The sequence below is a fragment of the Rhinatrema bivittatum genome, chromosome 3 (genome assembly GCF_901001135.1).
Source record: "Rhinatrema bivittatum chromosome 3, aRhiBiv1.1, whole genome shotgun sequence".
Taxonomy (NCBI): domain Eukaryota; kingdom Metazoa; phylum Chordata; class Amphibia; order Gymnophiona; family Rhinatrematidae; genus Rhinatrema; species Rhinatrema bivittatum.
In genome coordinates this window covers 28,826,611-28,898,699 of record NC_042617.1, presented here as the reverse complement: position 1 = coordinate 28,898,699, position 72,089 = coordinate 28,826,611, and the positions used below count along the sequence as shown (strand labels likewise).

The window sequence follows — 72,089 nt, the reverse complement described above, 5'->3', positions numbered from 1 at the left end:
TATTTTGTAGGTACCATACAGTCACAGCACTGACTCTCAGGATTCAAATAACAGCAACCTTATAAAAAAGCAGTAATGCAAATACTACACCAGGCCCTAGAACATTAATACATCACCTTCTGGAATAACAGAACAAGCTGGATTACTACAGAGAAACTACATGTGAGCAGAAATACTGCACTTCAGTCACACACAGAGGCAAAACAGAGACCGACCTTTACCTAATATAGAAATAAGAGACCACAAATTAGAAACAGAAACATGCAGACAAAACCAAAATAAAAAGCCTGAGAAACGAAATTCTCTGAACAGTGGAATACTGAAGAAAGAGCAAAATACAAACATATGAGAAATGCACATTCCTAAAGATGACATATTCAAATTGCTAAAATCTCAAAATAATTTTTTTTACCTGTTGTCTGATCTTTGTATTTTTCTAATCAGTTGATCCTGGTCTCTTTTTCCTATTTTTTCCCTTGTCACTCATTCCCTAATTCCTTTCCAGTGCCTCTCTTCTACTATTGTCTTCTTCCCTTCCTTCCTTCCTTCCTTCCTCACACACACTCACACACATGCTTTCTCTCACAGACTCTGTCATACACAAAAGCTCTCACTCTCATATACTCTGCCCCCACACACAAGCTCACAATCTCTACACACACACACACAAGCTCTCATTCTCTCACCCCCCAGGCTCCCATTCTTATACACACAGAGATGCACACCCAGGCACCCATTCTCACCTACGTACACACATTCAAGCTCCCATTCTCACCCACATTCACACATTCAAACTCCCATTCTCACCCACACACCCAGGCTCCCATTCTTATACACACAGTGATGCACACCCAGGCACCCATTCTCACCCACGTACACACATTCAAGCTACCATTCTCACCCACATTCACACGTTCAAACTCCCATTCTCACCCACATATACACACACTCCCATTCTCACTCACACATACACACATCCAAGCTCCCATTCTCACCCACACACCCTGGCTTCCATTCTCACACACATACACACATCCAAGCTCCCATTCTCACCCACACACCCTGGCTTCCATTCTCACTCACACATACACACTTCCAAGCTCCCATTCTCACCCACATATAGACACACCCAAGCTCCCATTCTCATCCACACATCCACACACCCAGGCTCCCATTCTCACCCACATACACACATTCAAACTCCCATTCTCTCCCACATATACACATCCAAGCTCCCATTCTCACCCACACACACCCAGGCTTCCATTCTCACCCACATACACACATTCAAGCTCCCATTCTCATCCACACAAACACACACAGACTCTCATTCTCACTCACACATACACACATCCAAGCTCCCATTCTCACCCACACACTCCCAGGTTTCCATTCTCACCCACATACACATATTTAAGCTGCCATTCTCACCCACATATACACACACACACAGACTCCCATTCTCACTCACACATACACATGTCCAAGCTCCCATTCTCACCCACATATACACACACACAGAGAGACTCCCATTCTCACTTACACATACACACATCCAAGCTCCCATTCTCACCCACACAGACACATCCAAGCTCCCATTCTCATCCACACATACACACACCCAGGCTCCCATTCTCATCCACACATACACACGTCCAAGCTCCCATTCTCACCCACATATACACACACACACAGACTCCCATTCTCACTCACACATACACACATCCAAGTTCCCATTCTCACCCACATATACACACACAGAGACTCCCATTCTCACTTACACATACACACATCCAAGCTCCCATTCTCACCCACACATAGACACACCCAAGCTCCCATTCTCATCCACATAGACACACATCCAGGCTCCCATTCTCACCCACATACACACATTCAAACTCCCATTCTCACCCACATATACACACACACACACACACACACACAGACTCTCATTCTCACTCACACATACACACATCCAAGCTCCCATTCTCACCTACACATACACACACCCAGGCTCCCATTCTCATCCACACATACACACACCCAGGCTTCCATTCTCACCCACATATACACATTCAAACTCCCATTCTCACCCACATATACACAAACACACACAGACTCCCATTCTCACCCACACATTCCCAGGCTTCCATTCGCACCCATATACACACATTCAAACTCCCATTCTCACCCACATACACACACACATACAGGCTCCCATTCTCACTCACACATACACACACCCAAGCTCCCATTCTCACCCACACATACACACACCCAGGCTCCCATTCTCATCCACATACACACATTCAAACTCCCATTCTCACCCACATATACACAAACACACACAGACTCTCATTCTCACTCACACACATACACACATCCAAGCTCCCATTCTCACCCACACACTCCCAGGCTTCCATTCGCACCCATATACACACATTCAAGCTCCCATTCTCTCCTACACACACGCAGGGCCTTTTCATTAGGCACAGCCAAAGTCCTACTTCTGCTGCTGCGGGGATGGGATCCTGCAGTAACCTTGCAGCTCCGGCCCTCCTCTTCGCTGTCATGGGGATGGGATCCTGCGGCGGCCTTACATTTATGACGCTCCTCTTCGCTGTCGTGAGGGTGGGATCCTGCGGCGGCCTTACATTTATGACGCTCCTCTTCGCTGTCGTGAGGATGAGATCCTGTGGCGGCCTTACAATTCCGGCATTCCTCTTCGCTGTCGTGAGAATAAGATCCTGTGGCGGCCTTACAATTCCGGTGCTCCTCTTCGCTGTCATGAGGGTGAGATCCTGTGGCGGCCTTACATTTCTGGTGCTCCACTTCACTTTCGTGAGGATGGGATCCCACGGCGAGCTTACAATTCCGGCGCTCCTCTTCGCTGTCGTGGGGATGGGATCCCGTGGTGCTTTACATTTCTGGCGCTCCTCTTCACAGTTGCGGGGATGGGATCCCACGATGGCATTGCTCGAACAGGCTTTTCCCGTTCTGGTTGGGTGGATCTGGATCCACCCAAGCCCACCCATGGCTAAACCAGTACTGTAAGGAGTGGAGAAGAAGAACGTCAGGAGAGGTAGGAGTGACTGGGATTTTTCTGTATGGACTTTGAACAAAAGGAACTGTCCCCTATCAACTGAAAGGGAGCTTAACAACTGCCCTAACATTGATTGGAGAGGAAGAGTAATTGGACTTTTTAACTGCAGTTAAATTTAGCCATTCAACTAAATTCACTAAAACGAAGGAAGATCTGTTTAAAGCCTTTGAATTTGTGATATCGACTGTTGAAACAACTAAAGCTGTAATGAACTTTCATCAGTAAAGTTATGTTGGAAACCACCCAATGCTTCCAGAGTGATTATCGCTGCTGTGATTATTAGTGCTGTTTACAAGTGACTTTAATGTGAGATTTTATAATTACAATGCACAGGGCCCAAAAGATTATTCTTCCCCCCTCTCAGGGCATCCGGGATTGTTTGATATAATTTAACATCATGGGAAGACTGGAATTTAAAAGCCTGTGTTTGAGATGTGCTTTCTGGGCCCTTTATCTGGGACTATCAGCCCAGGGGTTACATATAAAATGATGCAAAGATATGAAAGACCAGTGGAAGACGCCATTCTTCACCCAGGTTGTTTTTTCGTGTGTGGCGTGTTGCACACCCCCACCCCATGCAGCCCCCTCTCTCTCCTCCCAGGCCCTTTCTACCTCCCTACGCCCCACTTGAGAAGAGAGGAAAGTGAGAGGGATATAGGGAAAGGGAAGAGAACTGTACAAGTTTTACAAAATTCAGCTGCTGGGCTGATAATTTGGGGGACAGCGATCTGATCGTGCCAATTCCTGTGAAGTTTAGATCGAGGTTTAAGTTGCTATTACTTGTTTTTTAGGCATTGAAACTAAATGGCCCTGCTTCTTTGGCTGATCATCTGCAACTTTACACTCCAAGTAGTAACTTACGTTCCGCTAAGAACCTTCTGGTGATTCCTTTTACTAATTATGCTCAACAGCAAGAAACACGTAGGTGGTCATTTTTGGTTGTAAGGCCAAGCTTATGGAATGCCCTACCTGGAGTCTGCGAGCTTCTAATGACAAAGATATTTCAAAAGCTTCTTAAGGCACATTTGTTTGCTCAGGCGTTTCCTTTAAGAACATAAGAACATAAGAAAATGCCATACTGGATCAGACCAAGGGTCCATCAAGCCCAGCATCCTGTTTCCAACAGTGGCCAATCCAGGCCATAAGAACCTGGCAAGTACCCAAAAACTAAGTCTATTCCATGTTACCATTGCTAATGGCAGTGGCTATTCTCTAAGTGAACTTAATAGCAGGTAATAGACTTCTCCTCCAAGAACTTATCCAATCCTTTTTTAAACCCAGCTATACTAACTGCACTAACCACATCCTCTGGCAACAAATTCCAGAGTTTAATTGTGCATTGAGTAAAAAAGAACTTTCTCCGATTAGTTTTAAATGTGCCCCATGCTAACTTCATGGAGTGCCCCCTAGTCTTTCTACTATCCGAAAGAGTAAATAACCGATTCACATCTACCCGTTCTAGACCTCTCATGATTTTAAACACCTCTATCATATCCCCCCTCAGTCGGCTGAAAAGTCCTAACCTCTTTAGTCTTTCCTCAAAGGGGAGCTGTTCCATTCCCCTTATTTTGCTAGCCCTTCTCTGTACCTTCTCCATCGCAATTATATCTTTTTTGAGATCTTTAATTTGAGTTTAGATTATTATTTATTTAGTGTATTTTATGTATTCTTGTTTTATTGTATTATGTATTATTTTATTTATTTATTTATTTAAAAACTTTTATATACCGGTATTAGTATGCATACATCATACCGGTTTACAATGTAACTTAAAAGGCAGAAATTACAATGAACAGGGAGGGCGAACAAGGAGGAGTATACAAAGAGCAGGAGGTGGAGGAATTAAAGCAATAAATAAAACTGCAACGGACTATTTACAGAAATATACAAGGCGTAGGCAAGATACTTGCGGAAGTCAGTGTACTTAATCAGGGTAGGCTTGTCGGAAGAGCCATGTTTTAAGTTTTTTTCTGAACTTGGCGTAACATGGCTCTAGCCTGAGAGTGGTAGGGAGGGCGTTCCATTGTTTAGGGCCTGCAATGGATAGTGCACGGTCCCTAGTAGAGGAGAGGTGGGCTTTTTTCAAAGGGGGAATGGAGAGGGTGCCTTTGTTGACAGTGCGAGTGGGTCGTTCAGTGCGTATAGGACGAAAGGGTTCATCCAACCAATTGGAATTGTGCGAGTGGATGGACTTGTGCACTATGGTTAGAATTTTGAAGAGAATTCGGGATGCGATGGGGAGCCAGTGGAGTTCTTTGAGTATAGGGGTAATGTGATCAGCTTTCCTTGAGTTGGTGATGACCCTGGCGATGGCATTCTGGAGCATTTGTAAGGGCTTGGTGGTGGAGGAGGGTAGGCCGAGGAAGAGGGCATTACAGTAGTCCAGCTTTGAGGAAAGGGTGGCTTGGACGACGGTGCGGAAGTCATGATAGTGGAGGAGGGGTCTGAGTTTCTTCAGGATGTGAAGCTTGAAGAAACCTTCTTTGAGGATGGAGTTGATCTGTTTTTTGAGATTGAGTTGTTGATCTATGATAACCCCAAGGTCTCTTACTGTGGGTTGGGGTGTTATGACGTTGAAAGCTGGATCGTTGGAGATTGGTGGTTTGGGAGGGAGGTGAGGAGAGATAAGGAGCAGCTCTGTTTTGGAGGAGTTTAGAGCGAGGTGGATGTTGGTGAGGAAGTCATTTATGTTGGCAAGACATGTGTTCCAGAAGGCAAGGGAATCTGAGAGAGAGCTGTGAATGGGAATGACGATTTGAACGTCATCTGCATAGAGGTAGAATTTGAGGCCGAGGTCTGTGAGGAGCTGACATAGAGGTGTGAGATAAATGTTGAAAAGGGTGGAGGAGAGGGAGGAGCCTTGTGGGACACCTTGAGACAAGGGGTAGAGTGTGGAGTTGGCATTTCCTATCTTGACGGAGAACTTTCTGTTAGATAAGTAGGATTTAAACCATAGTAGGGCTAGGCCTGAGATGCCTATTTCGGATAGCCGGTTGATGAGGAGGTTATGGTTGATGGTATCAAAGGCAGCTGAGATGTCGAGTAGGGCGAGGAGGTAACAGTTGCCTCGGTCCATGCCTATGAGTAAGTGGTCCGTGAGGGAGAGCAGGAGGGTTTCTGTATTGAGGTATTTACGGAAGCCGTATTGGGCTGGATGCAGAATGTTGTTGCTTTCTAGATATTCTGTAAGTTGGATGTTTACAATCTTTTCCATAATTTTGGATAGGAAGGGCAGGTTAGAGATAGGGCGGAAGTTAGCGGGGTCTTTAGGGTCTAGTGTTGGTTTTTTTAGGAGGGGCTTGACAATAGCTTGTTTGAGAGCATCTGGGACAGAGCCTGAAGAGAGGGAGGAGTTTATGATGTCTGCGATGGGTTTGGATATAGTATTCGGGATGGAGAGGAGGGATTTTGTGGGAATGGTGTCTGAAGGGTGGGAAGCTGGTTTGAGTTTTCTGAGAATAGATTCCACTTCTTTAGCGGAAGTCAGGTCAAGGGTTTGGAGGGTGGGTGAAGTGGGGGAAGGTTGGAGGGAGGGGGAAGGGGAGGTAGATGGAGAAGGGTGTTGAAATCTGCGGAGGATGTTGGTGATTTTTGTGAGGAAATACTGGGCGATTTCTTCGCTCTTAGTGGAGGCATCATTCTCAGGGATAGTGGGCTGAGAGGATTTGGTGAGGTTGGCAACATAATTGAAAAGAGCTTTCGGGTTGTACATGTATTGGTGGATCTTAGCTGAAAAGTAGTCTCTTTTTGTTTTGAGGGTGGTTATTCTATATTGGTGAAGGGTAGTTTTGAAACTTGAGGCGAGTTGAGGTGAGGGGGCTTTACGCCAGCTTCTCTCTCGCTGCCTGAGGGTATTTTTTAGGGATCTTAGTTCAGTCGTGTACCAGGGTTGATGATTTTTTGTGGGTTGGGTAATGTTACGTCTGGAGATGGGGCATAGTTTAATTTTATATATATATATCTGTTTTATATATTTTGTATTATCTTTTTTTTTTATAAATGTCTATTTTTATTTATTTATTTTTTTGCTAATGTTGTAAGCTGTCAAGCACATTTTGTTATAGATGGAATAGAAACACTTTTCAAATAAAATAAACAAACAAATAAATAATAGGACCCTCCCTTCAGTATTGGGTCTCCTTGTGTCTGTAATGCTCAGACGTAAAGTTAGGAAAGAACATACTGGAGCACCTTGCTCTGCAGGTACTTACAACAGAGGGCAGCTTTCCTATCTGAGATTTGTGTGGAGGGCATCTAATTTCATTAAACCTAAGAGTCCTATGGCATTTAATTAAAGCAGACTGGACACTGCAGTGTGAAGGATTTTTTTTTTTAAACTCTTTATTTATAGATTTTCCAACATATAAAGCAAGAACAGAATCAAGTGGAATACACACATCAGATCATGTCTCACTGCTTCGTAAAAAATGCATCCAAAATGCTGTGGTTTGGCGAGTAGTAGTCCTGCAGCGCAGACCTAGAAAGATAAATGAGGAGAAAACACTTAGGGGCAAATCTTTAAAGGTACGCACGGGCGCAGATTTGTTCGCACAACCCGGCGCGAACAGATCTACGCCCGATTTTATTACATGCACGCGCTACCGCGCGCCAAGCCAAGCAGCCTGCCTCCATTCCCTCCGAGGCCGGTCCGAAATCGGAGCGGACTCGGAGGGAACTTTCCTTCTGCCTCCCCCCACCTTCCCCTATCTAACCCACCCCCCAGCCCTACCTAAATCCCCCTCCTAACCTTTATCGAAGATGTTACGCCTGCCGGCTCTCCGTTCCCTGGCATGGCGGCTGTGCCAGAGGCCTCGGTCCTGCCCCCAGAACACCCCCTTTTGCAAGCCCTGGGGCTTGTGCGTGCCGCCGAGCCTATGCAAGACAGGCTCGGCACGCGCAGGGGCAGGTTTTCGGGAGTTACGCGCATATCTTACGCACGTACCCCTTTGAAAATCTGCCCCATAATCTGCAGAACTCGACTAGATATGAATGATATGGACCCCCAAATTGCATTATATTTAAACTGTTCATGTCAAAGTGCATAGCAAAGATTTTCAATATCTGCAATATGATGAACTTGTCATCGCCAATACTCAAGGCATGGGTTCCTCTTCCAAAAAGCAGCAACAGGTCACTAAAAGCAGATGGTCCACCAATCCCGGGAACTAACCATCCCTCCTCCCAAGAAGGCCTGTAATGGGTGCAAGATACAGAGGAACATTAATTATATCAGCAGTGACATCAGCCACTTCGCGCCAAAATCGCCTAATACTCACACAGTGCCACCACATATGTATATATGTGCCTTGTTCCCCACAACCCCGCAAACAGTATGGACTATAATCAGAGAACATGTGAGAGTAACTGACACACGTTCTATAGGTTCTGTGCAACGGCCGGATCATTAATTTTGCTTGGCATTTACCGAGAGAACTGCGATGTGCATTGACCCAAATACTTTTCCACGTTAGTACAGTGAGAGAGGTACCCAAGTCCTCGTTCCATTGGCGACTAAAACTTCCAAGGGTATCCGTGCCAAATTTCCCTTGGAGAATTCCCCAGTAAACTAATGTTGTACCTTTTGCAAATGCTTCAGGATCAGAGAAATACCGCTGCATCCCATTCAGCTCCGGGATAGGAGCAGCCGGGTCATGCAGCCTAGAGAGTGCTGCCCATAGTTGTAGATAGCATGATTGTGTGGGGAAGTCAAATTCCAAGCTCAAGGATTCAAAAGTTGAGAACTGCCCATCTTCCCAAAGCTGTGCAAAACTAACTAAGCCACACTCTCTCCATTCTTTTAGCCCAGGAGCAAAAAGGAAGCCTGATTTTGTGGTATTACCATATATGGGCCCATTAAGGACACCATATCCCTAGTCAAACCCAAATATCCTACAACCTGTCAACAAACCCTCAATGTGTAGGCTAACAAGGGACTACTCCTAATCACTCTCCTACGGATCGGGGAAGCAGGGAGAACAAAGGATAGCACAGTGAGATCCATCTTGTCAGATTGGAAGTGCACCTTTATGCCTGAACCACACCTTTAGTGATATTAAATCAGGCTGCCCTAAAATTAGGATGCGCCAACCCCCTTTGTTTTTTAAGAAGCCATAATTGACTGAATTTGATACGTGGCCGTTTAGGACTCCAAATAAATTTTGAAACTAGTCTATGCAGGTTGCAAAGACCCTGACTGGAATTTCACAGGGGACATGCTGGAAACAGTAAAGAAATTTAGGAAATATGTTCATTTTTACTAAATTTATACGCCCCCACCCAAGAAATCTGTAAGTCTGCCCACTGCTGCAAATCATTGCTTACCTTGCCGGTAGATCTTCACAGTTAAGTGCAAAGAGATTTCTGAGACCTCATAGAACATAAATGCCCAAATATTTGAATCCCTTATTCACTATTCGAAAGTCAGCTGTACAAGTGGGGACAATGTTAAGAGGACCAACAGGAAAAATTTCGGACTTGTCAGAATTGACTTTAAACCCAGAGAAAGCCACAAATCACTGAAGTACACCAAGCAAAGCGGGGCCAGACCCTCGTGGGCTGGAAAGAAAAATCAAAATGTCATCCACATAGAGAGGTATAGTGTGCTCATGCGTACCAAACCGGAAGCCCGGAATTTCCCACTGTTGCCTGATCAAGGCAGCCAGGGGTTCTATGGCCAGGTCAAAAAGCAGCGGGGAAAGGGGACACCCCTGCCTTGTACTACATTTTATAGAAAAGAAATGGTGATAATACCCCATTAATCAAGAATTATGATCTAGGAGCCTCATACATGGCATTTACCCACTGCACAAATCTGTCAGGGAGCCCTGTCTTCCTCAGGACTGAAAATAGGAATGATCAGGAGATACAATCAAACGCCTTTTCTGCGTCCCAGGATACAATGATTCACACTTTCCCCAATTTTTTAGAAAGGCTGACAATATTAAATAAACTTCTAGTATTAGCTGTAGATACATGTCCTTTGATAAACTGCGACTGATCGTGATGAACTAAGAAAGGAAGTACCATTTCCAAATGAAGCTACAAGATTTTAGCAAGTAATTTTTAAGTCTGAATTTAGCAATGATATTGGATGGTAAGATCCACAGTCAGTTGGGTCTGCCCCAGGTTTATAAATAAGAGAGATAGTCACATCACCCAGCACCCCAAAGAGGAATCCACCAACCTGGCACCATAATACACAGATTGCTAAAACGGGGCAATGTCTTCCAGACATTTCTTATAAAACTCAATGTGATAACCATCAGGAACCGGACACTTCCCAGTCTGGGAGAGCCCGGATTGCAGTCTGGATCTCCAAGAAAGTAATGGCCTCAGATAGCATCTGTTTATGGGCCTCACCCAACTCAGGGAGGTTTATACTATTCAAAAAGGCCTGAATGGTACCAGCATCCTGCTGAGCAGAATCCAAGTATGTCAGAAAAATACTGCACCATTAGTCACTCTAGCTTACACAGGTCTGAAGTCGTCAAAGCCTCTGGGGTACGTAAGACCGTAACATGTGATTTCCCCTGCCTCTCCTTCACCGCCCTAGCTAGCAGAATCCCAGCCCTATCTCCATGTTCATAATAATTAACCCTGTTAAATTTAAGAGCACGCTCAATTCTGGCCATTTCCATAGAGCAAAGCTCTTGTCGGGAGTCTTCTAGGTTTTGATATGTAACATTTTAGCAGTCCCTTTTATGCTGGGCTTCCAGCTTTAGGATATCATCCAGCAACAAAGCAACTCTTCGTCTCTCTTATTCATGAAGAAAACTGACATAGCTGATTATTTGCCCTCTAAAATAAGCTTTGAAAGTTTTCCATCAAAGAATGGGCAAATAATCACCATCAGGGTTGTGTTCATTAAATTCGCATACTACCATTTTAACCAACTCTAGGAACTCCAGTTTGCCCAGCAAGGAAGTATTTAACCTCCACATGGGAGTCTGAGGTCCAGTATCCGAGGGACTAAGCAAAGGTTCCACAGAACTATGATCTGAAATAGTGCAAGGGAGGATGGCGAAATCCTGTGTCTTAGCGAGGAAGTTAGGTATACATAAAAAATAATCTAGTCTACTAAAAGACTGATGTAGAGGCGAGTAGAACTTGTAATCCCTGTCCGTGTCCTGATAATGTCTCCAAATGTCTAATAAAGACAAGGAAGAAACCAACTCACTGTGATCAAACCAATATTGCAAACAAGGGATTCATACAACCATTCCAGTCTTCCCCCCATGCATAATTTATCATACCCCAAAGCAACAACATCATCCAGTAATCTCTTATAGATGGCATCCTGATTGTGATTGGGGCTGTACACATTCACTAGAACAAATTTATCATCATAAAGAGAACAGTCAAGGATAATATATCTTCCTTTTGTGTCACGTACTGATTTATGTACCTGCAGTGGCAGATTTTTGCTGATCAACACAGAGACTTCCCGACTTCAAGAGTTATAGGACGAGTAGTAAACACTACGCACCTAACCACTTTTCAACTTCTCATGTTCTACATTGGATAAGTGAGTCTCCTGCAAAAGCAGGATTTGAGACTTATTATGACTCACCCATTGCAATATGCGCTTCCTTTTTATGGGAGATGAAATGCTCCTAACATTTAAGGACACAATCTTAGAAGCTTATAGTAAAAGAACAGGCTCTGCAGGAGACTCATTCTTAAAAACATGAGACGCGAATACCAACAAAGCTCCCCACCATACAACCACACACATATGAAAACATGATGGCCAAACCAGGAAGGAAGCAACTCCGACCAAGAAGCTTCAAGAAATAAACAATAGTTTAAGTGCATAAGAGACTGAGCAGTGGGATCTGTAGGGTTAAAAAAACCCCGAAACCCAAAGATAAGGCAGTAAAAACACTTACTGTAATCAAATTTACTTACTGTAATCATATTTACCCCACCCCCAACTATTAACCAATTAAGGGTAACCCAACTAACCCAAAAGGCACAGAACTGGAACCTACTCCGGTGGGAAACTAATCGCGACTGGGGGCCCAACCTTAATGCATCCAGCCTCCAAACTCCAAATCCAACCTCCCCAAACCACTTAACAAGGAATCTGTAGCATACCCACCCGGTAGAAATAACAAAACATCGAAAATTACAAGTTCCAACTCAAATCAGTTCAAGAGACAACAAAACAAAGTCCATATGGGAATCTTGGCATGTCTAAGGAAAACAAACAAAGCTCGAGCCAGGTTCCCAACACGCTGGAAGGAGGAAAAACAACAACTCTGACGCAGTTCAAAAGGTGATCTGACTTCAGCAAGGGCTACTAGCAAGCTGGAAAAAAGTTGTAAAAACATAAAAGAAGCATAACAAGCGACCGATTGCAGAGATGGCAAGAGACAAAAAGAGAAAGGGCCCAGTCTAACAACTGGTGGTAATCTTCATGCCAAAAGCGCCAGCGAAGGTCATAAACGAGAGTCAGACAGTACCGTGGGGTTGCCAAGTGACCATGCCAAGTATATTTTAAAAATATATAAAACTAATAGAGAGAGAACTCCGGTTATCAACAGTTCAGTTCAACTGAGCCTGCCAACCTCCCGCGGGGCGCAGCAGAATGGCGACCAACAATTAAAAACAAATCTACTGCGCTATCATGGCGTGTCTGAGGGGTTAGTACAGCGTTTCACCTCAGAGAGCAACTGTTCAGCCTCTTGCAAGGTAGAGCACACAACCGCCTTATGAACAATAGTAACCTTGAGCTTGGCGGGGTTGAGTTCGCATACGGGACCCCCAAATTTCCAAACTCCCATTTCACTGCCCCGAAGGCCTGGCGCTGTTTCTGTAGCTCTGGTGAGAAGTCAGCAAAAATCATAATCTTCATCTCCGCATGAACCAAGAATCTGGCTTCCCTTGCAGCTGTAAGGATGTTCTGAAAGTTATGAAGGCGCACAATCAAGGCCTGCAGCATTCCCCTCCGGGTTGACATCAACGTGGTTATGCGGTGTGCCCCCTTAATTTTAATGGTGCCATTTTTGCACTGGACGTCAAGCAGCTGGGGAAGCCATCGTGCTATAAAAGTGACGACATCATGCCCCTCAGTCTTAACCGGTCAAGACCTATTATCCAAATATTATTATATCTTGACTGGTTTTCTAGGTCAATTTTATAAACGACGGAGGTCTGCTGATGCTCCATTTTCTCTACCTTAGCATTCGCGACGTCAAATTGTCTTCCAGGTCCAAAATGCGGGTCTTGGCCTCCTCCAGCCGCCCCCAGTGATCTTGTACAGTGTCCACGAGCTGGCAAATTTTGTCCACCGTGACACCCAGTCAGGTATGGAGGCGCGAGGTTATTTTAGCCATAAACTCCTCCAGAAGGCCCTCAACTATATCTGGGCCGCTCACGGTGGGCACAGGTGTTTCATCCAGTTCATCAAATATGGATGCCGCCAACTCTCCATCCCACTCAGGTGATTTATCCCATGACAGTTTTTTAGGGGGCTTCGATCTTTGCTCAGCCCATAAGGCAGGTAAAGAACCTTGTGAAGAATCCTTACTCATTGCCATAATCAGGAGATTAGTAAAAGGTGAAAGGATTGGAGCAGGTAAGTACGAGGAGGCTCCGCTTCACTCAGAGCAGAACCGGAAGTCAGGATTTTTTTTTTAAGTCGGCAGTGCCTCCTGCTGGCTGCAGAAGTGAAAGGTTGAGGAGAGCATCAAAAATGTGTCACACAAGGCGTCTTCAAATAAAAAAATCAGACCCAGCAAATGTAAAGAAAGAACATATGAAAACGACTGAGCTAAGATCCAAAGAAGCAGCTGCTTCCACTTCAGCCCCCCCTCCTCTGCCGGGATCGGCGTGGGCCCGACTGCCAGCTGGGTGCCTTGAAGCAACGCCTTACCAACGGTCTGGCTCATACTCTCCAACGTTTGCAACTCCACAGTAGGTAAGCGTAGGTTAAGTTAATGAAAGCAGGCAGGCCGAGAGCACCGCAGCTCCACCAGCCAAAAGCAGATGCCTTCTGGGGCAGTTTGCGGTCGCCCTCGCTATGTGCGGGCAGTTTGCAAAGGGAAGCCATGCACGTAGTTTCCTTTTGAAAGTTAGCGAACGTAAAGAACGAGAACCAGAAGTGTCCATGGGTTTGGCACCTGCTGTTTGCGCGGGCAGCTGCTGAGAATGTGTAAAATAGCATGTGTGCATTTAAAAAAAAAAATGTCAAGTGTGCCCGTTGATTTACTCTACACACGTACTCATGCCTACCTACCGTGCGCGCATTTTATACGGAGGACAGCGGTTTTCCCAAGTAAATGGCTTTGCAATTTGCTCTCCAGGAATGCTAGGGAGGAAAGCATGGGACTGTAATCATCCTCTAAAAAGACAAAAAGGCAGGTCCAGTGGAGGAGCATTTGGCACCCTAGTTAAACCTTCAGTCATGCACCCCCCCTCCCCCAATTTATTGGCGGCAGTTCCAGTACAACTCTCCCTCCTACCAGTGCAGTATCGGCTCTGGCACAGCCACCCTCTGGGCCTCACACTGGCAAGATTCTGCCACCCCCAAAACTTCAGCATGCTAGGCGACCACGTAGTTTGCCTGCTGGAAGCTCCAGCCCTGCAAAAAGGCGCTGCCCTGGCATTTTATCTCTGATCAGGAAGGGGGCAGCAGGAGAATACTTTGCACCCTCTCTTAATGGTCCCGCTTAGTCCCCTGCAGGAGATCCCCAGCAGGTGCATGGGTTCTTGTGATCAAAATCAGGCAGAGAGCCCAGAGACTGGGTAAAGACCCTGACAAAGAGTTAGAGAGTGTGAGGCCTGCACCATTTTACATTTCTCTGGAAATAAATCTCTCTCACATCTCCAGACCTACTAACTGCAATCACAACCGCTTTTGCTACAAATAGTCAGACAGGAATGCAAGTATACAAGGCAGGCTTGCTGTAACCTCCTGATGGGGGGAGGGGGTAATAGTGGCATTTTGAAACTCTTTGGCCGCCTTTTGGCTAGCATTCAAGGGCAGGGCCTGCGCTATGAACTGACGGCGGACCCTTCTTAGCCCTGTTTGACTGAGAACCTGCGTAAAATTGGGGGCGACGTGGTAAGGGTGGAGGGAGTTAACATCCGGTCACCGGATCCCGCCAGGGACATGACGAAGTAACAGCCAAAACAGGAGGATTAAACCTCCCACCAAAAGGTATTTTTATAGTCCCTCGCCTGCAGTAATGTTCAGTTTATTGTGCACTTTCGTTAGTGCAATATGAAAGTCGCTCCGGTGTCGCAGATTACGGCCATTAAGATGGATCTGGAAAGTATTTTTTGTTTGATCACTTTTGGAATCTGGGTTTTATGGGTCGACATTGGGTACATGATTGAAATGGAAAATAAGGGACTGCTTGCAATGAAGCGCTGCTTTCAAGTTTCCGACACCCATTTGGACTTTAGATATTTGTTTGTATTCCCGCCGGGCATGGGGGTAGCTGCAGTTCTCCCTTACGGACACCAGAGGGCAGTAACAGACTGCAGCTGCCGGAGAGCACGGGGGGGGGCCCGGACTGGGCTTTTACCGAGGATAGGAAGAAGCGTGACTTTGGTTTTGTTATCAAGTACAAATGGAAGATTAACTAAAAAGAGGAGTCCCGGTGTCCTCGCTGGAGTGAGATCAGCCAGCCCGCGGCGGCGGCGCAGTTTCCCACCCAGGTCGGCCCTGCCCGTATTTTTGCCTTTTCTCTGTCGCCTTCCCCTCTCCTCCTGCCTCTCTCATTCCCCGCATCCTCCCCTCTGCTTCGGGTTTGCAGAGAATTTGTGTTCTCCCCCCCCCGGGGTCCCTGTGCTCTCCTGCCCCCGGGGCGCTTGAACCTTCATCTGCCCCGGTCTCCGCCGTCTGAGGGTTTCCTGACCCGCAAATAATGACCTCGCTAACAGCACTTACAAGGGTAAAGCGAAGCTCGTCCCCAACATGCGCCTTCTTATCCCGAGTGAGCAGCAGCGTTCAATTCAACACCTAGGGAACCTCGGCCCAGGCTGCTCCTTATGCATGTTTGCCCTTTCCAGGAGAGTAACGTTACTGCGCTCACTCGGCAGGAGCTAATTACCTGTAATTAATTACTTTTCAATACTGTGAGGAGAGAAATCAGTACAGGCGAACCCCCGCCCCCTTCCCTTTAGTTGTCTTTGTCTCCAGCGCCCTCATTAGGGGCCCCTGAGAATTGGATTCTCCTTTTTCTTTATTTTTTTCTCCCATTTACTTTAAGGGGGCGGCCTCCTTCCCCTCCCTCCCAAAATAGAGCCCCCCCCCCAATCTGCGTTATCTCCAGTGCGGGAATTCACAGTCACTTTAGTTACAAACGCATAATAGCAGGGGGGCTACCGATCCTTGCCACGAGCACTGAAACCTTAGGGGTGAATTTTAAAAGTGCTGCCCGCGTAAAAAGACCCACATACGCAGAGCGCGAGAGAGTCGTATTTTAAAACCGCCCAATTACGCGCCTAGGCCAGCAACCAAATGCAGGGGGGGGGGGGAGGGGAGAAGTCGGGGCCTGGCGGGGGCGTTCCTGGACGGGGCCAACAGCTATGCCGCTACGCGCCTAAATCCGTATTTTAAAATCTGGCAGCCGCAGTGGGCTGTTAGCCACGTAGTGGGCTGTTAGCCACTTCTGCTCTTGGTGAGGTGTAAATCTGCAGAAATCTCTTTTTAGGCCTAAAACGACTGGACAAGGAGTCTGGGTAAACTGGGGGGGGGGGGGGGGGAGGGGGTCCTGAATGACCTCGAGATAGACTGGGCAAACTGGTGGACTCATTGGTAAAACCGGGAATATCCTTCACACACGCATGTTTTAAAATCCACTTCCCTGTGCGCGTTAAAGCCGACCAAGTCCTAAGGAAGATACACAAACTACACTTGGTCATGCAACCACTTGAAATTAGGAGCACATGTACGCGGGATGAGTATATTTTAAATCGTCGGCACACAAAGGCACAGACTGTTTAAAATTCCTGCGTATGTGGGCCTGTGCTGTCAGTTGAATACAGAAGAATTACTAGTGTCCCAGTCAGGACCGGCTTTTAGGGGGTGCGACTATGCAGCCGCCTAGGGCACCATGGTCAAGGGGGTGGCACTGCCCCCCCTCCTGCCTGCACCCTTCCATAGGATGCTGCAAGCAGGAGACTCGGGAACATTTCTGTCTAGGTGAAAGGAGGACGCATTATACAGGCAGGGTCGGGTTTCAGGGTGTGCAGCCTGTGCGGCTGCACAGGGCGTCATGCTTGGGAGGGCACTAGCATGCTGCTGCTTCCCCTCCTCCACCCACCCCATGCCCATGTCCTTCCACATTATGTGGGCAGGGGGAAAGAGCTGGACAGAGGGTGGGGAGAGAGAAAAGGGGGATGCTGGGTAGAAGGAGAGAAACAGGGACGCTGTGCTGGAGCCGCCGCCACTACTGAAGGAGGTGCCATTGCTTTGCCAGTTTTCAGCTAACCTAGCTGAAGAGCCACTCCTAAAGTTAGCCCGATAAACTTATCCAGCTAATCTTAAGATCATCAGGGATATTCAGCAGCATACCCGCTCCATTGAATATTCCTGCAAAGTTAGCTGCCTACCTGTGCTAGCCAGCCAGCTTCTGAATATGGACCTTTAAATACCTAGGTTTATATCTCTCCAGTGAACTACAGAAATTGTACATCAGCTAACTTTCCTCTCTACCTAGAAATACTGAAAGTTTAGATTGCTACCTAGTTGTCAGCTGGTGTAAATTTTCCCTATGGCTGCTGGGCAGAATCCATCTATACAATCCATCTAAATTTAAATTAGCGCCTACCCAAAGGTAGGCGCTAATTTCTCCGGGCACTGGGAAAGTGCACAGAAAAGCAGTAAAAACTGCTTTTCTGTGCACCCTCTGACTTAATATCATGACGATGTTAAGTCGGAGGTCCCGAAAGTTAAAAAAAAAAGTAAAAAAAAAATTGAAATCTGACCACGGCTTGAAAACTGGACGCTCAATTTTGCCGGCGTCCGGTTTCCAAGCCCGTGGCTGTCAGCGGGCTCGAGAACCGACGCCGGCAAAATTGAGCGTTGGCTGTCAAACCTCCTGACAGCCGCCACTCCTGTCCAAAAAGAGGCGCTAGGGACGCGCTAGTGTCCCTAGCGCCTCTTTTTGCCGCGGGCCGTCATTTGAATACAGAATTGCGCGACTTTTACTGTATCGGCCCGTTAGATTGTAAGCTCATCAAGGAAGGGATTCGTTGTACCTGAATTCAGATAAGCTGCCTTGAGCTTCCTTTGGAAAGGCAGGCTAAAAAAAATCCAAAGTATTGTTATTAGGGTGAGGCGTTGCATCAGATGTCAGTACCTTTGGCCAAAGACTTCATGCTGGTCTCAGAGTTTGACCATCTGGTTTCAAGATGCTGCAAGAGAAGGCTCTCCCTTTCCAAATCTTATGACCTGCTGAGCTCTGTCTTCATAAATCCCCTTGTAAAACGTTAGCCCGAGGAGTTGCCAGATCTCTCCATGGACGTGCTGCGTAGGAGGGGTTATCAGTGCACCATCAAACTAACTGAAAACATCCTTATAACCCCGCCCCGGTGTGCAAGGCCATAAAGTTATTTGTACTCTTTGGGGCAGGAACCCTGACCAGCTCACGTGCCTCCTCTACTTCCCAAGGTGTGGATTCGCTGGGCTGGGGGAAGAGAGGAGTCTCGCAGGTCCCGATGTGACGGGGGGTGGTTTTCTTACACATTTCCTTGTGTGTTTCCCCTGGGGAGGATGCTGGGCTATGATGTGGGTGCAGCGAGGGCAGAAATAAATACCCTGGAGCCACTTGGCTAGTGCCCAAAATAAAAGGCTTTACTGTTAAGCACTGATGGTGAATGTGACAAAACCCAGACTGCAGCAGCAGCACAGAAATCTCTCTCCGGTTCCTTTACAGCCGCTTCCCTCTCTTGGATTAAGGTAAAGTGGAGCTCCCAGACGGGCAGGGCCTTTAGGATGATCAAAACCCCTTCCAGGCTGATAAACAGAGCAAAGTCTCTGGCACAGAGGGTAAATCCTCTCTTTCTCTCCCCGGGTGGTGACCCCAGTGATGTTTCTTCCTTTACTAATGGTTGGCAGATCTTCAGGACCTCCTTGATCTTACGCAGTCCTTTTAGTGCTCCCTCTGGATCCTCCATGGAAAGGACCCTCCTTGAAACAAAAAAAGTTCTCTTACCTCTAGCAGGAAGGAAGGGGCAGCCAAAAGTCTTCCTCCTGGATCTTCTAACAAATGTGTTCTTTCCCCAAAAAGGAACAGGAACTAACAGCGGCGTCCTCTCCTCACAGCAGGTCACCCCCACTGCTCCAGGGGTGCCTCTTCCCTATCCCCGGGCGGCTCACACGCAGGGCTCCCCAATCCCTACCTGCAAGACAGGCCCAGGTGTCCACTGAGGCTCCTAAAAAAAATCCCTAAACTTAGACCCAGAGGGAAGTCAACCAGACAGGTTGTGTACTGGAAGACGAAATCCCTCCCGACCCTGGTCAGGACCAACAGCCTGGGTTAGCCTGACTTTACTGACTGGGCCTGTAAAACAACAAAAGTTAACTCCTGACCCCTCTGCACTCTGCTGACCCAAAAGCACTGCCTCCCAAGCTGTAGGAAGGGCGTGGTTAGGTTATGTATTGTTTCAAGTGGGCTGGCCACGCCGGACCCCACAGAAGGAGGGGCTGTGTTTAAATGGATCCTCCCTCTCACCTATTCTCTCTCTCTCTCTCTCTCTAGCTGAACCAGGGACTCAACCAGATCCTACTGGTGGTGATGTGACCGGAGGGTCCATCACATACATTACAAACTATAAAATATAATTTATATCCACTCGCCAAGGGCTCACAAGGCCATGTACCACAATTGTGAGGAGGGACACACAAAGGCTCTCTGTTGCATTGTGCATGGGGTCCTGTGTAAAAATATCTCGTTCCTGAAGTCAAGTCAGTCTTTATCTCAATAAATGGATCAAAGGTTCTGTAACTAAAGTGTCTTCTATTATCTATCCTTGCCCAGGCAACAGGGTTATCCATGACGGATAAGCGATACTCATTTTTTATATGTAAAAGCTTGATTATAGCAAAAAAATGCATCGCGACTAGGTTTCTATTTATTTATTTATATTCCACCTTACGGGGCCCTTCCGATCGGATTACGTTCAGGTCCTGGAGGTATTCCCCTATCCACAGAGGGCCTCCTTTGCTAAGCATTTCTCCCATAGACACAGAGTGGGAGAAAAGCCTCAGTAAACCAGGGCCTAAGGTTGTAGCTGATGAATAGGTGGATGTTTAATGCATTATTTATTTAGTAGCTCGGTTTTATAAGCCACTGCTTCCATAAATTGCTTGCAGCCATGCACAGCATAATCCTGCCACCGGGTAAAATAACGTGGAAAAGCCAGATGCGATCATTTGCGAGCCGTGGGTATGGCTATCGCATTCAAGAGGGAGGACGCCCCTCCCCAGAAGTTGGGATGTTTTTATACTTCCTATCCACGCCTCCATTAAGAGTCTCTTCTACTTTCTAAACTAAGGTCTGGCACCACAGGCGCTGGTCTAGATGGTTAAAGGATAACGGTGATGATACCTGACTTTGCTTTCCTTCCAGAAGATGTTCTAGATTTGTGGTCTGAAAGGGAGGGATGGAGTTTACTCTTTACGCTAGACATCTGACCATGTTTGGTGTTAGATGTACGCATAATAACTTAAAATACCACAGTAAGACATGCCACGTGTATGTTGTACTCGTGTATAATTGTTTCAATAAAAATATTTAAAACTGAAGTGACAGTGAGTCCCCATAGCTTTCCTATGACTGCTTACACCTTCAGGATCCTAAAACCGTCTGGTATTCGGTAAAACTGCTATGTCAGATGCAATGAGTCATGACCAAGCAATACACAACCAAGAAGGAGATTTCTCAAGCTGCGATACTTTATCTCAGGGAGGCGCAAGTGTATTTATTTATATTTTACATGTATATGCCACGTTATCCTGGGCTCTAAGCAGCTTACAGTTAGGCACATGCATAACTGCGTACGTCAGGGCAGAGAGATGAATCACAGGTTAAAAAGCAGTGGCTTCAAAACAGTTGTGGATTCCACCACTTAGGACAACAGTTGTATTAACAAACAAACAATCATAAATGAAACTTGTCCTTGAATAATTGTGCTGTCGGCTTTTTCCTAAAACCCTTAATGCTGGTTTCCTTGCGGATTGAAATTGGCAGACGGTTGCACCACGTTGGGACCATAAGTGAGAAGATTCTCTGGTTTCTGCCAGTTTAATTACTTGAAAGTTTGGAATGTCGAGTAAGCATTGTCCTGAGCATCTCGACGTTCTAGCGGCTTGATAGATTTTTAGCAATGAATTAATGATAGCTCATAGCCTTGTGTACCTTCGTAAGAACTTTCAATTTAATTCTCTGTAAAGGGACGTCGGGATGGGCGAAATATGCTCAGCTTTTGAAGTGCCGGACAGTATTCTGGCAGCCGAATTTTGGATAACTTGAAGGGCTTTCAGTGTGTATTTAGGAAAAACCTAAAAAGAATTGCAGTAATCTAATTTTGAGATTATATTAGAGTTTGTAGAATTCTCTTAAAGTTATCAGTTTTCAGGTAGAGCTTAAGTTTGTTTGCACAATATTCATAGCTCCCAAAAAGACCTTTGGACCACCTTTTTTTTTTATTATAACTTTTTATTTATTTATTTCAACAACAAAATCCACAGAGGTAAAAACATCACATTTAATCTCATTTTACCATTACAGCTGTTCAAAGGAGACAATCCTAATAATATCATCTAGTGGATGTTTCCAAGTGACCAACCACGGTATATTAAATTTGACCCACCCAGACATCATACAAACAGCAAATTTCACACTACAGGACTAAGTGAAAAACTGTCCCACAACCCCAAATACTAAAATTAACAAAAATAAAGCATTGGAGCCTACTCATTTCTTCTAACCCAATGGAACCGGTAGGGTGACCGTATCATATCATATTCCTCATCCCTAGAGAGAAATCAAGATGGCGTCCTAGAGGTAGGACCCTAAAACTCTGAGATCCTGGCGGCATTTTTCTTTTTACTAGGGGGAAGAAGCAGAAGGGGGGAGTTCGTTCCCCATCAATCCAACTACCTCCCACTTTACTCAGCAGTCAGTATTGCCATTTTGTTACCTCAGAGTTTCTTGCCTGCAGTCCCAAGTCAGTGCCTCTAGTTACCAGGATGGAGAAGGAAGTCTCTCCCCTGACCCAGGCTGAGGTTTCTCTCAGCCTGGAGCAGAGTAGTATTCTCCCATGGCCTGAGCTTTTGGCTTCTCCCGGAACTGGACTCTCCATTGACGCGGTGAATGCCGATGTGGAAGAGCCTCTAGGGGCTGGAGCAGCTGTTCAGTTCCCAGGTGTGCAGAGGCCCGACTGCAGCTTCCTCATCTGTCGGAGGTGGTCGGGAGGAGTTGCAGGAGATGTCAGGAGATGTTTCCTTGATGCCAGGTTGGCGTAGAAGAGTTTGTAACATCTATAGGGAGCGCCTTTGCTTAGCCTTCCATTTTGTACCTCTGGATCTTAGATGGGCCTCCGTGGGGCAAGAGGTGAGATCTCTTTTGAATCCACTGGAACACTACCTGAACTATGAATAATTAAATATCGAAAAGGCTTGAAGGAACCGAATCTCTTATGAGAGACAATAACGATCGTATTGAAAGAGTGTAGTAATCCATTAAAGATTTCTCTGAGAAACTTTCTGATTGTGAAGGAAACTTAACGTTGGTCTAGTCTAATAATGAAAATCAGCAGAAGGACAATTTTAAATGGCAGTGTAGGCTGAAATTAATGCAAAATAGAACGAGGTTCTAGAATCTGAGAATTTTGAATTTCCCTCGGACCTCTTTGGTCAGTCTAGGAGAGTTGTTCAAGAAATGTATGCTGGAGATTTTAGAAATTGCTCCAGAAGCATTACCACCTCTAAATAAGATCTTTTACCTTCCTCAGAAAAAAAAAAGTATTACTGCTACTGAAATGCAAATTGAAGCTGGGCAAGAGCTTTACTTCTTGGGCCACCTTGTTGGTATCTTTCGTCTTTGAGTCTGATAGAAACTCTGTAATGCGTTTTTTTTTTCTTTAGACATAAGGAATGTTTATTTATGGGCCAAACACATTTTATGTTTCCCAGATGTATTTATTTTATTTATAAAATTCTTATAACCCACAATGGTTTGCAGGAGTAATGAATAAAACATATTCAAGCACAAAACTATATAGCAGGAGAAATAGAAACAGAAACCTAATCTTTTGAAACGCAGGCCAGACGTGAGCAGTTCCTGCAGACGAAGCAGGATGTGCTTCATATTCGTGGTGAATTTTTTTTCTTCGCGTTCCCTGCCAGTGCCTTGGGAAATGTGAAAATGAACATTACTTATTCTCTGACCCTCCACATCTGAGAAAAGCTTCTTGATGCAAACATTGCTCTTGGCGCTGTTAATGCTTCCTCTTAGGATTTGTTATAAATTTCGCTAGCCTCGTTTGTACACCTCTAGGAATGATCCTTTCCTTATGCTTATTTCACTGTTTTATTTTGGCTTCTTTATATTTTCTGATTTTTCCCCAGCTTATTGTGGGCTTAAAAGAGGATTTAGAGAAATTGTAATTTCTATTTATTACTATTTCTATTTGCTGTTACCTATTGTCTTTAACACATATTAATGTATTGTTGTTATCTGTTAAAAGTGAATAACATATTTAAAAAAACCAAAAAACATATTCCACCTAATCAGATAAGTAAGCTCAAGCTTCTCAATCAGAGCTATTTTGTGTATCTGTCTTCTCCAGCAAGCCATCATGAGGGCAGATTTCCATAAAATAGCAACCGTGACATGGAATTTGAATGAGAGCAGTGAATCAAAATTACTCCTAGATTTTGGACTTCTTGAACGAAAGGGACAGTTCAGCCCTGAAAGAGTATTGGGGAGGTAAAATGTGTCAAACTGGTCTTACTGATGAGGTACATAATCTTTGCTTTAGACACATTTTTAAAAAGTTGTGAAACCCCCCTCCCCCCCCACACACACAAGAGACAGAGGTTTGCGCATGCTACCATTTAAGTGAACTGTAGGAGAAAAAAAGGGGGAGGGGGAGAGAACAATGCAGCTGAGTAACATGAGCCGCCAGCCTAGGAAACACAGAATGAGATTGAAAAGGTCGTCAGACCCCTTAGTGTGAAGGTACTTAATTGACCATTGAATAGAATATTCAATGGTCATTTAATATATGGAATATAATTTCCCTCTCTACATTATATTATTTACATTGAATAGATTAGTCAGATATTCAGGTAGGGGATTTGCATGTCACAGCCCCCTGGACATTTGCTGGAAAATTTGTAGGAAATATCACTAAAAAAATCAGAGAATTCAAACTCCTAAATTAAAAAACCATGACTGGAGAAGGGATTTATAAGATAAATGTACTGGAAACAGTCCTAGGAAGCAAACGGATTTTCACCCTGACTACTTACAAGGGTATTCAGACATGTGAGTACCAAGATCCCAGGCAACAGGGGTGTTGGCCAGGCAGGATAAAGGGGCGTGCACTGTGGTCTTGCCTGGAGCATGACCTTTTGACTGAGAGATGGCCCATACAGGGTCAGACAATAGATTTATTTATTTATTTATTTATTTATTTATTTATTTAAGGTTTTTTTATACCGGCATTCATGAACTCGTTCACATCATGTCGGTTTACAGAAAACAGGGGTGCGGATAATACAACCAAAAAACATAAATAACGTGATGAAGAGAAGCAGTTACAATTAACAAGGGCTAATGAACTGGGAATGTAAGAAATAGAAAGAAATAAAATAAATCAAAAGCCAAGCTGAGAGAAGGTGACTTATCCAGGCTGGGTAACAGCACATGAGCTTAGCTGAAACTGCGGAGGGCCAGAACCACTGAGCGCTAAAACAGTCATGAGCCTAGTGGAGCTGTAAACCCAAGCCACAGAAAACTTTCCTACTGAGGGAGGAGAACTGAAGGACAGCAGCAGTCCTGGAGTGGTCCCCCAAAGAGTGAGGGGACCCCAGCAGCAGTCCAGGAGGCAGAGTCTGGTCCCCCAGGAGGGTGTGGACCCCAGCGAAAGACTGAGAGGCAGAATCAGGTCTCTCAGTGGAGCGGAAGGAGATAGATACAATGGGACCCCCACACCCAGGCCAACACTGCCCACTAGCCAGTTGCATCTTTTCACATGGGTGAGACTTGGGATAAAGGGGGAGGATAATGATAACACTTGATTAAGCAGGAACTGAAGAGGCCCCTTCTATTCTATATACTGGTATGCTGTGGGGGCCAACAACCCCAAATTGCCAAATATTAAATGTTCTTGCTACCTTGTAGAAATGTATATAGTTGAGTAGACTGGGACTATTAACCACGAATACAAAGTGTATTGCTTGACATCCTATTAGCAATGTACATAATTATGTAGAAATGTATATACTTGTATAGTCTAATAGACCTGTATATATTTGTACATACTGCTAGCCTTGTTCACAGTCCCATTTGTTTTCCTGGGGTGAAGGGAGGGAAATCCCACCCACCAACGCCTTCTTCCCCAGGTGGAGGCACCAGGCGCCAAGAACATGAGGACCGACGGGAGGTCTCCCACCAGGGCAGTCCCGGACCCAGGAATGCCCCGCGAGGTAAGCAGTCAAGGGGGTGTTACAGTTGGTTATGGCTGAGCCAGATTTTTATTGCAGACAGATACAGTAAAGCGAGATTTATAAATTATATTGGAGATCTAACCCTACCTGATAGCTTGCAAAATGGTCTTATGTAAATGTTAAATAGCACCACAGAAAACGATGAGCCTCGTGGGACTCTTGTTGAAAGAGGAACCCAAGAGGAGAGTAATGAACCAATCCATACTTGCTGGGAATAGTCAGAGAGAAATGAAGAAAACCAATTTATGACAGATCCACTGAATCCAGTTTGGCTAAGACGGGAAAGAAGAATGGCATGGTGAAGATTATCAAAGGCTGCTTGTGAGGCAAAGTCCCTCAAACTATCTTAAGGGCCGGCTACAGAGATCTAGCCGAGTCTTCCTTAAGGATCAGCCCTGCAAGGGATTCTGGGTCCAGGGAGAATCCCTTCAGCCCTGGGCAGGGCCCAGAAGAGTTAGAGAGGCCCCAGGGAGCAGAGAGAGAGAGCTACTGTATGTAAGGACCCGCTATGTTTAAAGGACTGTGCTGTATCTGAAGTAAGGTGAGCTGTATTGTTTGTTTTGATTCCTGAAGTGAAGGTAAGCCGCCATAATTGTTTCTGAGTTTGTTTTCACAGTGAATAAAGTGCGCTTAAGGAACAGCCAGAGCCTGCCTCCTGTTTACTCTGGCTGTTATCAAGCCACTTACCACTCAAGCTACCATGCTGCCGATATGTACAATAGGTAATTAGTAACATTATATAACCCCTCTCTGGATGATATCAACACTAGATCTCAGAAGAAATTCAATATTGGTGTGGAGTCTAAACCCAAATTGAATGGGTCTAAGATGTCATTATCATCCAGAAAGCTCTGAAACTGGCTTAGTGCTATGGCTTTGAAGACCTTGGCAAGAAATAAGATTGAGGATATTGGTTGGTAGAGAGTTGAGTTGGATCAAATGTATGCTTGTTGAGAAGAGGTCTTATGGAGGCCTGTTTTAAAACAGCAGGTAAAGATCCTTCTTGTAGAGATGCTTTTACCAGATGAATAAAAGACTCATCTATGTCATCAATTAATGCTCTGAGAATCACCAAACAAGGATTCAGTGCACAGTTAGACTGAGTCAGGGGAAGGCAGTGCGGCTCGGCACATGCAAGGTGCACGATTGTGCACCCCTTGCGCGTGCCGACCCCTGATTTTATAACTTGCGTGTGCAAGTTATAAAATTGGGCATACATGTGTGCGCACCGGTTAGCGCGCGCATATGTACGCCCATGCGCTGCTTTGAAAATCTACCCCTAAGTTTGTAACTGTGTGAAATAGTTGCTGTGAATTATTTCCGGCAGTCTGAATGGTTTTGTACAGAGATTGGATTTCGCAGTTCTGATCTCATGTAAGAACTATAGGGCTTTCCTCCTTCTTTTAAGTTTAATTATTTTAAGATCTGCAACTTTATTAATAGCATCAGTCAATTAATTATTCCATAATTTTACCACGTTATCAATGATTTTATCCTGCATATTAGAGATGAAAACTAGCAGCACCCATTTGATGCGTAACTTATTCTCGTCTATGAGGCCCCTTTTGGATGACTGAAAACTACAAATGACAGTTACAATCAGAGTTGAAAGCAAAGGGGCATTAAAATCCTGTGTGATGATATTTGTCACTCCAGGACATATCATCACATGGGATTTCAGCTGGATTTCTATGGTCATGCATAATATCACTCAGAAACACTAAATCCAATGTATGATCTGAACAGTGTGTTGGGTCTTTAATCATTTGCTTCCACCGCAATGTAGATATGGCCAAAAGAAAACTTTCACAAGAAGGAGACAAAGGTGTCACATCGACGTGGAAGTTAAAGTCATTGAGCACAATAATGTTATTTAAGTTTAATGCTTAGCGGTGCGTTAATCATGGGAGAGAAGTCATTGTTTAAGATTCCAGGAGGGCAGTAGAAAAGGCAGATACCCCAATGTTTACAATCCATATAAAGTGCTTCATAAGGGGTGATGATATCAATTGATTTAGATGTTAGATCCAGATATTCCTTGAAAACTATCAATAACCTACTTCCCTCTTGATGGACCAGGGTTTTGATACAAGGGTATAACCGTGGGGAGGGGGCGACATAGTTGAGAAGGGAAGTATGTTGTCCATCTGTAATAGCCAGGACCCTGTAACACATAATACATCCAATTGTTCCTCAGCTAAAAAATCATAGTAAGTCTTGATTCTATTTCGTATTGATTGATAAAGCAGATAAATAAGCTGTTATAGGTGATACAGGTACAGATCTTGCACACTTGATTAAATTAGATCTGGGTCTACAACAATTCCTATATCTCTTTTGCACGATTTTATTTTACTGACCATTGCTAATAATCATGGGACTATCAGTAGAAATTGAAAAGAAAAAGTCTGCCACCTACTAATGTCCAAATCAGGATCAAGAACTGTATAAGACTGCGCAACAGGGTCGTACGAAAGGGTGCACAAAGTGGCAATCTTCTGCACAGGGCTCTCGTGCCACCACATCTGAAGGGTTGCATGCACTTCTAGTTACCCCATCACGAAAAGGATGTGGGGGAGCTCAAAAAGGTACAGAGAGGGGCAACCAGGATGGTGAGAGGATAGTGGGCATCTCTCATACAAAGAAAGGCTGAGAAAGAGAAGATGGAGGCGAGGCACGATAGATGTTTACAAGATAACGAATGGAAAAATAAAATCGCAAGCAAGAAATTCTTCATCCTGTCCAAAAATACTGGCACCAGGGTGCATCCAGTGGAATTAGAGGTTAGCAATTTCAGGACGAACACAAGAAAATATTTCTCTAGTTAGCGGGTAGTTAAATTGTAGAATCTGCTGTCACCAAATGTAGTATAGCAAGCAACATGAAGGGTCTAGGCTCGTTCCTAAAAGTCAAAGACATAAACTAGGGATGTGCATTTGTTTCAAACGAATGCTATTTTTGTAATGATTTTTGATTCATTACGAATGGAACAAACCAAAAATAGGCTTACTCAAAAATATCCAATTTTTAGTTCGTTACCATAACAAAGCAAAGTAAAAGGGACTCCCCGAGCCCTCCCCGGAGCTGAAACAGGGTTTCCCCAGCCACCACTTACCCCCTTCTGCGAGGTCTTCAGTGTATAAAGGGGCAGGAGTGACCTCCAGTCACTCCCGTCCCACCAGCTCCTGATACAGAATGGCACCAGAGGCTTCACCCAAAAGTATGGTCATCTAACAAAATGATGCCAGCTGGCCCTAAAAACCTTCACCGGCCATAAAGCAATGGGCTACCTGGCGCCATTTTCTATCAGAAGCCAGCAGGACAGGAGCGACTGGGGATCACGCCTGCCCCTTTCTACATTAAAGAAGACCTCACGGAACGGAGGACTGGGAAGACATGGGGGGGGGGAGCAGAGGGGCCTGGGCTGATGGATGCAGTGGTGGTAGCAGAAAGGGGGGGGCACCCAGGGAGACCCTGTTTCGGTTCTTTTGTTTGTTCTGGGGTTTAAAAAAAAAAAAAAAGAATGTTTATTTCGGTTCAACTAATGAACTGAATCCTGAATTTAAAAAGCCCCTGAAATAATAAAAAAAAAATACAATGAAAGTTTTCCCTGTGCACATCCCTAACATAAACAGATATTAGAGATTGGGTGAGGCTGGGTTGCTGTAGCATTCTGTATCTACAGGGAGATGAACTCTGATCTGGGTCTGGGGCCACTGTCAGAGACGGGATGCTGCTGAGCAAGATGGACCACGGAGCCAACCTTGCTAAACCATTCGTAAGAGCTGCTGCCAGAATGCTCAGCCTTTTCTGAATAAAGCATGGGGTGAGTGAATGCGAGATGTACTTCCATTTTATTTTATATTATTTATTTATTTACAGGTACTTATATACTGCTTACCCGGCTGTGAGTTAGATTGATTTGTATTTTTTTTTTTTAATATAACTAAATTATGCACACGAACAGCAGCTATAGTTGAAGGCTTGACGATTGGCGCTGCTTCTCACGAGTTGTCTATTACTTTGTATCCAACGTATACACAGCGTATTTTCCTGTTATGTTTCCTTGAATTCCATATGACAGCTCTGGCTGGTGTTTGACGAACAGGACAGTGCAAGCCAAAGTCAAAAACCGATCCATGTTGAGTGTAGGGCAGACAACATTAAGGAGGAAGCAAAGCAGCTTAAGTGATGGAGGCCATACATAAGAAACTCCAAAAGGAGAGATGGGAGCAGGCAAATTGGATGTGGGGAGCCTGAGAAGTTTGTTCAGCACGTAGCCAAGAGCATATTCTAAAGCAAAGGTGCTGCCAATGGAAAGCTGCCTGCCAGGGCAGGGTGCCCTTGACTTCCTAGCACACCTTGGAAATGTGGCAGGAGGTTTCTGTGAGGTAAGCTAAGCTCATGCCCTGCTTAGATCTAGGGCTGATTTTTTCACATAGGTAGAAGCTTTGCTGCCTGGACAATAATTTTCTTGAATTCCGCATAAATACATTCTACTGGGCCTTCAACCTTTTCCTTCAGAAGCATGGCGAGTGCTGAAATCTGACCTGGGGTGTCAATGGCTGCTTATCAAAGGAGGCCCTGCTGTATAAGAGCATGCATCGGATCTAATGCACTTCGACCGCTGTAAAACACGTTGGAATCCTGTCTCGTGGGAGGCTCTTGGTCAACCCGTCAACAGAAGTGGACTCTTGTCTTCTAAAAGCTATGCCTCGATTAATCTGTTAGTCTATAAGGTGCCACCAGCCTCTCTGCCCTATTGCTATTCTTCTGAAAATAATAATAATAATTATTATTATTATTATCATCATTTGCACAGTCACTTTCCTGGAATGTAGTTGTATTACTCAATCCCTGAAGCAGTCGGGAGGTGCAGCGCTTCCGGGTCAGATGTGGTTACATAAGTAAGGAAGAAAAGGAAGAGTCTCTTTATTAATAGGAGCTGGGCAGGTAGCATGGTAGGATAAGGTTTGTGAACACCAGGCTCCTCTCTTCCTGTTTTGCTGCAATTAAGTCACTTATTATTCTATTCCTCATCCTGGGAGGACAGTATTAGGTCGCAGGAGGGGCAGCAGGATGTTTGTGGAACAACTCAGAATGCCTTTACTACAGCGGTGAGCCAGTCCCCTGCAGCAATTATATTCTGGGTTAAAAATAAAAGACGAGTTTTGTTTTTTTTAATTTTTTAACACGCTTGCCACGCGTTTGGTATTTGTCATCCTTATTTGCTGGCCTGAGGAGCAGGTTATTGTTTCTCAGAAGCCGAAGCTGGCCTGCAGGGATTTCGGCAGCTGCTGTCCTTAGTTCTGGGTGACTTTTTGTATTAGGATGTAACTGTAAAGCTATCCATGGGCTTTGCATAATTGTAGGAGAGTAAGGATCCCGGTTTTGATGGGCCTGTGTTGCTAGTAGGGCTGTCAACCACCTCTTCTTCCTTTTGGAGATGGTATTCAGGAGTGCCCCAATTTTCACAGTGTGAAAGTACCTGTGGACATTTTCACCTACCTTTATCTGCAGGAATTTTATTTTTTAATGGAAAATAATGTGCGTAGAGTTGAAAATGCAATGTTTCTTCCTCCCCACCCCTGACAACCACACACCTGGGAACATCTCCTCTCCTCTCAACGCCGCTAAAAGCGCATGCATTGTGGAACAATTTTCAGATGGGCAGACTGAAGCGAGTAAATTGCTATGTAGTCGCACACATGGCTTTGAAAATTGCCCTCTTTAGTCATTTTTTAACCCGGCAGCTTTCTTCCTGCCCCTTTTGTCTTCCAGCTCAGAACCACGTGTGAGATCCTGGTGCCATGAGCCTTCACTCTGTTTTCGATCCTCACCTCCCCTCTCAGCAAAGCTTGGACCGGGGCAGGGGGGGGGGGTGGCGACAAACCATCCAACCACTCGGTGTCACTGTTGCACACTTACAGGGACCCCCCAGCCCAGGGAACAGAAGACCTGCTTCTGAGTTTCCTGCCCATGGCATGGTTGCCAGCAGTCATGTTGCTCGATAGGGGATTTTAGGCATGGCGTGCTTTTGACGTGCCTGTGGTTTTATGCTGTGCTGGAAGACGGATCATTCGTTACTGAGGTATGCACCGTCCTGTGTGTTTGGTCTGATTACCTTGCCTCGGCATGATTGGTGCTAAGCATTAGCTATATCCTTGTGACCTATCACCATCCTAGGTACCAAAGACGGGGTGTTGCCATTTTAATCCACTTGGGAACATAAAAACAAAGGTTCAAAATAAAACCAGAAGTTGTAGGTGATACCTTTTTATTGGACTAACTTAACACATCTCTGATGCTGTTGAGAGCAATGTCAGTTCTATACAAAATGACCTGAAGCCTGAAGTTGCCTAAATATACAAGCAAAGGGCTTGTATCTGTTTTCTCACTACTCTGCAAGCACATTTCACTCCTATCCTTTTACCGTAGAATTCTGTACAGCTTTGAAATCAAACACCACCATTGCGATACAAGCCTGTGTATCTCGGCAGTTTCATATTTGCTCATTTTGCGTACTAACCTGATAAAGGAGGTGTAGCCACAGCACCCAGTTTCCTGCAGCAGCTCAGGGGTAGATTCTGCAGCAAGATTTAGAAAATCCGGTGGCACATTTGCATAAATTTGTATTATTTTGCATATTGGTTAATGTCAATTCGTTGTGAATAATAAGAATACTTTTCCAACCTTGCTTGTGTGTCTTTATAATTTATTTTGTTCGTTTGTGGGTTTTATGGGTGGGGAGGATCTCAGGTATTGGTGTGGTGGAGGGAGGAGAGGAAAAGCAGATCTTCGGAATGGAGGAGCTGAGGGTGGGGAGGAGAAGGAGAATAGATCTGGGATAGGGACAGGAGGGAGGATCTGGGATGAGAGAAGCCTTCCAAGGGGGCTCTGCTCAAACAAATGGTAATGGAACTCACGAGAGAGGGTGCGATACTCGATCTGGTGCTCACAAATGGGGATCATGGCTCTAATGTCTGGACAGGTGCCCACCTGAGTACAAATGATCATCAGACAGTATGGTTTGATATCGCAAATAAGATACAAAAAAGTCACACGAAGACCCAAGTTTTGAATTTCAAAAATACGGACTTTGACAAAATGGGAACGTACCTGGAGGAAGAGCTAGAAGACTGGGAGGAAATAGGCGAGGTGGCGTAACAGTGGTCTAAATTTAAAGGAACTGTTACAAAGGCAACAGATCTATATGACAGAAAAGTAAACAAAAGTACAAGGAAAAAGAAACCAATTTGGTTCTCAAAGGAGCAGGCTGCAAAAGTAAAGGTGAAAAGATCAGCATTCAGAAGGTATAAAGGGAACAATAGTTGGTGGAACTGAGGGAGACGAAGAAAGAAATCAGGAAAGCAAAAGGTCAAGCAGAAGAAAGGATTGCCCAAGAGATAAAGACAGGTGACAAAGCATTTTTCAGATATAGAAAAGAGAGAGAGAAAGCCAGAAATGGTATAGTGAAATTGAAAGATGACAAAGAGCAATGTGCCGAGACAGACAAGAAAATGGCGGAAATATTAAACAAATACTTCGGTGTTCACTAAAGAAGACCCTGGAGAAGGACCATTGCTGGTTGACAAGACCATAGAAGAGAATGGGGTAGACTCAACTCCTTTTATTTAATTTATGCATTTTCCAAATACATTTCAAGAAATCACTTGAATTGCAATCAAAGAGACATAAGGAAATACAAGATGAAAAAGGAAAATTTATAGAAAAAAAAAAGAGAACAATAATAATATTGTCTCTGATAATCTAAGTCCTCTATAGCAGGATTCAAGTCCACTACCACAGGAACATTTCTTCCAACCTTTTCAGGAAAGGATCTTGCATATACAGGGAGCAAAATCAAGGTTAACAGAGTAAATTGCTAGAATCATAGGCTCTATCAAGAACAATAGGAGAAGAACTTAACACAGCTGGTACTTTTATCACTCAAGAAAGAGGAAAGTTGGGGATCCAAGATGGCCACACACTAAGGGACGTTGCTCTGTCAACTCCCCTCTTGCCTTAAACATTTTTGCTTTTTAAATCTCTTACCTTTTTTCAATATGGGTAAGAGAAAGGACAAGGCAAAAGTGTACCCAGAAGTTTCCAAAGCTCTGTCTTCAACCAGCCTGATGGATAAACATGTATTCCGGAGCCAAGATCTTTCCTCTGGCTCAGTCTTTGGGTGGCTTGTCGAGCAGTGGTCTGTTGCTGGCCCCCCCAGACCTTGAATCATCTTTAACTCTGGAGCCACACCAAGTCCCTCCACAACCTGACTCCCCTGAGGGTAGCATTGACAGGATTGCTTTGCTCCCATAATTTGGGAAGCTATAGCAAATTTCTCTAATCAAGTTTCTCAGTTTGTTTTACATCAATGCGAGTTATCCAACTCATTTCAAGCGTCACAATTGCTTGAAATGTCATCAAGAGTGGACTCTTAGGAGACCAAGGAGGCAGTTTTGCAGAATTCTGTTGAAAAAATTTTGGTTGGTCATCTGAAAATGTATACCCTAGAAGAGAGAAGGTACAGGGGAGATATGATACATGAGAGGTTTTAATGATGTACAAACATCAAACCTTTTGCGTTGGAAAGAAATCAGTAGAACTAGGAGTCATGAAATGAAACTCCAGGAAGAACATCGTAGAACTTAACGTCAGAAAATATTTCTTCACGGAGATGGTAGTGGATACCTAAAATTCCCTTCCGGAGGATGTGGTGAAGACCAAATAAGTGAAAGAATTCAAAAGGGCATGGGTAAATACTGTGGATCCATGAAAACTAAAGGATGGAAATGAAGAAAAGAAAGCATGGGAGTAACTTGCTAGTGCGGTTATTACCCTTAACCAATGAGCCTTGACGCTGATGACGCAGGCTCCATCATTGCTCTCTGCTTCAATGACAGGGGGAAAAGGTTCACACAGCAACCGAGGAGGGCCCTGACCTTTATGGTCTGGGGAACTGATGCACATTTTAAGGGAAAACCCCACAGGACTGTTTCTACAGCCAAGTCCATAAACGAAACACGTGAAACAGTACTGTCTGAATTTTCAAAAAGGCTCATCATCCGGTAAAACTATTGCTAGCAATAAATTTAAATGAGTTATCCTAAGGCTTGGGGATGACTGCACAGAGCAGCACTTGCTACCCTTGAGAAACATGGGGTAACCTGCACGGTGTGGCAGATACTACCATAAGCTTTCTGGGCAGACTAAATGGACCATTTTGGTCCTTTTCTGTCGTCATTTCTATGTTTCTATGTTTTCTATGAGATCTGGGAATGGAAAAGAAGAAAGAGAGAAAGGAAGAGGGAGGAACCCCTGAGATTAGGGGGCAATGAAAGGGACTGGGAAGAGGGGAGAAGGGAGAGAGAGGGAAGGAAGTTTTGGCATCAAGGGGAAGAGGGAGGAAGAATGAAGGTGGGAGGTTTGGAAATTTGGGGGGGAAGGAGGAAGAGAAGAAAAGGTTCTGAGGTGGGGGAATAGAGACTGAGAGAGGTTCTGGGGAAGATCCATACAGGGGAAGGGGATGTTTTGACCTGCTTTGTACATTGCACAACCCAAAGTCCGACACTGCGGTCCAAGTGGCAGAGGAGGAGGAGGCCCCAACGCCGCTCATATCAGTACCAGGGGCGGAGGCAAAGAGGAATTAGTGGAGAAGTAGATGGAGAAAAGGAACCCCCTGGCCAGCCACTTCCACCCCCCCCCCCCCCCCACCACCATGACCTGGCTCCTGGTTTCGGACGATTCCACTGGGACTGGCCTTTTCATCCCTTGCTGTGGTCACAGAATAGTAAGCTAGCAACAAAAGTCTCAAGTTAGGCCCATAAAATGATTTCATCTACAACTTGTTTGTTGACCTTTATTTACACTCCCAACAATGAGATTCTCCTACATTAAGGTTGGTATTACTGCAAGTTTGGGAGTAACTTTCAAACAGCCCGCAGAGCGGTAACATCTGCGTGCACGTAAGTTCATTTTGAAAAGACTCGGGTCACTGGTCGAGTACACGCAGCTTTTCACCCGCGTAAAGTTACACATCCTTTTTGCAGAGTGTAACATAGGTGCATACATTTACACGGATACTTTTTAAAAGAAAAAAATACTCACACCAGTGCTATCTCCACCCCCCACCCCCTCCCAGAAGGCCCCTCCTCAGTGCATGTAAAGTACAAGGAAAGCACTGAGCCCGGATCAATTGTAGAGCAGGTCTTTACGTGCATAAAACCGGGTTGTATTTATCTACAAGTTTTCTACACCGGTTTTGCTATCAGTAAGAAATTTCAAAACGGCGAACAGAGATAAAAACAAAATCCAATAAGACACAGTAAAGCATAACTATATAAAACAAAATCAACCCTACCAACACACAAAGGAAATAAAATGTAAAAACCCCCCAAAACAATGAAAATAGAAGTATAAAAAATTGAATGCATGAAATGGTTTTGAAAATTACCTCTTTTAAGTGACTCATATTTTGATTGCCAGCCTCCTCCTCGTCTCTGAGTTCTACTTCTCTATCAACCCCGTGTGACAGAGGCACCAAAACATTTGACAGAGATTATGAGCAAAGAGTCACCAGAACTCTGCTTCTTCTTGCTTTGAGAGCAGCTGCATAGGAACTGATGCATAATTACCTTCTGGGTGGGGAGGTCTCTGGCAGGAGATGGAGGAAAGAAAAGGTGGAAGATCTGGATGGCTAAAGAGAGCTAGAGGGGGGGGGGGGTAACGCCCTCTTTCACCTGTGCAAATGGCTTTGAACATTGCCAGTGGGGACAGTGCCCGTGTTGACCGGTGAATGCTCTGCTCTCTTCAGCAGGTCCTCCTGATCCCAGAGGTGCCTGCTTTTGGGTTCTTGGAATAGTAGATTACAAAGCATGTGGGGAGGGTCTTCTATGGATGAAAGATGATGATTATTTAATATCGTGAAAAGAATCCATGCTGGGCTGGGGATGCTTCTTGACCATGCCGTGACTCATGGTGCCGATGCATATTGCTATTATTTATTTCCTGTTTAGAACTGAGCTCCCCAGGGAGTTTCCAGGTTCAGAGGGAGCACAGCCAGGGCCGTCTGTAGTTATTCATAAAAGGCGTAGAATTGCACTCGGCGGAAGAGTTATGCAACAGCTATTGAAAGTTGTGACATGGTGATAATAGGTGAGCGCTTCTCCGATCCGAATAAAGACAACTTCACACAGATGAAACAGGTTTTTAAAAAAACTAATTAGATTTATTATTCATCTTCGTGCAGTGGAAATTACAGGCCGTTACCTTTTTAAAGAGACAGGCACAATGAAATGCTAAGCAGATAGAAGACGTCCTCTACTGATACAAGAACATATATGTGGGCTGCTGAGGGGAGCCCAGGAATTTTTTTTTTTTTTTTTTAAATCTTCAGGGGAGAATTAAAAAAACAAACAAACAGGAATTAGAACAGGTTTTAATCTCTTGGGAAAAGACCAGGGTCAAAGCGCTAATCCTCTTACAGGTGCCAATAAAGGCCCCGTTCCCCTTTCAACCCAGATTTTGGAATTCACCAGCAATACAGCCTCTGCTTCTGCCTTTCAGGTCATTAGGGAAAAAGTAGAATGAGATTGTCAGAATCTCCTCCACGTAAGAAAACAATATAATCCATTGATGCAGTTTTTTTCACTTCCATGTTGACATGTTGGAGAGACTTACCAATTAACAATTCTGCTATTGTGCCTCCTATCCCATGACCTCCCGATTTCCTGAGGAGTCTCTCATCAGGGACTTTGTCAAATGCCTTCTGAAAGTTCAAATACACCATTATCAACCAGATCACCTTTATCTACATGTTTCTCTTTCACTAGGGTTGCCAACTGGCTCCAGATTTTCAGGACAGGCTGATCCAGTCCTGGTTTTACCCCATTGCATGCAGGAACTCGTTCAGATTTCCCTTTTACAGTCCCTAAGAAAAGCAAGACTATAAGTACCTGTGTGCAGGGGAGCAAAACCAGGGCTGGATCGACCTGTCCTGAAAATCTGGAGTCAGTTGGCAACCCTAGGAAAGAGAAACATGCAGATAAAGGTGATCTGGTTGATAATGGTGTATTTGAACTTTCAGAAGGCATTTGACAAAGTCCCTGATGAGAGACTCCTCAGGAAATCGGGAGGTCATGGGATAGGAGGCACAATAGCAGAATTGTTAATTGGTAAGAGGTTAAAAGTCAGGAAACAGAGAGTAAGACTATATGGTCAGTTTTCCAAATGGAAAAATGTCGTTAGCGGTGTGCCCCAGGGGTCTCTACTGGGGCCTGTGCTATTTAATCTATTCATAATTGAACAGTGAGTGAGATCAAATTTGCAGATGACGCAAAATTGTTTAGAGTTGTTAAAACAGCAGCAGATTGTGAAGGACCTTGTGAGACTTAGGAGACTGGGCATCTAAATGGCAGATGCAATTTAATGTGGATAAGTGCCAAGTAATGCATGTAGGGGAAAAATAATCCCAATTACAGGTACACGATGCTGGGTTCCGAGTTGGGAATCAGCACCCAGGATAAGGCCCTCGGAGTCCTTGTGGAGAATACCTTGAGATCTTCGGCTCAGTTTGCGGCAGTGATCAAAAAGGCAAATAGAATTTTAGGGCCTGATTTCAGAATCTTTTACACACTTAAAACTGAGTTTTACCCCTGTAAGTGGGCTTTTGAAAGTTGCTACAATATGTGCCATTGAATTGTCCATAGGATTTACCTGCATACGTTCACGTTACATGTGCAAATGGGCTTTTTAAAATTGCTACGATAGTATGATAGATTTACACTCGTAGCTCTTTTGAAAATGTCCAACCCTGGAATTATCTGGAAAGTAATAGAGAACAAAACTGAGAATCTCATAATGCCTCTGTATTGAGCCATGGTGCTACTGTACCTTGAGTATTGTCTGCAGTTCTGGTCATCTTGTCTCAAAAAAAAAAAAGACATAGCAGACATTGAAAAGGTACAGAGAAGGGCTGCTAAAACGATAAAGGGATGGAGAAAGACTTAAACAGATTAGGGCTCTTCGGTTTTACAAAGAGACGACGGAGAGGGATATGACTGAGGTTTATAAAATCACGAGTGAGAGGGAATGGGTATTTTTACCTTTCCAACCAACACTAGGACTAAGGGCGCTCCAGGAAATTAGAAACCGTAAAACAAATCGTAGGAAGTATTTTTTCACTGAGAGCAAAATCAAGCTGTGGAATCTGTTGCCGGAGGACGTGGTCGAGGCAACTAACACAGTGGGGTTCAAAAGAGGATTGGACGAGTTCCTGAAGGAAAAGGCCATAGAAAGTTATTAGGCAGGAAGACTTGGGAAAGGCCAGCGCTTATCCCAGGGCGTGAAACAGATCAACTATTGGGGGATCTGCTGGGTACCTGTGACCTGGATTGGCCACTGTCGGAGACAGGACGATGGGCTCAACGGACCTTGGTCAGACCCAGCCTGGCCCTTCTTACCTTCTTAAATCTGGAGTTTTAGCTGGTGTTTCTCTCCTCACTCGGGAATCCCTACAGCTGTGGCTGCAGCTGCATCAGCAGCAGAGATCTATTTTTTAATTCGGTGTTTAATCTGTTGTAGAATTATGTTGTATTTTATTTTATTATAAATAGTTTACTTACGGAAAAGATGTCTGTGTCTACGAAAAATTGTAGGAAGCAGAGGGAAATTTTGAAATCTCATTTTTTTTTCCCCCCGGGAAACACCAAAAGCTACCCAGGCAAAGCTTTTCAATATCGACCTCTGTATGTCCCAGGTTGGGGACCACAGAGTTAGATCACTGTAGAAAGGAGAAGCCTATTATACAGCTGGGGCTATAGGAGAGAATGGAAAGGGGAGACCACCAAGGGGGTTAAATCATCCTTCTTTCAGGACAGGAATTGATTATAGATGCTGTTTATTTCACTGTTCTCCATTGGATATAGTATGAGAAATACTAATAATAATGATTGTTTACTTGATGAAGATGTTCATTGTGGTGTCATCATCAATGATGTTTTCAGAGTTGATGGCAGACTATATAGAGTGACTGGCTTATTAATATTAATACTTTTGAAGGTCTCATTATCAGGCTGAAATGTTAGTTAAGTGCAGTGAATATATTTTTCCATATATTTTGAGTGCTTGGCTCCTTTATTGCATTCCAGAGTTTTCCTTGGCGTATACTCGCTTACTCGCGTGTGCCCATAAACGCGCCTATTGCAAGGTGAACAAAGCTATGCCTCACTTTATAAAGTCCATGCATAGCATTTAAAATACTCAAGGCGCGCATTTGCTGACAGCCTTTACACGTGTATCTTACGCGCTCTCACAAGGAGGGAGAAAGAGAGAGAGAGCCTCTGTATAAAGTCAGTCTGACATTCTATATATAGGTACCCTGCAGGGGGGCACTTAGAATCGGGGTGGGGTTTCGGAAGGTGGGTTGGAGTTGGGGGGGGGGGGGGAGTGTTACGGACACACTCAGAGGTATTCATTGTAAAATTGATATCACTAAAGAATTTTAGCCTTTATAAGCAATGAAAAGCCTAACACGAGGAGTTGATTTGTACACTGCAGTCTCTGCTGGCTGCATTGTGCAAATCAACTCCTTTGCATCGTTACGCAGGCAACATACGTGCGTTGCCTTTGCAAAATTCGTGGTTTCGCATGTTAGTCTGGGCCCACCCTCCGGAATGCCCCTGCCTTGCCCATTTTCCGCCCCCCCCTTGTTCTGAACAAGAGCACAGGCATGCATGCACATTCTTCCCGGCTTCTTAGAGCTCGCGCGCAGCCCACGTAAGTGCGTATGTGGTCGTTTGTGCACGACCAACGCTTTTAAAATCTACCTCTTGGATGGTAACTTTTAATAAGGCACGCGGGCGCACATGTGCACACGCTCATCAGCCCACGCTGAGGGGACACAGCCATTTTATAACATGCGTGCGTATATGCGCACGTTACAAAATAGCCTGACTGCGCGCACATGTGTGCGCAAGTTTAAGTGGACGCACACCTATGTGAGCAAATAGCCGCTTCTACTGCAAAAGTGTGTGTGTGTGTGTGTGGGGGGGGGGGGATTTTAGTAGACACGTGTGCCAACACCATTACCAGTTTTCCCAGTTTGTTCCCAGTTTGCCCAGGTAAGGGGTAGGACTTCCAAACCGCTCTAGTTGAAAAGCCTCCCTTCTCCCCGTTAGCCCAACCCTTAAAACCCCGCCGATATATTTATCTTAATTTTATTACTTACATGATCTCCGTAGCAGAAGAAAAGTTACGTGGCAGGCGACCCTGACGTGTGCCTGGGCACTAAGTATTTACGCACTAATTTGAAGTTGAAATCCAGGAACGGCCATGGCCCTGCCCAGACCTTGCCCACGCCCTGCCTCCCCGTTTTTTGGCATTGATTTTTTTTTTTCTTTAGCAAGAGAGTGGTTTCCTGTTTTAGATGTCGATTCTAGGCTGCAAACATTTTTTGCTCTCTGGCTCCATTTCCATTTATATATTGATACCCCTGCTCTATTTCAAACGAAACTCGAGTGGCCTACAACAGTGCAAAATACAGAAAATATATCCAAGTGCATATTAACGGCCCGATTTTAAATGGCCGGCGTGCGTAACAAATGGGGGTTACATTTTAAAAGGGGCCCGGCCGCGCGCATCACCTTTGTTACGCACGCAAGAGTCGGGCCGAAGAAAAAGGGCGGTCCAGGGGGGCGGGGAGGGGCAGGGCTGGTGGCGCCGGTATTGCGGCCATTTTGCTGCTGTGTCGGGGAAGCACGCGCCGGCAGTCGGCTGGCGCACGCAAGTTGCTTCTGCTCCAGAGGAGCAGCAACTTAAAAAGCAAAAAAAAATAACCCAAAGGTACAAACCAGTTAGGGGGTAGGACTCTCTACCTGGATAACATCAAGTTCTCTCTCTCTCTCTCTCGTGGTTATATGTGGGAAATACAACAGGTTTGGCTCCTATCGCAAAGTCTGATAATGTTATCGCACTTTGCACTAACTTAGCTCTTCCCATAGGTAACTAGCACAAATTGCGATAAAATGAATATTTGCATAAACCACACCCCTTTTGCTCTCGCATGCGATACTTACTGCATTTTGATAAATCCAGGCCTTAGCCAGACAGAACTTATCTGGCTAAGTTACAAGGAATAGTCAGTGGCACGACTAAGCTGCTGAATTAAATATACAGTACCACACATATATATATATATCCACGCTTAGCTGTAGAAGACATGCCTGCTCTATGGCGTGTCTAACTTAGACCCTGGTTTACTAAGGCTTTTCTCCGATTCTGCTTCTATGAGAAAATGAGGCCCTTAGCCACATAAACTTATGTGGCTAAGACTGAATGTTGGTAGTTAGCCGCCTAACATAGGGCTAACTCGCTCCGCCCATTACATTGCCACAAGTTATGCCGCTAACGTTTTAGCCACATAAGTGACTTATGCGGGCAAGCGGCAGCTGCCACAGGTAGGCGCATATTAAGCAGCTGCTACTTAGTCACATTAGTTACACTTATCCGGCTGAACACGCTTTGAATATTGACCTCCTTGTCTGCGTCTGCCTTCCTCACCCCCTCATTGCTCCTGAAGGGGGATCACATAGTGCTGCCAGATCTGGAACATGAAATTATCACATGGAATCCTCATATTTTTCAAAAAGCCTATTGTTGAAAAAGATGCGTTACAAACATAGAATGAGACAGAAAGATGCTTTTAAAAAAATGCATCTGACAATCCAGGGCTTTGTGAACAGCAAGTAAAGGTTTCTTCATTCGGTGAGCTGGCCGATGTCAGCGAGGGTTTTTTTTTTTTTCTTTATAAATGTGGGAATGTTCGTTGATATTTGTTTGTTTTGGAGCTGGATAATTTCTGTCGCTGATTTATAGGTCAGGACTGCTGGAGGTTTGACGACGGCCCTTCCAGATGTGTGACAATGTTCATGGTAGGGTGAATTGTTTCCTGTGAAGAAACCAGAAGAGGTGCAATCTTCCTGGATGGCAGGTGGAGGATGTGACATGGCAGAATGAAGTGTCCCCCTGGAGAAGCCCTCGGTGCTAACGCATGGCTCGAGCATCAGCTGCTGCAGTTATTTTATTTTTTTCCTCTAACAGCACTGAGGACTTTCTGTCGATGTACTTTTTTTTTTTTTTTGTAAAGCGTGGAGCTCTGCTGTTTTTCTCCTTTATGCGAGAGCTGGTTTTGGGACTTTGACTGTGATGATAATTTGAAAGAACGTTATTAGTTTGTCCTATTTTTTTAAAGATTTCCAAAGCTTTTTTATGTGTCTTTTTGTACACGTGTTTTGCTTGTATTGTTTTGTACTGCGTCTACATCATGTTCTTGTCTTTGACTTCATATATACTTTTGAACTTTTTAGATATAGTATAAATCCATATTATAATCACCTGTTTTTTGAGCTATTTGTACAGGTATGCCAGGTCTCACACTGAGAATTTATAATTTGATTAAAACCAGTTCATTTTTTTTCTCTTATTAAAATACATAAATGTGAGAAAATGGCATCATTAATAGAAAGCAGTTTGATATTGGACTGATTATTTGCAATCCAGCTCAAAGTACTCTGGATTTTATATTCCCAGTGGTTCAATAGAATAGAAAAAAAATTAGAAATCCCAGTAATTAGTGAGAATCTAGAACTATGGAAAATTGTCCAGTCCATAGGCATCCTTTACGTAGCTCATAACCTGCTGAGCCACTAATACATGAGATTCTCTTTCACTTTCAGAAGCTGTAACAGAGATGTACAGCAGGGTGATGCATTGCCATTAAGGTGAACGACAGGGGGAGGTCAGGGTCAAGAGGGTGCTTATCTTGCTCTAAGGATGTCACCCTTATAATGAGAGTGAGTTGAGAGAAATAAATCTGACTAACCCATCTGTTGACAAAAGAGCATAAAAACACAAAAATTACCAGAATTGTTCCTTCTAAGCCCATTCTCTTGTCTCCGACAGTGGCAAGAAGCAGATGCTTAGGGGCTGTACTGTACATAGAGAAGAGGTCATGTGCAGAGCTGACCATCTGGGTCACACCCTTCCAGTTTCTAGCAGTCATAACTTAGGGATGCATTAAAGCCGGGGTGACACCCCTGACTGCTGTGTTAAAACAATGTGATATCTTAATTACCTGGTTGCATCAGAGTAAAGCAATGTGCTATCTAATGAGCCACAGCAAATGGATGATCTTTTCACCCCTCCATGGCACATCCAATTCCTAGGCCCTAACCTTTCCTTTAGGGCAGCCACCAGTTGTTTAAATGCAAATTGTATCTCTGTGGGACTACAGCTGAGGGTTTGTGCTGAAGGCCTGCGTCAGCTTGTTCACATACACAGTGCAGGCAATACAGAGAGAGGGAGGTCAAGATTCAGAACAAGTTGGCTTTTGTGATTACTTTCCCCGTATCCTTTGGTTGGGGGCCAGTGGACGCAAGCACAACCAACGCTGCCAACTTCTGATACAGAAATAGAAGAAATGCACAGAGCACAGCAATCAGTTGCAGAACTCACATACCGCTCACTTGATTCTGCATTCATCTGTATGCACAGAGAAGATGCACACAGGTAAGACCAGAGAGTGCATTAAAGAAAAAAAAAAGTCCATTTTTAACCCCTGAGTGGGACAAAGCCCTGATGCTGCCCCAACGGCAAATAGAAATAAAATAGACCCTATCTGCAACCAGTTCTCCATGGATAGCTTTCACTGCTGAGACCCGTGGGAGGAAAGCACAGCTTAAGGCCCTTTTGCATTGGCCAACGTGCACAACCTCTTGTTCACTATCTGTAAACAGCACTAATAATCTCCACAGTCAATAGCAGGAATGATCACACTGAATAACTGAAGATTCTTTACAGCACTCAGATGTCAAATAAAATTGACAAATAATAATGAAGAATAAATATTAATAAATTAGTGACCTCACTCTTCTAGTAAAGTCTTTGCGGTAGATATTCAAAAGCGTTTAGACTGAAAAGTCATCCGTCTAAATGGCTTAGCTGTTGCGCTTGGAGGTGGACCCTTGTCTTGGAGCAGTGGAGAACGGCTCCCTGGTAGGGACCAGGAAGCACCTGCCCCCAGGGGGCGGAGCACAGGAGGAGACAGAGGCTAGGATGAGCTTCACCACTGGAAGCCTGAGGTCCCCCCGGGTGGAGCCCGTAGGGACCCGGGCCGCTTGGACTTAGGTGGGCCTTGCAGAGTCTCCTGGAGAGGTAGTAGAGAGGCGTGCCCACGATCAACAAGGGAGCGCGGTCAGACTCCACGCTGTTGGTCTGGAGAGGCAAGGAAGACCCAAACAGCGTAGATGACGACAAGGCAAGGGACAGAGCCGCTGGGGAGGCTGACCCGTGACCTGCAGAGGAGCCAGCGAGGTGAGCAGGCCCGGGCTGGGCGCGGACGGGGCGCTAACTTTTAAGATAGCTGGGTATATTCATTGGCACTGCCGCCCTTCTGAATATCCTGGTTAAGTTAGCAGGGTAGGCGTATTTGGCTAACTTATCGAGCCGCTCAGCAGCTGAATAGGGATCCCTTTGAATTTATGGAAACCAATTCATCTCCTTCTCCTTTCAGTTACTCAGATTGTAGAAGGCATAATCCTTCTTCCAACTCCCAAATTTACTAGGAGCATTTTCCCACTGTAGAATGGTTAGAATTTAGTCCCAATTACTTATCAGAACACAGCAAGTCTTCTTGAATATCTTAGATCTCCTTCTGAAAGCACTAGGGGGCGCCCTTCTCTCAAATGCAGCACACTTGAGTCAGTAGAAAAACAACTCTTGAACAAAACCTTCAACTCTTTCCCTCTGGTAATAGACAGGAATCCATTCCTCTCTGATGAAACCTCCACCCCTCAGGCTCTTCCTAGGTGAAAGACGCCTCTTCCTCCCTATGGATTGCAAACTGATTCCCTGGTACCAGTCCCAAAAGAAACAAAATAGACTTTGACTCAAAAAGAGGAAAAAAACAAAATAAGAGACAGGAAGGGTGGAAAAGCTTCCTTATCTACCAAATGAGAAGAGAGTCGCCGAAGAAAATCAACTCAAAAATGAAACTAGCAGCAGGATCTTCCCTACCCCCTGATCTAACCTTACACAGGGACTCCCTGAATCCTCTGTAAAAGGGATACCAAGGCTATCACAGGAAACGTTTCCAAAAATGGATCAAAAAGAGTTAATAAGCCAAAAATAGGTCAAATGGTTGAGGCAAGGAGGGCAAATCAGGAGAAACAAAACTACACCAAACACATCCACAGAGGTCTAACTAAAATCCAACTAAAAATCCACACCCTAAGATAATAGCAGAGGCTGCAGCAGTCAAAAAGCAAACAGAATGTTAGGAATTATTAGGAAGGGAATGGTTAATAAAATGGAAAATGTCATAAAGCCTCTGTATCGCTCCATAGTGAGACCGCACCTTGAATACTGTGTACAATTCTGGTCCCCGCATCTCAAAAAAGATATAGTTGCACTGGAAAAGAGCAACCAAAATGATAAAGGGGATGGAACAGCTCCCCTATGAGGAAAGACTAAAGAGGTTAGGGCTGTTCAGCTTGGAGAAGAGACAGCTGAGGGGGGATATGATAGAGGTGTTTAAAATCATGAGAGGTCTAGAACGGGTAAATGTGAATCGCGGTTATTTACTCTTTTGGATAATAGTACGACTAGAGGGCACTCCATGAAGTTAGGAAGTAGCACATTTAAAACTAATTAAAGAAAATTCTTTTTCACTCAATGCACAATTAATCTCTGGAATTTGTTGCCAGAGGATGTGGTTAGTGCAGTTAGTGTAGCTGGGTTTAAAAAAGTCCATTAACTGCTATTAATCAAGTTGGCATCAATAGCATGGGAATCTATTTAGTGTTTGGGTACTTGCCAGGTACTTGTAGCCTAGATTGGCCTACCGGCGCGCGCAGACCCCGGGACTCGCATAAGTCCCGGGGTTTTCCGAGGGGGTGTGTCGGGGGCGGGCCTGATCCACGCAGCGTTTTCGGGGCGGGACGTAGCGTTTCGGGGGCGGGTCCGGGGGCGTGGTTACGGCCTGGGGCGGTCCGGAGGCGTGGCCGCACCCTCTGGACCCGCCCCCAGGTCGCGTCCCGGCGCACTAGCGGCCCGCTGGCGTGTAGGGATTTACGTCTCCCTCCGGGAGGCGTAAATCCCCCGACAAAGGTAAGGGGGGGTTTTAGACAGGGCCGGGGGGGTGGGTTAGGTAGGGGAAGGGAGGGGAAGGTGAGGGGAGGGCAAAAGCAAGTTCCCTCCGAGGCCGCTCCGATTTCGGAGCGGCCTCGGAGGGAATGGAGGTAGGCTCGGCGCGCACCGGCTATACGGAATCGGTAGCCTTGCGTGCGCCGATCCAGGATTTTAGCGGCTACGCGCGTATCTACTAAAATCCAGCATACTTTTGTTTGCGCCTGATGCGCCAACAAAAGTACGCCAAATCGCGCTGTTTGAAAATCTACCCGTAAATGTTCATCTATTTAAGTTGAAGGTAATATTTTAGTTTGATCTACTGATTGTTGTACTTTATGTTATGGTTTTGTAGGAAATTGTGAACCCCGGGCAGAGATGAGAGATGTCTCCGCCCACATGGAGGGGCCTTGTGAGCCTCACCATCGGTGGGCGTGGTCTCAGCGACGTAGGACACAGCTGTGAGAGAGACTTTATTAGAGAGAAAAGATAAGGCATAATCCGAGGAGGGGGAGATGCAATAAACACAGTTCTTGAGCAATAAGATATACCCTGTCCCCCCTCGCCAATGGAGGCGTACATGATCTAGGATCGCCCATTCAATGTGCTGAAACAAATGTTCTTTTTCCAAAAAGTGTTTCACTAATGGGGCTTCCTGTTTTCCAGTCTTTAAACAACTTTTGTGCTGTATGAGCCTTGTTCTAACCATACGTTTGGGCTTTCCAATATAAAGTAAACTGCACGGGCACCTAATGTAGTAAACTACAAATCTCGATCTCTATGTAAATTCCTGCTTTATATCTGTACTTCACCCAGATGTTGTAACAATTTGTTGTGCTTTATTCTCAACGTACACATTTCACATCCCTGGCAAGCCATATCTTCTTTCTCCAATAATTGTGTAAAACTCCTCACAGGGTTCAGTGCCGAATGTGTCACTTTATCTCTAATATTTACTCCCCTAGAGTATGAAAATGTGGGTGAGGAACCTAATGTACAGTGGGATTTGACTATCTCCCACTGTTTCCTAATGACTGAACATATCTTCGGTGTAAAAGTAGAATGACGAAGCACACTTGTTTGTTGAATTGATGGCTCCTTCTTTTTGGGTGTCATTAACAGGGAGAGATTGGCATGTAGTGCTCACACAAGCCACCGGACACCCCCTCGCCAGGAAACAATGTGCCGTAATCTTTGATTGCTTTTTTAATTCCTCAACTTCTGAACATAATCTCCTCAACCTGGAGAACTGTCTTACCGCTAAATTTTCCTTGAATCGTGTGGGATGAAAACTGTCAAATTTTAACAAATGATTTCTCTCATTAGGTTTTCTATATTTTGCACACCACTTAGTATGGAAAACCAGAATAAGCGGCTTTAAAAACTAGTAAATAAATACATAAATAAATATTATTGCAACTTCTTAAGGGCAAAGAAACGCCTCTCCTCCCTACTGCTTTTTTCTTGTATAAGCTCTTAAGAATCCTCACTTCTTGCCCCTTCCTCATTTACTCCCAACCATAGACAAGTCAATTTAGCTTTTCCCAATCAGGGTCTTCTTTTAATTCAGGGCCTCTTATTTTTTATTTTTATGACTTGTCTGTCTGTCTTAACCAGATTGTAAGCTCCAGGGAGCAGGGACGATGTCCTAGATGTCTCTGCACACAGCTGTGCACATCTGCTATGTGCTATACAAATGATTAATAATAATAAACCTAGCTACCTCTCCAAATCTGGAGACCGCAGGTCAGACCAGAAAGGTCCTAGTTATGGCTCTGACTGGAGCAAGCATGGCGGTGATTGCTTCAGAGGACAATGCAGCCATTGTTTATTGATGTCAGCTGATTGCTGTCACATGCTCCAGAAAAGAATAAAGCCTGAACGTGTTTGTGAGCTTTGCATTCTGTTTCTCGGAGCAGTAAACATGCCCAAAAATTATTATAACCATGGAGCAAAGCAGATGTGACCAGAAAGCCATACAACAGCTGCACACATGTGACCTGATGAGCTCATCTCAACAAAGGGTCTTATCACTTCATGACTCCTCGAATTCCCACCCAATGGCATCTGTAGTTGTTATACTGGGGGAAACAGAACCACAGTCCCTGAAGGCTGTGGAAGGGGGAAGGGGGGTTACACTAACTGCATCAAACTGAAATATCCCATTCGGGTCAACTGGTCACCCTTTGTCTGACCTGCCACACCTCCTTCCCTGGGAACGCGTGAATCCCACACAAATGGCAGCTGTCCATGTCTATAGACCAATGCTATGGGAAGCCGCAATGGAAGTGGTTGGCTTGAAATAATTCTGTAAAGCAGAAAAATAAAAGAAAGGCAGGATATAGCTATTTCCATTGTTGAACAAATAATCCAATTCATTTTACTGAGGAGGACATCTGAAGATAAGGTGTGGAGGAGTGTAGGCCAAGATGAATGCAAACAAATATACTAAAAATATGTCATGGGGGATCAATTATCTGGTGAAATACTTGCTGTGTTAATAAATATGTTTCCTATGGTTTTTTTCTTTGTCCAGAAGCAAGACAAGGAGGAAGTGTCTAAATGCTGCTTATCTGTGAACACTGTTGTTCGGCATCATTTCATCCAGAATGCATTGCTTGCTTTCCGAAGAGACAGAGCAAAGGCTCAAAACAGGAATCTCTTATCAGTTCCACAGGAAATTCTATTTAGATGCTGTTATTCTAGTTTAAATGAGAAAATACAGATAATTAAACTTACTGGGCCGCACCATATTCATTGCTTGTGTTAGGCACAGTTTGGTCAGCTAGGAGGAGATAAATGCATTGACTGGATGGGTTGTAACCGCCAAGAAAACTGATTTGATCATAGTAAATGGCTAGATGGATTTCTTCTACCAGTACTGGATCAGGTGGCAACCATTTGATTTATTTGGAAACCAGTGTTTTGTTAAGATGTGGCCAAGGAGAGCGCTTATGGATCAAAACAACCATTGAAAAATGAAGGCTTCCAGAACATTCCAGTCCAATCTGATAGAAACATAGAAACATAGAAATGACGGCAGAAGAAGACCGAATGGCCCATCCAGTCTGCCCAGCAAGCTTCCCTCATTTTTTCTCTCATACTTATCTGTTTCTCTTAGCTCTTGGTTCTATTTCCCTTCCACCCCCACCATTAATGTAGAGAGCGGTGATGGAGCTGCATCCAAGTGAAATATCTAGCTTGATTAGTTAGAGGTAGTAGGGGTAGTAACCGCCGCAATAAGCAAGCTACACCCATGCTTATTTGTTTTTACCCAGATTATGTTATACAGCCCTTATTGGTTGTTTATCTTTTCCCCTGCCGTTGAAGCAGGGAGCTATGCTGGATATGCATCGAAAGTGAAGTATCAGGCACATTTGGTTTGGGGTAGTAACCGCCGTAACAAGCCAGCTACTCCCCGCTTTGTGAGTGTGAATCCTTTTTTCTTCTCCCCTGCCGTTGAAGTTATGCTGGATATGCGTGAAGTATCAGTTTTTCTTTTCCCCTGCCGTTGAAGCAGAGAGCTATGCTGGAAATTCGTGATGTATCAGTCTTTCTCCCATGCCGTTGAAGCAGAGCGCCATGCTGGATATGCGTCGAGAGTGAAGTATCAGGTACATTTGGTTTGGGGTAGTAACCGCCGTAACAAGCCAGCTACTCCCCGCTTTGTGAGTGCGAACCCTTTTTTCTTCTCCCCTGCCGTTGAAGCAGAGAGCTCTGCTGGATGTGTGAAGTAACAGTTTTTCTTCTCCCCTGCTGTTGAAGCAGAGAACTATGCTGGATATGCATTGAAAGTGAAGTATAAAAATGGAGTGATCAAGCTAGTTGAAAGGCATCAGGAATAGAGGAAGGTGGAGGTAGTAATTTGGTTATTTGGTTTGGGGTAGTAACCGCCGTAACAAGCCAGCTACTCCTGTCTTTGTGAGTGCAAATCCTTTTTTCCACATTTCCTCTTGCTGTTGAAGCTTAGAGTGATGATGGAGTCACAGTAACCATGTGTATGTTTATTGAATAAGGGTATTGTCTCCAGGCAGTAGCCATCATTCTGGCGAGTCACCTACTCTTCATTGGCGGCCTTTTGACTTTATGGATCCACAGTGTTTATCCCACGCCCCTTTGAAGTCCTTCACAGTTCTGGTCTTCACCACTTCCTCCGGAAGGGCATTCCAGGCATCCACCACCCTCTCCGTGAAGAAATACTTCCTGACATTGGTTCTGAATCTTCCTCCCTGGAGCTTCAAATCGTGACCCCCTGGTTCTGCTGATTTTTTTCTTATGGTAAAGGTTTGTTGTTGCCTTTGGATCATTAAAACCTTTCAAGTATCTGAAAGTCTGTATCATATCACCTCTGCTCCTCCTTTCCTCCAGGGTGTACATATTTAGATTCTTCAATCTCTCCTTGTACGTCATCCGATGAAGATCCTCCACCTTCCTGGTCGCCCTTCTCTGTACCGCTTCCATCTTGTCTTTGTCTTTTTGTAGATACGGTCTCCAGAACTGAACACAGTACTCCAGGTGAGGCCTCACCAAGGACCTGTACAAGGGAATAATCACTTCCCTTTTCTTACTCGATATTCCTCTCTCTATGCAGCCCAGCATTCTTCTGGCTTTTGCTATCGCCTTGTCGCATTGTTTCGCTGACTTCATATCATTAGACACTATCACCCCAAGGTCCCTCTCCTGCTCCGTGCACATCAGCCTTTCCCCCCCCCCATTGAATACAGTTCATTCGGATTTCCGCTCCCCATATGCATGACTTTGCACTTCTTGGCATTGAATCTCAGCTGCCATATCTTCGACCACTCTTCCAGTTTCCTTAGATCCTGTCTCATTCTCTCCACTCCTTCCGGCGTGTCCACTCTGTTGCAGATCTTAGTGTCATCCGCAAAAAGACAAACCTTACCTTCTATCCCGTCCGCAATGTCGCTCACAAAGATATTGAACAGGACCGGTCCCAACACCGATCCTTGCGGTACACCACTTAAAACTGCTCTCTCTTCAGAGAAGGTTCCGTTTACCATCACACATTGTCTTCTGTCCGTCAACCAATTTGCAATCCAGGTCACCACCTCGGCACTCACTCCTAAGCTTCTCGTTTCAAAAAAAAGCTTTGCTGAAATCCAAGTATATGACATCGAGCGCTCTTCCTTGATCCAATTCCTTGGTTACCCAGTCAAAAAAGTCAATCAGATTTGTCTGACAGGATCTTCCCCTGGTGAATCCATGTTGCCTCTGGTCCATCAATTCTCCGGACTGTAGATAGTTCACTATTCTCTCTTTCAGCAGAGACTCCATTACTTTTCCCACCACCGAAGTGAGGCTAACCGGTCTGTAGTTGCCAGCCTCCTCCCTGTTCCCACTCTTGTGAAGCGGGACCACCACTGCTCTTCTCCAATCTCTCGGCACCACTCCCGTTTCTAGGGATCTATTGAACAGGTCACACAGCGGACCCGCCAGAACATCTCTGAGCTCCCTCAATATCCTTGGATGAATCCCATCAGGCCCCATGGCTTTGTCCACTTTCAGGTTCTTTAGCTCTTCCCACACATTTTCTACTGTAAAAGGATTTTCATCTATTCCACTTCCCTCCAGTTTCTTGTTGTGTAGAGATGGTCCTTCTCCAGGGTCTTCTTTAGTGAACACAGAGCTGAAGTATTCGTTTAATATTTCTGCCATTTCTTCGTCTGTCTCCACACATTGATCATTACCACCTTTCAATTTCACTATACCACTTTGGACCTTTCTCTTTTCGCTGATGTATCTGAAAAATGTTTTGTCACCATTTTTTATCTCCTTGGCAATCCTCTCTTCTGCTTGATTTTTTGCCAACTTGATTGTTTTCTTCATCTCCCTCAGTTGATACAAATATTCTTCTTTGTGCTCCTCCCTTTGGGATCCTTTATATTTCTTGAATGCTGTTCTTTTAGCTTTAATTTTGTCAGCCACCTCCTTTGAGAACCAGATAGGTTTCAATTTTCTTTTGCTTTTCTTTATGTTTCTAACATATAGAGCAGTTGCCTTGGTGATTGCTCCTTTTAGATTGGTCCACTGCTGATCCACATCTCTCTCGTTCTCCCATCCTTTAAGTTCTTCCTCCAGGTACTTTCCCATTTCCTCAAAGTCTGTGTTTTTGAACTGTAAAACTCGGGTCTTTGTGGTTCTTTTCCCTATTCTATTAGTGATATTAAACCATACCGTTTGATGATCACTGCTGCTGAGGTGGGCGCCCACCTGGACATCTGAGACATTATCTGCATTAGTGAGCAATAAGTCGAGTATAGCACCTTCTCTCGTGGGTTCCAACACCATTTGTTTGAACAAAGATACTTGAATGGCATCCATTATTGCTCTACTATTTTTAGTTTCTGCAGATGGGATTTTCCAGTCTACATCTGGCATATTAAAGTCACCCACGATCACCACTTCTCCCTTCCTGCCTATCTTATGGATGTCTTCAATCAGATCTCTGTCCAGCTCTTCCTTTTGGTTTGGAGGCCTGTAAACCACTCCAATATAAATGGACACTCCGTTTAATCTACAGAACACTTTTAATAAAACCAAAGTGGTCTGATCAGAAGGCTTGGGTGGGAATCCACATTCAAACGGTGTGATTCAGGAAATAAGGCATTAATAGCTAGGGCATGCCTAGGTGTTCATGTAAACTCTTAGAGGCCGATATTCAGTATTACTTAGCCAGATACGTAGGACTTATCAGGCTAAATAGCAGCTGCTGAATATCCGGCTTTGTTCAGTGACAACCATACAGCCAGATATCTTAACAGGATAAGTGCCGATATTCAGACTTATCTTGTTAAGTTAATTGGATATGTTAGACGTGCCATGGAGCAGGGCTAACTTATCCAGATATAACTTATCCAGCTAAGTAGCCCTGAATACAGGGATTTTCAGCAGTATACTGTGCTGCTGAATATCCCAAGTAAGGTAGCCAGATAACACTGAATATTAGGCTTTTAGAGGTCATTAATCGGTAAGATAGTGAGTGTAAAGTTATCTGTGTAAAGTCACCTGGATAACTTTAGCTGAATATTCAAAAGAACTTATCTTTGGAACTTATTTGGGTATCTTTGCTATAGACCAGACTACTAAATATTGGTAAAAAAAACAAAAAAATATAGCATCAGAGCAGGGGAGTACCCACCCTTACATACCCATGTCTTTAAACAATTTACGGTTCAAGTGAGGTCGATCCCATCCCACCTCCCTGAGCTTAAACAAAATATTAGTGAAAATGCCCATCCCCATCCTGGACCCCCCCTGCTCTCTTAATATATAAATGCCATGAACTCTGACAGCTCCCAGTACGTATGTATTAAGAACATAAGAAATGCCATATTGGGTCAGACCAGGAGTCCATCAAGTCCAGCATCCTGTGTCCAACAGTGGCCAATCAAGTCACAAGTACCTGGCAAGTATCCAAACATTAAGGGCCAGATTTTAAAACTTATGCGGCGCAAACACATCTACGCCTGATTTTATAACATGCGCGCGCTGCCTTTGAAAATCTGCCCCTAAATTAATAGAGCCCAAGCTCTAATCCTTATTGATTAATAGCAATTTATGGACTTCTGCTCAAGGAACTTATCCAAACCTTTTTTAAACCCAGCTACACTAACTATTGTAACTATATCCCCTCTGCCAATGAATTCTCCGATTTGTTTTAAATGAACTATTTTCTAACTTCATAGAGTGCCCCCTAGTCCTTGTATTATACAAAAGAGTAAACAACCGATTTACATTAACCTGTTGAAGTCCTTTCATGATTTTTTAGATCTCTATCATATCCCTCCTCAGCCATCTCTTCTCCATCTTTAGTCTTTCCCCATAGGGGAGCTGTTCCACCCGCTTCATCATTTTGGTCGCCCTTCTCTGTACTTTCTCCAGTGCAAATATATCTTTTTTGAGATGCGGCGACCAGAATTGTACACAGTACTCAAGGTGCGATCTCACCATGGAGCGATACAGAGACATTATTACATTCACCATTTTATTAATCATTCCCTTCCTAATAATTCCTAACATTCTGTTTGCTTTTTTGACTGCCAATGCAAACTGTATTAATTTATTCTCCTCACTTCGTCCCTAATTGGCCCTTTACTGAAAGGTGAAGGTCCAACCCTTATTCAGAACTCAGGGCTGTGGAGGGTGAGAGCCCTATGAGTAGCAGACATCAAAGAGGGCAAGAAAGCCGAGTAGTTGGCAACTGGGAGTCTTTCTTCATGGTGGTGGCGTCTTTTGAACCCGTAATGCAGGATTTGCTTTGATCTGTCCATGCACTGTCCAGCTTGGCAAGGCCTAAGGTGATAACCTTGTAATGTATTTGGGATACTATTCTTGGAATGGGGAGCTCTCTAACTGGCCATGTTCAGACTCTTTCTAATCATTTTCAAGAGCTCTCAGGTAAATTCAAAGAACTTGAATTGGAAGTAGTTGAAGAAAAGAGGCATTTGGACTTATTGGAGGTCAATGTGGGGAAAACCCAGGACAATGAGAGTCTTCTACTTAAGGACAATTAATATATAATAAATTAGAGCGTTTAGAAAATATGGCTGGGGTCATGTTTTGCAATTTATTACTTTTTTTAAAACAGCTACATTTCCACCTTCCCCTGTATCCTCCTCTTGGTTTTACTCAAACGTTATTACATGGAAGTTTGGAAAACTCCTGAAAATGCATGGTCTCCTCTCTCTAGGGCTATTTCTCTTCGCGCCCCCCCCCCCCCCTTATGTTAAGAAGGAGGTTAGTGGGAGCCAGAAGGTAAACCCACAAATCTCTTTTGATTTTTTAATGTTACATGAGCTCTGGCAATGTCTGAGGTAGAAACTTGTGTATTGTCGACTCTTGTCAGTTTTGTGTTTGAACATGATATAGATTGAGATGTTTTGTTCTGAATTGCTATGACAACTAGGAGCCCTGTTTTGACTACGTCGCCCATGTAAATGTGCGGTTAAATATTGACGTGTGACATATATCGTTTATGAACCTTCCCAGCTTATCAGTGTATTTTTGGCCACCAGGCCAGTATTGGAATTGCCGAGGGCTTCTTTAATCACCTCTGCACCATGGGTCTCTCCCTCATCTAGTGAAGGATAACCGGAAGTATATTAATGCACATGTGCGCTTGCTTCTGTCTTGCTCTTCTTTTTCTTTTCTAGATCTCCCATTTTTTTAGTGCTGTGATGCTCCATTTACCTTTGGCCTCTTTAATGCATCAGTGGATATTTTTGGTTGGGATTTTCCTGGTTTTTCATTTTTCTTATGAAAGGCTCTGCTGTCTTCTCATTACTAAGACGAATTTCTTGGTGTGCATTGGAAAATGTATAAATATAATAAAAGTATTAAACTCAAAACAAGGGTATTCAAGTAGTTCCACCGGCTTCTACAGTGAATAGTAAAATGAAAACACTTTAGCAACATCCCAAACCCCTCAGCATGTGGAATTCAATATTGACAACAATAAGAACATAAGAACATGCCATACTGGGCCAGACCAAGGGTCCATCAAGCCCAGCATCCTGTTTCCAACTGTGGCCAATCCAACACAGTACATCTGAGAAATCCCTTACTTAATAAACCTCTTAATACATTCTCTTCACCCTGAACCTGCATACCCTCCTCATCCAACCTAATAATGCTCTCTGGACTTGATATGCTTATTTCTGATATTGTTCAAATTGTTTTTTACTGTTGCACAACTGCTAAGAAAAATGTATACTTTTGTAAACCGTTATGATGGCTCTACCGAATGACGGTATATAAAACTCAACAAATAAATAAATAAACTTACTCCGTTCTGAGGCTGAGAGAAATGATGAAACTTCCAAGGCAAGTTGCTGTCTTTGGTGGTGTCCCCATGATTCCTTGTAGGGCAGGGGTAGCCAATCCTATCCTTCAAGAGCCACAAACAGATCTGGTTTTCAGGATATCCATCATGAATATGCAGAAGATAGATTTGTATTCACTACTTCTACTGATTGCAAGTCTATCTCATGCTTCTTCGTTGTGGATATCCTGAAAATCAGGCTTGTTGGTGGCTCTTGAGGACCGAAGTTGGTCATCCCTAACCTAGGGGCTGTTCCCAAAGAACAGAGCATAATAAATACAATATAAATGGCAGAAGCTTATAACTAAATAGTAGTGTCAGTAACGAATGCTGCTGCTGGCACTCATGGACAATAAAATGCTGGAATCTGGCCGTATTGGAAGATCTATTTCTTCTACAATTGCAGAAAAAGAGAGATCCAGCTGAGAGCCAAAGAGACCCATGCGTGTCAAAACTCATGAATGCCCCTGATGCAGACTGTACGAAACGAATGTGGGTCTCTTTGCTTACAATTTTTTTGTGACAACATTTTTCTGAACCTACTTTCAGCTGTAACAAAAATGTCTCTAATAAAAGTATTTGTGTTCTAGGACTTTTGTTAATTAGTGGGTGAATGATTGAAAGGACCGGGACACCTCATATTTGAGAGGTCTTACACGGCTCTCCCCGCTTGCTGACACCCATAGTAGTAATGTTTATTGACATTACTATTTTATTATATGTTTTTGCTGTCTATGTTGTATTTATGCTCGGTCCATTTTTGGTAGTTTGATGTCATTTGCCTGGGCAGAACCCGGGCTCCACAGATTTTGAGTGCCCAAAGAAGCAAGGCCAGGCCTTCCCAAACCTGTCCTAAGATACCCCACAGTCTGCTGGGTTTTCAGGATATCCACAAGGAATATTCATGAGATAAATTTGCATATCATGTGACTCAGTATATGCAAATTTATATCATATATATTCATTGTGGATATCCTGAAAATCTGACTGACTGTGGGGTCCCCATGTCAGGTTTGCAAAGCCCTGAGCTAGGCTTTGGCCTAGGAGCATAGTAGGAACCTCCATTCCCAGAGAACCATAAACAGGTTCCCAACGTGCCCCGGTATATAAAAATACTTAAATAAATAAATAAGAGAACCATAATGAATATGCATGAGATATATTTGCATGCACTGCTTCCATTGTATGCAAATATATCTCATGCTTATTCATTGTGGATGACCTGAAAACCAGACCTCCTTGTGGTTCTCTAGGATCGGAGTTGGCTACCCCTGGTATAAAGTTTGCTCCCTCCATGGAAAAATGTGTGGCCTCAACCAACAACCCAGAGCTGAAAAACAGGCAGAAATATCCTTACTCTCACTGCAAGTCTCACATTTTATATCAGTGGATATCACTCTATGAAATATAGGGAAAAATAACCCTTGCTAGAGTTACACGATGTTAGGTTCCATATTAGGAAAAAGATCTAGGCATCATAGTGGACAATACATTGAAATTGTCGGTTCAGTGTGCTGCAGCAGTCAAAAAAGCAAACAGAATGTTAGGAATTATTAGAAAGGGAATGGTGAATAAAATGGAAAATGTCATAATGTCTCTGTATCGCTTCATGGTGAGACCGCACCTTGAATACTGTGTACAATTCTGGTCACCACATCTCAAAAAAGATATAATTGTGATGGAGAAGGTACAGAGAAGGGCAACCAAAATGATAAAGGGGATGGAACAGCTTCCCTATGAGGAAAGGCTGAAGAGGTTAGGGCTGTTCAGCTTGGAGAAGAGACGGCTGAGGGGGGATATGATAGAGGCCTTTAAAATCATGAGAGATCTTGAACAAGTAGATGTGAATCGGTTATCTACACTTTTGGATAATAGAAGGACTAGGGGGCACTCCATGAAGTTAGCAAGTGGCATATTTAAGACTAACTGGAGAAAATTCTTTTTCACTCAAAGCACAATTAAGCTCTGGAATTTGTTGCCAGAGGATGCAGTTAGTGCAGTTAGTATAGCTGGGTTAAAAAAAGGATTGGATAAGTTCTTGGAGGAGAAATCCATTAACTGCTATTAATCAAGTTGACTTAGGGAATGGCCTCTGCTATTACTGGCATCAGTAGCATGGGATCTTCTTGGTGTTTGGGTACTTGGCAGGTTCTTATGGCCTGGATTGGCCACTGTTGGAAACAGGATGCTGGGCTTGATGGACTCTTGGTCTGACCCAACATGGCAATTTCTTATGTTCTTATCATCCAAGCTTAAGGCACATTTAACACATTACACCATCTACCACTGAAAACAATGTAACCCATTATCTCCTATGGGTAGAGATTAATTATAGATTATGGATCAGAATTGGGACGTGGCCTGCAATTATATCATTGTCATAGCTAAAAATACTATTACAACCAGGGTCATTTTCAATTTGCATAGAACAAAGAAGGCTGGCTGCCTTAACTTGCTGTGATCTGCACAAGGCGGGATATTTATTCTTTTTTTAATTTGTCTTTATTGAGTCATTAAATACACAACCACATGTAACCACAAAACAGCCAGAAAAAAAAAGTTTCATTGGCTCAATATACAACTGTGATGGATCTTTGGTTAGACAGTAACTACATTGTTATCCCCAAGTAGCCTATCTCAGTCTCATGCAACCTTCTTTGGAGCCTGCGTTTTCTGGGAATGGATAACGAAGCAATCATCCTTGTTAGGTAAATTTTCCAAGACATGTATAGAAAAAGGTTCTGTGCAAAATCCAAGCAACCCTTTAAAATATGGACACTTTTCTAACTAAAGCCAAAGTTTCAGCTGTTGGTCAGTTATAGTAGAGGGAAACCATCTGCTGCCATTAATGGGCTGGAAGAGCAGTGTGGTCCGAGCTACAGATTTATTCATGCACCACTGAGAAAGCCACTTAGGGCCAGATTTAAGGACTCCCAAAATAAAATGCAAAAAAAAAAAAATCCTGCCACCAAAGCTCTTGTTCCTGAAAATTCTGTAAAGGAAAAGCTTGCACAGAAAGTGCTATGGAAAATCTTCCCAAAATGTCTAAATTTAAGGGCTGGGCAGAAATTTTGGGCTTTTTTAAAAGCATGCACCACTTTGTTTCTTCTGGGATTTTTTTTCCCTCTTTTCCAGACATTGCAAGCAATGAAAGCCTTTGCCAAAAGATGACGCTGTTTCTAAACTGCAAGAAACTCCACTGGTAGAGGCTTTGGTTTGGTTTGGGGCTTTTTTTGCATCTTTTCTTGCTTTACTTCTGCCTAATTTTTATAGCTGACCCTTAACCTCTTGGCACTCGATGCGAGATTTTTGCAGTCATAAGAATAATCTTGTGCACTTCTGCTGCACTGGTGAGGCTGTGCAGTAAATTATTTTTAATAGAAAGTAGATGAGAAGCAAAGGCCATTTTAGGCACAACAGTGAACCCTTGTGAGAGGTTAAAGCAGCAGCAGCAGCAGCAGACAACTTTGAAAGATAAATCACTTGAAGATTCTAATGATTCAAAATGTGAAAATCTCTATTTCTTGTTAGCAGGATTTTTTTTTTTTTAATTCTAGAGGAGATACTAGTTTAATATTTCTGAACCTCCTATGTTGCCTTTTCTTCCACTCTTTATTTAAATTGGGTTACACAGTTTTGCTGACCCTCAGTAAAAGCCCCTGTAGGCATGGGCACAGATTACATATTAATATTTATTTATTTAACAACTTTTCTATACCGACATTCGTAGCTACATCGTATCGGTTTACAAAGAGCTTAGAGAAATTCAGCGAACAGGGCAAAAGGGGAAGGGAGCAAATAACAATAGATATAGATTAACTAATAAAAATGTAAAAATAGTACAAAAGAACACTAAGAAAAGATAACCGTAAACAAACCTGTAATGCTGTATGGGGTAGATTTTAAAAATTTGCGCGATCGCGTACTTTTGTTCGTGCACCAGGCGCGAACAAAAGTATGTTGGATTTTATAAGATACGCGCGGCTACGCGCATATCTTATAAAATCCGGGGTTGGCGCGCGCAAGGGGGTGCACATTTGTGCAACCTGCGCGCGCCGAGCTCAGTGCGAGCTGCCTGTTCCCTCCGAGGCCACTCCGATTTCGGAGCGGCCTCAGAGGGAACTTTCCTTCGCCCTCCCCCCCTTCCCCTCCCTTCCCCTACCTAACCCACCCCCCCGGCCCTATCTAACCCCCCCCTTTTGTCGGCAAAGTCAGCAGGCGTAACTTTGCGCGCGCCGGCCGGCAGCCCCGCTCCGTGTTCCGGTCCCGGGGGCTGGTCCAGAGGACGCGGCCATGCCCCCGGAACACCCCCGGGCCAAAACCACGCCTGCGTCACCACCTCCGAAACGCTGCGTCACGCGCGACATGCCCCAAAACACTGCGTCACTCTGGGCACGCCCCCGACACACCTCTTTTACAAAGCCCCGGGACTTATGCGCATCCCGGGGCTCTGTGCGCGCCGGCGGCCTATGCAAAATAGGTGAGCTGGCGCGCGAGGGCCCTGCGCGCGTAAATCCAGCTGGATTTACGCGCGCAGGGCATTTAAAATCCGCCCCTATGTGAACACAGCAGGAAAAGCTGACAAAGGGACTCCAGGACGTAGTGTCTGAAAAACAGGGGCCGAGGCTATAATAAAAAGGTACACATGCTGCAGTGTGCCAAAATTATAATAAAACAAAATATATTGGGAGAGAATCAGAACATATACATTCTCCATGTACATGTCCCAGGGGCTGTCACATCTTAGATGATGTGCACAAAACACTAATAATGATTTAACGTATAAAGGGGCAGATTTTAAAAGCCCTATGCGTGCCGAGCCTATTTTGCATAGGTCCAGCGACGTGCGCAAGCCCTGGGACACGCGTATGTCCCGGGGCTTGAAAAAAAGGGGTGGGGCGTGGGCGGTCGGGGGTGGGGCAGGGGCGTGGCCAGAGGCCTCCATAGGGCCCCTAGGTCGGGGGATTGCGCGCCGGCACCTGGCCAGCGCGCGCAACCTACACCTGCCTAGAGGCAGGCACAACTTGCAAAACAAAGGTATGGGGGGGGTTTAGGTAGGGCTGGGGGGGCGGGTTAGGTAGGGGAAGGAAGGGGAAGGTGGGGGGGGGGGGCAGAAAGAAAGTTCCTTCCAAGGCCGCTACGATTTTGGAGCGGCCCAGAGGGAACAGGGAAAGCCATCGGGGCTCCCCTAGGGCTCATCGCGCACAAGGTGCACACGTGTGCACCCCCTTGTGTGTGCCAACCCCGGATTTTATAACATGCGTGCGGCTGCACACACATGTTATAAAATCTACGCCCGCGCGTAGGTATTAAAATCTGCCCCAAAGAGTACATTTGATAAGAGTAAGGGATGAGTGTGGGCAGGAAAAAAGGAAGCAGTGAGCCTGGTGGATAGAGCAGTGGGCTGAGAACCAGGGAAGCCAGGGTTCAAATCCTGCTTCTCCCAATGACTTTCCTTGTGATCTTGGGCAATTCACATCAGCCTCTATTGCCTCAGGGACAAGACTTAGATTGCACGATCTCTGGGGATGGAGAAGTACCTACAGAACTTGAATGTAACTCACCTTGAGCTTACCAAGATGTGAGATAAATATCCACTTTAAAAAAGAGCATAGACCATTTGGCAGCCATCTTATATCAGCCCAAAGGACTCCAGGTCTGGAGTAATGTATTACTCTGAGCAAGACTTTAGTAGGTGATAGTACAGCAGACAATTTCAGTTTTTGGAAAAGTCTCAAATGTTTATTGCTATTTTCCACATGACGCTACCCTTTATGGCAGGTTGTTTTTTTCCTAGCATAACAGTAAGTTGATATTTTGAAGAATCTAACTCAACATGACGCTACCCTTTATGGCAGGTTGTTTTTTCCTAGCATAACAGTAAGTTGATATTTTGAAGAATCTAGCTCAAACTGCTGGTAGTCGTTCTGAACGCATTCTCCCTTAACTTACCCTCGACCTCTGCCCCACTGGAACCAGGAAGATGGAGGCAACCACTGGAAAGCTTGCGAGAAAATAAGGAGCATTCCAGGTGGAGCTGTCAGCCATGCACCAAGAAGTCAAGGCTTCCTAGGAACCAGATAAGACATTCTTCCCATTCTTTTCCCATAGGAAATGTCGAGCAGTTTTAGGAACAAAGAGCACAGCCCACAGGTTCATCAGGTCACTGGGTAAAAAAGATGGAACTCTGCTCTGCCCAAACCCATCCTGCCTGACTTTCGATTTGATTTATACCACTGTCTTCCCACACAAAACGCTCCGGTCTATGTTTAGACCTCTACATGCCTAAGACTCAATAGACAGAATTAGTAAGTGGAGAAGGAGTGAAAATCAAAAATAAAATGAGTAATGCCTTTGTTTTTAGTTGGGGAGACGAAGATAGACTAGTTCTGAATATTTATGGAATAATAGCATTAAACATAACAGGAATTTCTTATCAGCTGGGCAGGAAGCCCTCTTGCTTGGTGGAAGTTCATCGTTGCTCCTTTTGGAAGCTGCTTGTTTTGAATTTAGAGTTTGAGGCAGGCGTCAGACCTGTGTGGTATGAGATAGGGGGGGGAAGCATCCCTGAGCAAAACCAGCACTGAGCAGGGCTTAATATTATCTTCAGATGCACACTCCCACTGATAATGTTAATTGTCTTCCCCAGCAGCTTATCTTAAGAACATAACATAAGAACATAAGAAATTGCCATGCTGGGTCAGACCAAGGATCCATCAAGCCCAGCATCCTGTTTCCAACAGTGGCCAAACCACAAGAACCTGGCAAGTACCCAAACACCAAGAAGATCCCATGCTACTGATGCAATTAATAGCAGTGGCTATTCCCTAAGTAAACTTGATTAATAGCTGTTAATGGACTTCTCCTCCAAAAACTTATCCAAACCTTTTTTAAACCCAGCTACACTAACTGCACTAACCACATCATCTGACAACAAATTCCAGAGCTTAATTGTGCATTGAGTGAAAAATAATTTTCTCTGATTAGTCTTAAATGTGCTACTTGCTAACTTAATGTAGTGCCCCTATTCCTTCAATTATCTGAAAGTGTAAATAACCAATTCACATCTACTCGTTCAAGACCTCTCATGATCTTAAAGACCTCTATCATATCCCCCCTCAGCCGTTTCTTCTTCAAGCTAAACAGCCCTATCCTCTTCAGTTTTTCCTCATAGGGGAGCTGTTCCATCCCCTTTATCATTTTGGTTGCCCTTCTCTATACCTTCTCCATCACAACTTTATCTTTTTTGAGATGTGGCAACTAGAATTGTACACAGTATTCAAGGTGCAGTCTCACCATGGAGCGATATAGAGGCATTATGACATTTTCCGTTTGTTAACCATTCCCTTCTTAATAATTCCTAACATTCTGTTTGCTTTTTTGACTGCTGCAGCACACTGAGCCGATGATTTCAATGTACTATCCACTAAGATGCCCAGATCTCTTTCCTGGGTGGTAGTTCCTAATATGGAACCTAACATCATGTAACTACAGCATGGATTATTTTTCCCTATATGCAACACCTTGCACTTGTTCACAGTAAATTTCATCTGCCATTTAGATGCCCAATCTTCCAGTCTCGCAAGGTCCTCCTGCAATATATTACAATCCACTTGTGATTTAACTACTCTGAATAATTTTGTATCATCTGCATATTTGATAACCTCACTCATCGTATTCCTTTCCAGATCATTTATAAATATATTGAAAAGCACCGGTCTAAGTACAGATCCCTGAGGCACTCCACTGTTTACCCTTTTCCACTGAGAAAATTGACCATTTAATCCTAATCTCTGTTTCCTGTCTTTTAACCAGTTTGTAATCCACGAAAGGACATCGCCTCCTATCCCATGACTTTTTAGTTTTCTTAGAAGCCTCTCATGAGGGACTTTTCAAATGTCTTCTGAAAATCCAAATACACTACATCTACTGGTTCACCTTTATCCACATATTTATTAACCCCTTCAAAAAATGAAGCAGATTTGTGAGGCAAGACTTTCCTTGGGTAAATCCATGTTGCCTGTGATCCATTAAACCATGTCTATCTATATTCTCTGTGATTTTGATCTTTAGTATTGTTTCCACTATTTTTCCCAGCACTGAAGTCAGGCTCACTGGTCTATAGTTTCCTGGATCGCCCCTGGAGCCCTTTATAAATATTGGGGTTACATTGGCCACCCTCCAGTCCTCAGGTACAATGGATGATTTTAATAATAGGTTACAAATTTTAACTAATACCTCTGATATTTCATTTTTTAGTTCCTTCAGAGTCCTAGGATGCATACCATCCGGTCCAGGTGATTTACTACTCTTTAGTTTGTCAATCTGGCCTACTACATCTTCCAGGTTCACAGTGATTTGGTTCAGTCCATCTGACTCATCACCCCTGAAAACCATCTCCAAAACTGGTATTTCTCCAACATCCTCATTAGTAAACACAGAACCAAAGAATTAATTTAGTCTCTCTGCAATGGCCTTATCTTCCCTAAGAGCCCTTTTAATCCCTCAGTCATCTAACGGTCCAACCAACTCCCTCACAGGTTTCTTGTTTTTGTTCTCTGGTCGGTGCAAGAGTAGCTGAGCGTATTTCAGATATCTTTCCCCCAATTTATTTTCCCCTTCCCATTTACCTGTAAACTACTTCTCATCTTTCTTTAGTGATACTTGATGTACACAGCGTTGCACAAAGACATCCCCAGATTGGTAGAGCTTATAGTCTAATCAAGACAGACATACAGGGCACAAGAGGCTGGGGGAATTTCATTTAAGAAAATGGTTAAAATCAATAAGGCTGTAAGCAGGATACTCAGGGATTAAGATTTAAAAGCAGCTCAAAAAGGTGGGTTGTTTTTTTTTAGACTGGATTTGAATAAAGCTATTCCAAGCACACGGTGCAGCCAGGTGGAAAGCACAGAGTTGGGAACTGGTGGTAGAGGAGAAGGGCATAGTGAGGATTGATTTGCCTAATGAGCAGAGTTCATGAGGATGGAAAGATGAGAGGGAGGAATAGTGAGGAGCTTCAGAATGAAGGTTCTTGTACATGAGGGAGGGAAGTTTGAACTGTATGTGGAAACAGATAGGGAGCCAATAAGAAGAGGAGTTTATGGGTATAGCAACTTTTGGTGAAAGAGAAGTCACATAGCTGAATTTTGGATGGATTGTAGCAGAGAGAGATGGCTTGCGGGAGATGTGGGAAGATTATTTTAGGCAGTTAGCTAGATTCCCAGACCTGTGAGGAGCAGGTTGCAATAGTCTAAGTGCCAGGTGATGAGAGAGTGGATAAGGGTTCTGATAGTGTCTTCAGAAAGGGATGGATTTTGGTGATGTTATAGAGAAAGAAATGGTGCATTTTAGCAGTATTTGGGATGTGTGTAGAGAAGGAGAGAGAGGAGTCGAAGATGACCCCAAATTTACAGGGTGAGGGGAACTGGGAGTATGCCATGTTATTCATAGAAACAGAGAAAGGGGGAAGAGGGGAATTGGATGTGAGGGCTGGGGGAGAGGTGCATAAGGAATTTTGTCTTGGCCACAAGTTTAAGGAGGTGGTAGCACATCTAAGCAGCTATGTCAGACAAGCAGGCTGAGATTTGGAGGTTGGATTCCTGATGACATTTCTGGTGTAGCGAGGTAAATCTGGGAATCAGTCGGCATAAAGATGGTTTTGAAGGCCATGGCAGGGGATCAGAGCACCAAGGAAATTCATATACAGAGAGAAGAGAAGACAAGAGAGCCCTATAACATGGGGTCAGTTCTAAAAATAAAATGCTTAGTGCTTCCCTTAGGACCCTAGATTTAGGGCGATTTTCAGCTACATTTAGGCACCTACATTTTCAGCTGAAAGTCTCCTAAATTTAGGGAACTAAATTGTAGACCCGTGAATTTAGTATCTTAATTCATTTTCCTAGGTTTAGGAATCTGGTAGGGCCTAGTGCTGAAAATCAGTGCTCATTTTTTTCCTGTTTTTTTTATCCTGTTCCTATAGCTGCCCTTATTTAGGACCTGGGCCCTAGTCAACGGGACTGATTTGGGTGCCTAACTCCCAAAGTTAGGCAGCTAAATCCTTTGAAAATTGACACCAAAGTCAAACAGTGAGGCCCAGAATAACTGGGCAGCCTGGATGGGCCAATCTGTCTTCATCTGCTGCCACCTGCTGGGTTGCAACATCTGCGCATAAGACAATGCATGCAGTGCTATAAAACATTCATACCTCCAAGAGGATCTGAGGGGGGAGGGGTCTTTCCTGAAATTTTTGGAGTATCCTGGAGAAAAACAACCGAGGGCCGTCTCTGGAAAACATCACAGTAGCAGTATCTTCAACGTGGAATATGTAATGATAATAGGGAGTTGAAACTGCCGGAAAAGTTCACCCACAGTACCCAAGAGGCACCGGAATCCATTGTATAAACAGCGACGGCATCCACACACCTGACATCCGCGAGCAATCAACGGGCGAGCATCAGAGCGTTTTACACCACAAGGGTGTGCACGGCGCCGGCACTGATTTTTCACTGAACTCCAAATGCTTATCTCACACGCCAAAAGCTTTGGCTTTGAAAAGAAGAAAGAAAACGTTCGGCGTCCATGGTCAGCGCTGGCTGCTGTGAGCAGATGGAAATTCCCAGGGTGGGGGTGGGGGGTCAGGTAGGAGGACAGCCAGCAACGGCGGAGAAGCCCGTGGAGGCTCTGCTGGAAGGAATGGAAGCAGCTGGTTTCAGACCGGGGATCTGCTGTGACCAGCTGCGTGCTTTCAGTGGTCAGCAGCCTGCCCTGCTGGAAATCTCTGGACACACGACAAACGCAGCAGCAACTGAAAGCAGACTTAGCCAAGGCAAGTCAGACGCCTACAGCTGCTAAGAGTAAGCTGGCCAGACTTTCGTGAAGAAGGCATTATTGTGTTATCCTGCCTCTTGGGTATGTACAGTATAACAAGTAGGAAGGGCATGTACCTTGGAGTTCATAAAACAAGATTCTAGTGGCTTCCGTGTTCCTATGTCTACCATATTATTCTCCTTTATTGTTGTCCAACATAGACCTTGCCACAGGAACTTTGGTTATATAGGGTGTAGGCAGTCCTCAGTCATTTGCCTATTGTGGACTCTAAAGTTTGATGGGAGGGATTTTTTTAAAACTAAGAATGATTGTATCATTGACCCGTGTGAAGGACAGAATTACCTGTGTCATTATGACACACATCAACTCTTTAAGATTTCCTCCCTTACTAAATCCAGCTTCTTCCATAGCTACGCATGGATTCCTTAACTTCACTAAATTGTCTGAACTACAGAGCTTGGTACTTTGCTTTCTCAGGAGAGGAAAAAAAAAAAACCCAGAACTATCTACAGAACAGGACCTGAATGAATGAATGAATGAATGAATGAAGGACAGCTGCTGAGGCTTGTTTTCAGGTCCAGCGCCATCTTGAGGAAGGTGGCTGCATTCACCGCAACAGATCTGCAGCAAACCAGGTGCACCAGTGACGAAGCAGGAATATCAGATTCAGATTCCAGAAACTTTATCGTTACGACAATTTGTATGCCTTACCAAGGTTGACACATACGGAAGGCAATCTTTAAAGGCATTTTCGGAAGGTAAATACAACTTTATGCACAGAAATTACCTTTTACAAAATTTCCTGCCCGATGTGTGAGTAAACTGTTTGGGGAAGATTTTCAAAGGGTTACGCGCGTAACCCCCGAAAACCTACCCCTGCGCACGCCGAGCCTATTTTGCATAGGCTCGGCAGTGTGCACAAGCCCCAGGACGCACGTATGTCCCGGGGCTTTAAAGAATGGGCGAGCCGGGGGCGGGGCCAGAATCCTCCTGCACAGCGGCCTGTGCCGGGGGATGGCGAGCCGGCGCGCGCAAGTTAACTCAATGAAATAAGATAGGGGGGAGATTTAGGTAGGGCTGGGGGGTGGGTTAGATAGGGAAAGGGAGGGAAAGGTGGGGGGGACCAAAAAAAAAGTTCCCTCCAAGGCCGCTCCGAGGAAACGGGGAAAGCCATCGGGCCTCCCCTAGGGCTCGGTGCGCGCAAGGTGCACAAGTGTGCACCCCCTTGCGCATGGCAATCCTGGATTTTATAACATGCGCGCGGTAGCGCGCGCATGTTATAAAATTGGGTGTACATTTGTGCGCGCCAGGTAGGGCGCACAAATGTACCCCATGTGTGTAATATTAAAAATCTGCCCCTTTGAGCATAAGTATTCCCAGACCGAGTGGAGGTTTTCCTAGGGCTGGGGCTAGGGAGGGGATGTGGACTTGCGTGAATACTTGTGAATTTTCAAAAGTGTGTGCATACATTTCTTCAATGATTTGGTGGGATCATTTTCAAAGTGGACTTATGCATTGTAAGTGTGTAACGTCCCTGTCCTTTTGCACCCTAATTTAGGTGGACTGCTATAAAATTACCCCCAAAGTGGTTGACGCACATTTTGGTCTCTTATCACTATGATTATGCTCCATGGAGCTTGCAATCTATTCAAGACAAACACACACGACAGACCAGAGTCTACAGGAATGTATTTATTTTAGAGAAGTGGTTAGCATTTAACAGCGGCCTCAGAAAGGCGAGTCTACAAACTGGATTTGAATGCAGCTGGAGAAGGGGGGCATGACGCGCTATCTTAGGAAGTTTCTTCCAGTCGTATGGTGCAGCGAGGTGGGAGGCACGGGGTGGGGAGTAGGCTGTGGAGGAGAAGGCCGCACGTACGTCTTCCACAAATGGAACGGCATGTACCTCCCTCCCATATTTACCCTCGCTGACAAACAGCAGTCCTTATTCCTTTCTTCGGTGAATCCCACACAGAAGTATTTGTTCAGCGTTTCTGCTTTTCCCTTCTCTCCCTCCACGTACTTCTTTCTCTCCTCTCAGTCACCTCTGGATTTCCTCCTTTCACTGACATATCTACGTGACACCTACGAACAGAATAGTGGTCTCTTGTGAAGATTTGCTGGCCTTCGGAGTGAGGAAACTCACTCCAAGATGAGATTTGGGCAATGTTCTCTCAACCTAGCTTGATGTTACCCAGGTAGAGAGTCCATCAAGCTAGGTTGAGAGAACATTGCCCAAATCTCATCTTGGAGTGAGTTTCCTCACTCCGAAGGCCAGCAAATCTTCACAAGAGACCACTGTTCTGTTCGTAGGTGTCACGTAGAATGTCAACGTGGCCCCTAACCCCCTACACTCTTACCTAAACCCCTCCTCGAGTTACTAGGTGGGCCTACCATAGGGATACAAATACCTACCTATGGGCCATGATATTATGGCCAGGCTCTCTCTCTCTCGAGTTACTAGGTGGGCCTACCATAGGGATACAAATACCTACCTATGGGCCATGATATTATGGCTAGGCTCTCTCTCTCTCTCCACCTAAAATAGGACTTACAGGAGACATCACAAATGGTGATGAAACCTTACCACACAGTCACAGCAGCTATTGCACAGCCTAACACAATCCAAAGAGGTGTAGTTAAAATGGCTGTGCAATAGCTCTTTGCAAACAGGCTAACCCAGCCCACTCTCCACCCCTAACTCCTCCTATTTTCTGAATTTGCATCGCACCATACAATATGGTGCGATCGCATGCAGTAAACACGTTTTCGCATGCGTTAAAGGCCTATCGCATGTGTTAACGGGGCTTTTCGCATGCGATAAGCCCTTAACGCATGAGAAAACACCTTATCGCATTTTGATAAATGACCCCCTTAGATTGTAAGCCCTCTGGGGATAGAGAAATACCTACAGTACCTGAATGTAAACCGATGTGATATCTGAGATCGAATGTCGGTATATAAAAATAATAAATAAATAAATAAAATAAAGATATGTGCATTGCCTTGAGGTTTTTGGTACACAATTAATCAAGTTGAAATAAATAAATTAAATTAACATGGACCAGGCCCTAAATTTGGTCTTATGGCACTAGTAATGTATCTTTTATCTTCATCTACATTTTGTCATGTAACTTCTACTTTTGGTCAAATTGTGATTTGTGTTATTACAGAGAGAGTGTGGCATGTCTTTTAGTTGCTTCCTTAAGTGACAGCAATACAGTGGACTTCCAGGGAGAATTTGCCCTGTTTCAATATAGGCTTGAGCTCATAGTGGGAGTAGGCTCTCTCCTGAGGGACTGTATCTGCTGGTTCACCCAGCCTAGCAAGATGGATCTGCTGGTTTTCCCAGCCCAAGGAAGCCATGCAACTATGGAAACCAGAGTACCATTACTAGGCTTCTAAATAATACCGAATGACATGTAGGGGTCATTTGGGCCACAACTACCTTGTGGGAAACTTTAAGGGCTTTGCTGAGAAGTATTGTTAAAAAGAACTCTTTGCAGGGATGTGAGTACTGATAAGATTTGCATGAAGAGTGATTAAGGATTTTTTATGCCATACTAAAGGAAAAGGAAATGTAAAAGTGTATTTGCTTTTGCTGTGCTATTTATTTCCATCATAAAATCCTGTGATTCATCCTTTTGGTGATGTTTATTATTGTACCTTATCTGCCGATAACCCCAGAAGAAACAGAAAATTCTGTAAATGAGACTCTGTGGTCAGCCCCAGGGTAGTGAGTTTGAGCAGGGAGTCTGCCTGCCTGAGGAAGAGAAGCTTGGAGAATTTGCTATCGGCAAATTAGATGGGCACAGAGGGGAAAGGGAGGATTTTGTTACTTTCCCTGTCCAGCATGAGAGAATACCGCCCTTGTCTTCTGGCAAGGTCCAGTCCACCATCCACTCAGCCATTTTGTGAATTTTGAATCCACAGAAGCGGATGCCGGGCTCCAGAACCGCAACATCAGACAACTCTTTTATTTCAGGTGCATAAATTAAAAATACTCATGCAGTGCTGGCAGGCTCAGTCTTTGGGGCCTGGCACTGATGGGATAAGTTCTCTGTTGGAAGCTGCTGCTGCTTCCCTCCCCTCCTGGTTGGCAGCAGGGGGCAACGTGTTCCACCAGGAGGAAGCCGACACAGTGCTGCTGACTGCATGGGTCCTTCTTCTCTGCAGGCTTTGCCCTCCTGAAGCCTCTTGTGCACATCACCTACGCCAGTAAAAACTCTCAGGCATAAAGCAGATTCAGGCCGATACAGTGGAGCGCACTGTTAACCCGCGTTTGGACGCGCGTTTTCGATGCGCTAGCTTAACCCCTTATTCAGTAAGAGGTAATAGCGCGTCGAAAACACGTGTCCAACCCCCCCCCCCCCCCCCGAAACTAATAGCGCGCTGAACATGCAAATGCATGTTGATGGCCCAATTAGTTATTCCCGCGC

General features: G+C 44.5%; 1 long non-coding RNA gene across 1 annotated transcript; it reads left to right on the top strand.

Annotated features, from left to right (window-relative positions):
• The first annotated feature begins 15,101 nt into the window (after positions 1 to 15,101).
• On the top strand, positions 15,102 to 42,905 carry LOC115086747. Its single transcript, XR_003855329.1, has 3 exons — positions 15,102 to 15,266; positions 25,655 to 25,775; positions 42,672 to 42,905. It is a non-coding gene; the product is annotated as an uncharacterized LOC115086747 (long non-coding RNA).
• The last annotated feature ends 29,184 nt before the right edge of the window (positions 42,906 to 72,089 follow it).